Source organism: Serinus canaria, chromosome 18, assembly GCF_022539315.1.
Source record: "Serinus canaria isolate serCan28SL12 chromosome 18, serCan2020, whole genome shotgun sequence".
Classification (NCBI taxonomy): domain Eukaryota; kingdom Metazoa; phylum Chordata; class Aves; order Passeriformes; family Fringillidae; genus Serinus; species Serinus canaria.
Window position 1 is genome coordinate 2,553,178 of NC_066331.1, and position 59,071 is coordinate 2,612,248.

Consider the following 59,071-nt stretch of genomic DNA (forward strand, 5'->3'; position numbering starts at 1 on the left):
GTCCCATGAAATATTCATGCTCTGGGAGCTCCAGTCCAGGCAGGGTGGTTGCTTCCCACAGCAAATGCTTTGGGAGAAGAGAAATGGTGATTCCTCTGCTTGCAGAAATGAGGATGCTGCCAAACTGCTCAGCAGGATAATCTGCTAAAAAACAAGAAAACCGGGGTTGGTTTGTTGAAATACCCACAGCAAGTGTTAGGGTCCCACCAGGAGCAGCAGGGAGAGCAGTGCCAGTATCCCGTCAGCAGCTCCGTATCGATCCCGACCTATCTGCAGCCACCCTGGATCCCTCCCTGTGCTGGATTAGTGCCTCCAGCACAGACACCAATCAATAGTGACTGAAGACTGGTAATGACCAAATGTCAGGGACTTTTCAGCAGCTTTTTTGAACTAATATTGGTGCTTCCTAATCCCGTTATCAAAGGAGACCATGAAAAACACCATGACGGTGGGTACGAGCTGCCAACCTTTCACAGATTCATATACTTGAGACCAGAAGAAACCACTCAATAATCTTTTTTTCTGCTGACCTTTATTTTGTGGGCCATTAGATTTCACCCGTATCAAGTGCAATAACTGGCGTCTGACTGAGGTACAACTTGTGCTTGGCAGAAGCATATCTTCAAAGGAGAAAACCGGTCCTGATTGAAGACACTGGAGCTGGACACTTCACCACCCCTTGGCAGTTTCACTTGGTGGTTATGACAGTTTATTTCTGGGCACTCTTCTGCCTGAGGAAGTTAACTCAGGGCGAGGGAATGTGTGTGAGTAAAGACAACAATCCCTTTCTACTTAACCGTCTGCAGACACGAGCACAGGCACAACAGCCATTCACAAACACTCCACAATGACTGCTGTGTCTACAGGTTTCATTTTGACCTTGTCTGCCTCAGGTTTCATCTCCTGGTCCTTTTTAGCATGTTCCCCTCCTAAGCAGAGAGCTGTGATTTACACTGACATGGTTTTTCACGCCTCATCTCCATCTTCTCCTTGGTAATAATCCCCAGAGATGCATGTGATTCCTGATGTCCCCTCCAAATCTTACCTGTCCATTCTGCCATGGCCAAACCAGAGAGTGGCTGACTGGCCCAACTTTAATCAGAGTAATAGATATGTTGAAGGTTGGACTTGATGATTTTGGAGGTGTTTTCCAACCCTACTGATTCCATGATTCTAAATCTTTAGGTTCACACCTTGCTTGCCTGTCAACGCACTGAGCTTGGAGGGCTTCTGCATCACCAGCCAGGCAGACACCTTGTCACACAGTGGCCTGTGGCAGAGTTACTCACTGGTGTCCCTGTGCTCAGGGCTGGGGCTTTCACTGTCCCTGGAAATGTTTTTAAGGAGTTGTGCCTGCTTTGTGTGTGGGTGCTTGAGCTGTGCACCTCCAGCACAGGGGTGGGCCAGAGCTCAAGGTTTTGACCAGGATTTGTCCTGGATCTCTTCCCTTAGTTTTGGGGAAATGTGGACATGAGCTGGCAGGTGGCAAATAAAATATACACAGTGCAAAACATGGCTGAGCTCAGCAAATAGAGTGCCTTAGTCCTAAAATTATCCAAGACAGTCTCCATAATTTTTATGGGAGAAAATTAAGTCTTCAAAGCAAGCAGGAATTTGAACTATTCCCGGTTCAAAGAAAATTGCCACATGTCGACAAACATTAAGAATGATAATATTTTGCTAAAGCCCCAGTAAATCTTTGTGTGGTTTCTCTGCATTTCCTTTCCCATTGCTGTTTGTTGCTCATACATCCACATTCACACTGGGAGGTGAAGGAGGAAAAACTCCCCATTGAAAAGAGAAGAAAAAAAGTCATTTCAATCTGCTGCAATGCCCTGGGATATGGCTTGATTGAGTAACTCTGAGTCCTGGGCAGGATGCTGCTTCCAAGCATTTGCTGGGTACCAGAACATCCAGGAGCTGTCAAACATCTAATCAATCTGTCATATTAACAGCTGTAATTAAAAGCATTAAGCAAATGCACCAAGGGCTGCTCTGGAAGGGTGCTAACACCTGTGTTTGCCTCAGTGTTAAATTGCTTCAATTGCAGTTTTAGGTCATTAAATATCTGTGTGTACTCAGGGAACATGAAGAAAAATTAGAAGAACCTGAGAAATGAATTTTGGTGACGTGTTTTGAAGTACAACAGCTCAACTGTCAGCGCTGCCTTAGCAGTAAAGGAGGAAGGTGGAGATGATGAGAAAGGAGCTTGCAGTGCCTGTGGGGACAAACACATCTCATTCACACAAGTCTGGAGGCAAAATTAAATGCTGTCCCCTCTCTCTACAGAATTATCTTTCCCCAAGCAGCTTCAGGATGAAGCAAATTTCTGAAGGACTTCCTGAAGCAGGACAGAAAGGGGAGACCCATCCCATAACTCCAGCCTCTTCACATCCACCAGTTGTGACTTTGGGGTGTAGGGGCTTCTGGAGGCACCATTTTACATTTGTTTATTAACTGAGAAGTGGAAAAGTCTAAACCAGAGCATGTGATGCAAACTCCCCCTGCACACACCCCTCCATGCATCTTTTCCAGAAGGCTGGAGCTGCCTCCCATCCACAGCTTGATCACTTATGTGTGAAAAGGATCCAGGCTTGGAAACTTCAGCTGGAGCCTGGGGGTGGTGTTTGCTTCCCAAGAAAGGGTCTGACTCCAGCAGCAAGGAAGGACCTGCCTCTATTCAAACTCTTCCTCACTCCAATGATTTCCTGGATAAAACTTTCTAGCCCACAGGCTCATAGCTCTCCCAAAGTGCTGCACAAACCCGAGCCCTGATTTTAACCCAGAACCAAATTCTGATTTTCTTCCCTCCAAGAAGAGGCCGTGCACACATGCAGCAACTGACAGTGGTTAATGGTTACCACGAGGTTACCACGAGGTTACCACGGGGTTACCACGGGGTTGTAAAAGTAACAGTCACTGAGGGATGAGCACAGGGGAGCTGAGCCTGCCCCAGCAGTGCCCTGCTCCCAAAGCTGCTCCAGGGACAGAAAATCAGGAATGCTGGCTCCCATTACCCAGCTTGCCCTGAAGGAGCTTGGCTGCTTTGGCAGTGCAGATGACATTAAACAGATGAAGCACAAAAAAGGCTCAAATATGATTATAATACATGTGTGTAGCTGTCTCACACCCCCCCCCCTTTCAACTTGCAGCATATGAAAATAACCTCATCAAAACAGAAAGACTTTTAGGGATGAGGTTAATTGCAAAAATAGCTCTAAATAAAATACTCACAAGGTCCCAAATGTTGTTATTGGTGTGAGCCAGCAGCTTGCTCCCAAATTTACAGAACAAAAAGTTTGCTCTGCTCTTGCTAACCATGCCATGAAATAGATAAATCATAACTATCTGCTGGAAACAAACATGGAGCTGGGTTTTGATATGCACCAGGTTATTTTCTGCACCAAAACTTCTGTCATTCATGAGTCTGAAGTGAAGCCCCAGATCATCCATTGAATGCTCAGGCATCAGGGAAAGGGGGCGCATCTGGATCCAACAGGAGGTCCCCCTAAACCCTCCCTCCAGAATGTGCTGGCCAAAATCCCTGCTCTGACCATCTCCTCTCAGCTTCCCAAAGGACAGAAGGTGAAGCTGGGTGTTATCTCTCTGTTAGAGCCCTGACCAGAAATCTTCCTACTGGACTGCACAGGGCTGTGCTGAGTCTTCATTACAAGCCTTAAAAACCACATGAGGACTCCTGTGAGGAGAGCAGTCTGTGTGTGAGGAGAGCAGAGACCTTCAGGGAGATTTGGGGCCCTTTCAACCACCTCGTGTGGGATTCACCATCCCCCTGATGGGAACACGGAGCTGGGCGAGACCCAGAACTTCTGACAGAGCTTTGCTTTCAAAGTTGGGTTTGTTTAAGTGACTCCAAGGGGTGCTGAGCCACCTGGATGAGAGCCAAAGAAAATGTTGATGCAAATCCTGCAAAGTAAACCTACCCCCTCCTGCAGTCACGTGCCATTTAATTGTTTCGCATTTTATTTCATACAACGGCCCCAATCCATCAGCCTGCCAAGCAACATGGCTCGTGTGGCAGCATGGAAATCCTTCTGATTTGCTTTCCAGCTCTGGCTCTCCCCTGCCAAATGCCTCATGCTGCAATTTTAGGAAGCTTATTAAAAAGTTTAGGAACTGAATCAGCTTCAAGGCCAGATGTCCCCAAATACCAAAGCAGTTTGTGTTTGCTGCTCCATGTATGACTCAAGTCCCTGATGTTTGACTTGAGCATCCTCTGAATTTCCCATCCCCCAGCCCAAGACAGCTGTAGTTCATCACAGCCTCTCTCCTCCAGGCTATCCCCCTAAATCCACTCTCCTTCCCACACTTCCTTAGAAAGACATGGAAGCAAGAGAGTGATCAGTGGGTGTTGTCCCCTCTTTCTTTTCTCTTTTGATTTTTATACCAAAATTTGCTTTCCCACCACAGCTAACTGATTCCTCAGCACTCCAATGTCAAGCTGTGGTGGTTGTCCTTTGGAATCTAAACCTGCTCACAAGAAAAGACAATGATCAGTACCAGGTGATGCAGAGGCCAACACAACCTCACTGAGCATCTCCCCTCGAGCTACAGAGCATCTTCTGGAAGCAGCTCAGTTTCTGGCTGTGACAGCATTCATGGGATTCAGTTTCATCCTTCCAGGACGAAATTCTCTCCCCGGATGAGGGCTCAGCATTGTGTTTGCTTCCTTCCAGCACTTTGATTTGGGAATAGTCCATAGGATGAAGCTGGCATTTGGTTTCCTAGTCAGATTTTTGGGATGTTGTGCTATAGATGGTCAGGGGGAGATGGGAAACATAGGAAGCCCATTAAAGATAGGAGAAAAAGGCTCTGGGAAGTGATAAAATAACTCCAGTCTTCACTCAAGCTGCTTATCAGAGAATGGAAGTACCACCAGCAGCACAAGAACCTCACTCTTCCCACTCCACTCCAACATGGGAGGAGGTGGCAGAGAAAAACCAGTTCTCCTATGAACCCCTTATTACTGCTCAGCCCCCCTGGGCAGGGGCAGGCAGGTTTGATGTCAGCCCTCCAGGGGGAGCAGGGGGCAGAAATGCCTCTCTCAGCCCCATGTGGGTTTGTTAATGAAGGTAAATGCTCCCAGAGGGGAGGCAATGAGTGCTGCTGGGGCTGCCTTGGGACTTCAGGCAGGGAAACTCCTCTGGCCCCTGAAACAGCTGGTCTTGCAGCTCTGTGGGGATTTTCTGGAAGGTAAGATCCTAAATTTATTCTCTGCTTTAATGAAATTTGGTGCTCCAAGGTGGGGAGGGAGTTCTGCCCTTGATGTCCTCATCTTTTTGCTGCTGGATTTGCAGGAAGCTCGTTGCTTTTCTGGATCTTGCAGGAGCTGGAGCTCATGGCTGCTGCTTGTTGTTTCCAGTGGGAGTGGATGCAAATAAATCCTGCTGTTCTGATCCACGTGGGTGACAGCAGCCCTGGAGGTTTGAAATAATGCTTAGAACAAACTTCATTAAACTTGCTGTGTGTCATGTGGCCTTCATGCATAAAAACCCTTCTGCCAGCATCCACAGTCTGAGCTGTCCCAAACCCAGGGCCTCCAGGCTGAACCCATGTTGGGCTTGGAGAGTTTTTGGGTTTCATTGCCAGTCATTAGTGGGTTTTTTTGCACAAGTGTTGCACACATAGGTAGGTGTAGTTTTTACAAGCCATCCAAACTGAAGTGCCAGGCCTTTTGAAGTTTGTGTAGCAGATTAATTCAAGATTTTTAGGATCTACTTGTGAGGAGCTTGATAGGGTGCAGGAGGAGGAGACTGGGAACCATCTCTGGGTTGTTCAGAGACACAGGATGTGCAGTGGTTGGTGAAATGAGCTGTGTTGTCTTGGAGTGAGAGGCTGAAATATGTTTCAAGAGCTGTAAAGAATCTTACAGAAAGATTGGAGTCCAGGGCCTTGGACAGAAGAGATTAAAAATGCTTTTGTGGGTTTGGTGGATTAAGGATGCATTTTGTTTTAATTGAATTTGCTCCTAAATTTGTCTCTCAGTGGTACCTGAAGGATGAAACACACTTGTGGTCTGTGTGAATCAGCTGAGGAGGGATGAACTGCATTTTGCCAGCCCTGATCCTGCAGAGTACGTGCATGTTTTGGCTGCTGGGTTATGACAACAGAGAGGGGGCATTTCAGAGCCATTACTGACATCTGCAGCCTCGCAGGAATGTGTCAGGTAGTTAATTATTGTGTTGAACTGTAATTCTATCACGCCAGAACATAAGTAGTTTGTTTGGGTACTCTTTCCTCCCCCCCTCCCCCTTTGCTGAAGATAAAGGAGTTAAGTTTAATCATTAAATCTCCATCTTGATCCATGTAGGTCACGCACCGAACCAAAGTCAGATAGCGCAGCATTTAGCAACCTTATCTCCTTTACAATAAAGAGCAAGCAGGAAGCCGACTTTGTTGTCTGTTCTATTTTTTAATATACGTTTATTTAAAGAAAAGCCATCTCGAAAATGGGGAGGGGGGATGAGATCTTCCAAACAGCAGCTTCTGTAAACAGGATGAAATCAGATAAAGAAATTACTGTAAAAATATTGCCTCATCTCTAAAGCTCAGAACTTTTTTTTCTCTTTTGCTCTTTTTTATCTTTGAGAAAGATAATGAAAGAGGAAGCTTGAAACCACATTTCCATTGATGTTTGAATACACAACTGCTGGATTTAAGAACTAAAAGAGATCAAAGAGAATGGTTTTCATTCCGATAAAATTATAGCAGTTCTGGTATAGGGTGATGGGCTCATTTATGAACTCTACGACACAAATAGTTGTTCAGGCACCTTTTTTTCCCTTTCCTCTGCTAAGAACTAAATGAAAAATGCCTGGAATTCCTAAGGATTAATTAGGAGTGTGGCTAATAATGTTATAATAGATACATACTAAGAGCATACGTCTCTCTTTAGGATATTCTCTGGGAGCACAAAACATCTGTACAATTCAAAGGCAATGGGAATGCCTGTTCCTTGCTACTGTACACTGCAGCTCACATGACATGAAAACTTAGCAGCATTAGGTTACCAAAATGTGTATCCTGACACTGCTCTCTGGTGATTTAATTTTTTATTAACACATATTTTGACATTCATTACTGAGCACAAGCTGTGGGTTAAAGCCATTCACGGATGCAGGGTTAACACAATTATTTATTACATGTTCTATTATGTTCTTAAACTGTGCAGTAAAAGTTATCAGGGTCTGTAAAAGGCAGGAGTGATACAGCTGGGATTGAATGGGAGATCTGATGCTGTGGTCCTGTGGAATATCCTTGAGGGCTTCCTGTGCCTGTGGAAGGATCTCTTGACCTGGGATGGCTGTGCTTTAGTTCTTGGGGGTTTCTTAGGTTTGGGTTTGGATTTTTTTTTGAGAGCTGAGGATTATATCAGGGCTGCTGTCAGCTACAGCATGGTAACCTCACATTTGCATGCCCTGGGGATGTGGATGTGCTTTAGCACAGTTCATGCAGAAATGAATTTGTCCATGCCAGCCATACAGCCCAGCTTGGCACAGAATCCAGTTTGGTGGATATTGATCCACTTTTTCTTACACTTCCAAATTTGAAGTTTCAAAAAAATCCTATTCCAGGTTGGTCACAGTGCAGTAGGAAAAATATAAACTTTAAAAGAGTTTATTTGGGGTTTGTTTGGGGTGGGTCTCTTGTTTGTTTAAATTTTGGGTTTGGAATTTTGGTGTCTGAAGGAGGTCAGGCTCCCTCCAGATGAGGAGTGAGGGCAGAGTGCTGGGGGGTGTCTTTCCCTACAGGCCTCTATGCCCATGGAAATCCAGGTCTGAAAGGCTTGGTTTTGATCAGGGGAGGAGAACTCCTACCCCGAGAGGCTGAGTGCTGAGAACAGATTTGTTTTATTCATGCTGATGATGCAGAGGGAGAAGTTGCTTTGCCCTTGAGGCACAAACCAGCTCCAAAGGTGGTGGCCAAGTGCTTAACTAGGGTAGAATCATCATAAATCCATAGAATGGGTTGGAAGGGGCCTTAAATATTATCCTGCTCCAGCCCCCCTGAGAGGGGCAGGGACACCTCCCACCTTCCAATATCTCCTGCTTCAGATTTAGTTCTAAATCTAAATCATCACTTCTCTCCTGCCAGACCCAGCCAAGGGACTTGGTTTGCCCATGGAAAACACCTTGGGGCTCCACAGTGATGGAGAGATGGGGGAATTTTCAGCAGGGCAATGTGGTGTTTGCTCCTGGTGCAACCTGCGTGTGCCACTCTTGTAGGGTGGACACAGACACTCATTACAGGATTGCTGTAAAAGGATTTTTTTTGGTTTTTGAAGCAGACAGAGCCTGATGTCTGTCAGCTGAGCCCCATCTCACCTCCTTTCTCCTTTAGCCTTTTTATTAGAACCTCGAGCAGAATGTGGTTCTTGTGGCCTCATTTCTGCCTTATCAGATGTGGCTTGTACCTCAAAGCAGCTCAGAAATGGGTGAGCTCTTACCCTGAATCATTTTATTTAGGGTTTGTGTTTTTTTTTCTGGCAGGCTGCCCTGTGTGATGATGCCCAGTGGAAAGGATAATGTTGCTCCAACTTAAAAATAGCCTGTGTTTTCAGGGTGGGCACAGAGGACAGCTTGTGCAATTAAAATGGTGATTATTGAAGTCATGCCTAATAAAGTCATCTGTGACTTGCTGAACTCAAGTTAATGACCATGAAATCCATCCTTAATAACAGGACAGCCATTAGTGGGATGGGTGATGTGCCAAAGGTAGCCAATGGAAGGCAATAAAAATATCAAAAGTTAATGTTTGACAGCTTAAACTGTCACTTGAATATTTTGTCCCCATGGTGACTGTTTGAAGTTTGTATTTTAGTTTTAAATGTCTTTTAAGAGCTTCTTGATAGCTTTAACTTTCCAGCAAGACTCACCTTGTATTTGGAGTTGAGGGCTGGGATTGCTCAGTGGTGCTTGAACCCCTGGGTGTGTTCATGTCCAGTTTTGGAGTTGGCTGAAAATTATCAAAGCACCACCAGGTCTCCATCCTGCTTAGCAGGAACTGGAGGGAAGAGTGGAATTGGGGGCAGAGCAGTAAATTGGGTAAAATGCACTTTGGAAGAGCAGGCATCATGAAAAATCATGAGTGGGAGAGGTTAGGATGTGTTGTGACTGTCATAATCACAATGGGGAGAGGTTAGGATGTGTTGTGACTGTCATTGCTGTGAAGTGCTCCAGGAATCGTTGGAGAAATGCACAAATTCATTTTGCAGATGTAGGATGAAATGTAGGATATGTTGTAGGGAGACCAAGTCCTTAAATATCTTCCCAAACAGAGACAGTCAGGAGAAATAACAGTCTGGTTAAAAACCAGAGCTTTGAAAGGGCTGGATGTGGTTCCAGTGGTGAGATGGGTCCTGTTCTCCAGCTGACTAATGCTGATGCTCATGGTAGTAAAGGAGTAGTAAAAGAGTAGTAAGTGCACCTGCAGGACTTGAATTATGAACGTTTCTGCCTTAAAAGTGATGGGGCTGTTAGAGAAAACACAATGCTGCAAAACAGCTTTAAATTCCACTTGAAAAGATGATTTGTTTATGACTTCTCAAAATGTGTCAGTCTAGCACAGGAGTGCCAACCACTTCATAAATATTGTAGTGACACTTGGCAATAAAGCTACAGCATGTAACAATAGCTGGTGCTCCTCAGATATTCCAGATTACCTGGGATCCCAATCCCTGGGACACCCTGGCAGAGATGCAGGGGTTTCCCAAACCCTTCCATGCTGCTGGCCTAGATCTTGCTTAAATCACAGGAGACAGACTGACAAATTAAGAAAAAAAATGCCAATGTGGAAGGAAAGTGAGAAAACTCTTGTGGCTGCTTCTCCTGCAATGGCAGTGAGGGAGGCCATGGCTCCAAGGGTTCTGCTGCCCCTCAAGGACAGGGGGAGGTGTTGAGTGCAGGGTAAAGCTCCAGCACGGGAAACCTGAGTTTCCTGAACCCAGGAAAGAAGTTTAATTCCTTCAGGCTTTGCATAGAACAACACTTTTCACCCCATGGCATCCCAACTACTCTTTCCAAGGATTTGGCTGGTCAGGAGTGGGATTCCTGCAGGTACCATGGATGCTGATGGCTCGTGTGGGGCAATGGTCAGAGACATCCTGTCCCTGGGGCTGCTTTAGCTTCATTTCCACTGGCATCCCTCGAAACTGTTGTAAACTAAAAATACTGTTTCCTTCTGGCTGAAAAAATTCAGAACAACATTTCTGGAAACACTGAGGAAAAATACAGTTGTACAAAATATTAAAAATAAAAAAGCCAAGGTTATTTAAGTAATAAAGAAATTACTGACCTAGATAAATACATAACAGAGAATAATATGATATCTATTTTATTCCAGGTCAAAGTGATCTGTACCTTTTTTCTTTTCACTGGGAATAAAGTTCATCTCCTTACAAAGCAAGCCCTGTTGGAGCCATTAAGCAGTCATTAATTATTTTGGTTGTAGGTGGCTGGAATGTCATGGTGATGAAATATGCATTTCCTGGTGCTTGCAGAGTCATGGCTTTGTGTTCATCACGTAGGCAGCCCGGGTTTGCCTGCAGAGGGTGGCAGGCATGTTGTCTGTTTGGAAAATGGAGCTCTGGTTTGGCTTTTGGGTTGTGCTCATGCATATTAACACAGTTCACTTCCCCTGGGAAGAGTTCCTGGTGCATGGGGAGGAGGAGGAGGAGGAAGAAGAGGGCAGCAGCTCCCAACAGGTTGTGGTGCCGTGGAGTGAGGTTCACCAGGCTGCTCCAAAAACCCACCCCAAGGGCAGACCAACCCCATAAAACCCCAAGAGTGCCCATGCTGGTTCCAGGTGGGACTGAACCCCGCCGTGATGCCCAGGGTGGAGCAGGGCACTGCTGACAGCCCCGGGCACGGTAGCTCCTGTGGCTGTGCTGGATGTGCCCCCCAGGCAAGGCTTGTCCAGCCCTGTGGTGCTGTGTCACCACTTCCAGCTCAGAGATCAGCCTCCAGCACAGTCCCCAGTCCCTGTGCAGGACCTGCCCCATCCCAAACCCTCCCCTCCCATGCTGGGGCAGGAGCTGCACCAAGCCCAGGCTGAGCACCTTGTGCGTTCCCCGGCTCCTCGATCTCCAGCGCTTCTCCTCTGGCTGTCACACCCCAGGAACTCTGCAGCTCAGTCATCTCCAAGGTTTTGAAGGGGCTCAGGATGAAGGGGAGATCCAGGGTCTGCTGCATGAGCTGCTTGTGCCCTCCAGGAGCCCCACAAAGTCAAGCACAAACCTTGCACGTGGGCACTGCCAGTGCTGCTCTCTGCGTCCCATTCCAGAGGACATCCAGGCACCCAGCTCCCCTCCATCCTCTCCCCTTGCAGGCTCCCAACAAGTCCCTCAGGGGAAACAGATGCACAGGCTGAGGAGTTGCTGGAGGAGGAGGAGCACAGCCAAGTCCCTGTGTGATCTCCTGTTGCTCTATCTCCATGCTGAAGTGCTCGTGGCACTCTCTCAGAAGCATGTTTTCCATATAGATTGTCCACCTGAGGATATGGGATCCCTTTGTAGGCATTAGCTGGTTTAATTGAGTTTCACTGTACTTCTCTGAGGCAGGGAAATGATGCTCCCTGGGTTTTTGCACCTATGTAAACTGAGGCATGGAGAGGTTATACATTTGTAGGAAAGTCCAGAGGCACTTTTGCAGGAGATCTGGTTTTGGGGGGAGTAGTTCATCAAGAAAGAAAAAAAAAAAGAAGGCCTAAAAATCAGGAGGGAAAAATCCAAAGCCAGAAAAGCCTCAGAATAGGGGAAATAATTTTTCAGAATGCTACACATTGAAGCAATTTTAAATAAAGCATCTGGAAACAAAGCACAGCTCTTAGCTTAAAATTAAAATCTTCTGGTGGGGAATGGGTTCTGCTTCAAACACCACAGTCTTAAAGACAGGTCAGCCCCCAGTTTAAGAAGGAGCAGGAGGATTTTCAGTGCTAAATTAAAATCGCCAAAGGGGTGAGCAGCACAAACAAGAAGGAAGAGGGGAAGGATTCTGGGAGCAAGTCAGAGCTGCCGACAAGGAGGTGCAGAGCCTGTGAGAATCCCTCAGCCTGGCTGAGAAAACCAGTTTTGTTTAGCTAAGCCCCAACTCAAACACACTTGAAAACTCAGAGTTTTACCAGGCTGCCATCGAGCTGTGAACAAGTCCCTATTGTCTGGGTGAAAGAATGGCTCTCCTGTCACCCACGTTTCGGGGACGCCGTGGCGCGAGTCTGGCTGCTTGGGGCAAAGCAGGCACGGGGTAGGCTTGGAGTGAACTGGAAACACCAACTGTACTTGCAGTGAGCCATGGCAAGCCTTGGTCTTGCTCTGCCTGCTCCTCTTCCCACCAGGGATCCTCCCTGTGACCCCCCAAAGGAGGGGATGGCCACTGGCTGGTGTCCGGCACATCCCACACACCTGGGATGGGAATGGTCATGCCATGGGGTGGAAAGGGCTTTTCCCTGCTGAGGAGCTGGGAAATCACAGCTGTACCCAGCCTGTGCTCGGCCCCTGTGCTGCAGAGGGCTCAGCCAGCAGGGCAAGGCTGGGTTTTGGCAGCTCCCTTTTCCTGCATGAGCCAGGAGAAGGGAGAATAAAGAGATGAAGGTGTGGTGCCACGAGCCCCTGACCCTCACCTGGAGACCATGGTGCTCAGTGTGGCTGTGGAATCAGGGCCATCAGAGCTGCAGATGATGTTGGTCACTTTGCAGAGCAGGGGGTTTATCTGTGGGCAATTCATGTCCCACAGAAGCTGGGGAAAAGAAAGCAATAATTGGAGCTCGTGCCCATTTAAAATACCTTACATCAGAACTGAAGAACTGAAGCCTGTTTTTTTCCATTGCAGAAATTATTTGGCCTTGAACCATCCAGACCTCACTTGCTATTCTGCAATTGAATAGAGCCTTTTGTGAGGATTTTTAAAAATAATTACTACAAAGCACTTCAAGAGGAATTCTGATTGTCGTCTAGTTTTCATTTCATGCTTTCATGACATTTTTGTTCAAGGATGAATCTTTTATGAAATGTCTGTTTTAGGTTACACCCTCCAGAACCTTATTATTTGCCTTAAAAATTCCATCAGGGGCAGGAGCATATTCTTTAAGCTCTCCCATTAGTATAACTAAATTCATCAGAGTAATATTACTATTCATGCAAAATAGGTGTCGTCTTTCTTTAAACCTCTTGGCAAGTGGTTAAACTGATTTTAACAAGTATGCAGTGCCAACTTCTTAAAGCTTTGAAAAGTCTGAAGATTCCCAGGCTGCAAAGGACTATTTACATGGTTAAAATTATACACATATCCCCTCTACTTAAAACTGTCCCCTCATCACTTAAGACCCTTGCAAATCCATTCTGACTTCAAAAGAAGGAAAAGTTCCTCTTCCAAGAATTTTTTTGCTCCCTGTTAGCATAGCCTAGGCTTTCCAGGTTGTGAGAGCCACCAGGTTTAGCTCGAGGGCCAAACTGAGCTTGGAGTTTCATGGGTGCTTCTGCCATGAGGAGAGAGGAAATTAATGGAAGGTCTTGTATTTTTAAAGCCATTTGAAAATGCAGTTGTAGAGAGAACAGATTTTGGAGATGCCATTGCCCACTCTTGTAATACATCTCAACAGCACAAGTGATGCCAGGAAATCCTGAGGGACACTTTCTCCCAAGCTGATTATCAGGTGTAGAAATTACACCTTGACTCCTTGGCTGTCCCCACCCATCCAAATCCTGATTTCTTTCCTCAGTCTCTGCCGTGAGTGACTCTGAATGACCCCAGTGCTCACAAAAGAAGCACTTCAAAGTTGTATCCATGATGAATTCATGGGAACTAATTGTTTTAATTCATAGAAATGTCGAGGGTGGAGCATTTTCAAGTGTATTCAGGCAAGGAGCAGGAGCCCAGGGCTGTGGGTAGTAGGGGCAGGTGGAGTTACAGGGGCAGAACTCACCCAAAGAATCTGAAACCTCCCCACAAAGCAGTAAATTTGAAATGCCATTAAAAGAGTAAAAGGATTGTTCTCATCTGAGATCTGTAAGTTATTGGACTGCACTCAGGGAGCTGCTCTGGCCTGAATTATGGATCTTTATTACTTTCCCTCCTGGCCTGGAAACCTCTTGAAGAATTCATTGAAATTCTGATTTTCCCATGAAGGTATCACAGTAATGTCAGGGAATCCTGTATTTGTTCAGGGTCCTGTCTCATCTCCAGTCTCAAGCCTGAGGAAGTTACTGTGCTGATCCCAGCAGGAAAAATGTAGGATTTGATAAAGTGCTCTGGCATGGGAACCACACAAGCTACATGTGTTCCTACTGTGCTTTATTTTATTTTCTAACTGTTCTGAGCTGGGCTAATCTGCAAAATGGAGTGATATTTTCAGGAAAATGCTGCAAGTCATATGCTAGGCACGTTTGTGGAAGTCCTCTGATTTTTACAAACATAACTCAAAAAACTGAGATGCCAACAAATTGCCTCGAGGTCAAAAGTTGTTCCCATCTCATGTTTTCATCTGGGTCATTGTTGAAAAAATAAAGATATATATATGTAATATGATGGGGGAATGGGGTAAATGGTCAACCACAATGCCCAGATGCAGATTGGGATCTAAATACCTTTAAAGTTCAGGAGAGCTCTGTGTCCTGGGAGCAGGTTCAAAGCCTTCTCTGGATTACAAGCCTGCTGCACTTGTTGTTGTACCTGTCTGACTTGCAGAGCGAGCAGGGGAATATCTTTCTGGAAAGCCTCTCATTAGAGAAAATATGAATTACAGAAAGTAACTCAGTGGCTCCTTGCCATACTGCTTTCCCACTTTCTTCAAAGGCAATTTATCCTGTATTTCGTGTGGATTCAAACCAACACACCAAGGGAAAGATGCATGTTTCTGAGCCCAGCAATCAGCTGGGGATCTGCACTGAGGGAGATGGAGAGAGGCTGACTGCAACAGAGTTGGGTCAAAAAGTCTCCAACTTGATTTGCTGCTAATATTTTCAAGGTCAAACATTATTTGAGTAAAAAAAAAAAAAAAAGGTGGGAATTTTATGGAGCACTTGTCTGGTTGTGAAAGGTGTGCAGGCTGATGGAATGGCTTTTATTGGACTTCATGGAGGGTGATGGAGCTCGGGGCTGGAGCTGATTTGTGGTCCCATCACTTGTGCTGGTTTGTGGCACATCCCACAGCACAACTCCAGCCCCGGGACTCTTCTCAGGTGCGTTTGTAACACACACAAACACTGGGGAGAGTCAGAACTGCACGTGTGCCTCTGCAAACAGGTGCTGTGAGGTCTCCAGAGCTGAATGACTTTAGTGAGTGTGGCTGAGCAGACTTTGGGCTCGCGAGCAGAGCAGGATCCGCCCTGTCCCCGCGTCATTGTGTGCAGCACCTCGGGATACCTGGGGGCTGAAAGGAAACTCCTTTATAACAAATCAATCTCTAAAGTGCCCTGCCTTTATTTGCAAGGTTTCTGAGCTGTGTTTCATGGCTTGAATGGGGCCATTAGGAGAATCCCCAGGAGCTCCTGGCAGCTGCAGCTGAGGCAGAGCTGGAATCTTCCCCAGGATGCGCAGGGAGTGAATAGCTGAGCTCCTCTGCCCCACTCCCAGCCTGGAGTGACCAGCTCATGACAGCACTAATTAAGAAGCAGACAACTCTCGCTTTCAAAGCAAAGCTGCTGTCAGCAGGAGAAGGGAGAAATCCCTTTCCCTTGGTGGGAGGTTGGTTAGTGGGACAACCACCGGACAAAACCAGGGAAGCACAAAGAGCTCAGCCTGGCTCCCTCCATACAATGGGACCTGGATCTTTGAAATGCAAAAGTTACCTTCCCGAAGAGGAGAGAAGTGGTGAAGAGCAGAACCAAATTGCTCTACTCTGATCTTTTATTTTTTTTTTTATCAAGGCTGTTTAAGGGTCTTTTGATCTCACTGAGGTATTTATTATCGTGGACTATTTGTCTAACGCTAAGCCAGGTGGGACCAGGCGAAGTTCAGTTTGGATATGAGGAAAAATTCCTTCACTGGTAGAGTGGTTAAGCATTGGAACAGGCTCCCCAGGGAAACAGTGGAGTCACCACCCCTGGGAGTGCTCAAAAATCAGGTAGACCTGGCACACTGTGATATGGTTTAGTGGCCATGGTGGTATTTGGTCCAAGGTAGGACTGGTGATATTGGAGGTGTTTTCCAGCCTAAATGTTTCTGTGAGTCCATGAATGGTGGCATCACTGAGATTTAAAGAGAATTCCCTTTGTGCTGCAGGACCCTGGGGATTTTGGTGTGAGAGTGGAGGGTGCAGGCCCCCATCAGAGGAGAAGAGACCATGGGTGGTGTGGGATCTCACTCCTGATAGTGTGGCACTGGGATGGGGCTCCCCAGGACATGGCTCTGCCTCAGCTGAAGGCAAAGCTCTGATCAGCAAATTAAGTTTTGGTGCAGAAGAGATTTTCCCCTGTTCTCTGGTCTCTCTTGGGGACACCACAAAGGGGCTGAGGTTGCCTTGAGCTGTGCTGGCTGTAAGGGCCAAGGACAGAACCAGACCTCCCCAGGAACCCTGGGCTGGAAGGGCTTTGTCCCAGACCTGCTCCTGCTAAAAGCGAGGGTTAGATGGGTTTTCAGTGTGCAGTTCAAATTCTTGCCTGGCTTTTCTGGAGCATGGAACATTGCTGAGCCAAATCCCTCCCCTGAGGCAGCCCCATGTGCAGGATCAGCCTCTGAGGGTCCTGGGGGGTGACAGGAGCACCAGACCTCCCCAGACAGGTCAAAACTGGGGTTTACAGGCACTCAGCCCTGGGATCCCATGTTCACCATCCCAAGGGATGTTACTGGGTCCATCTTCTCCTCAGTCAAGGCTGCAGCACCAAGCCTGTCCTGTGACCTGTGTGCAGCTAATCAGAGAGGGAGGCTGTGTTAATTAACCTCCTAACGTACCACCAGGCAAATCTCACCTGGAATATCCATCCCCTGAGCGCCTAAAGAACACAACAATGTCAACAAATTGGGCGGGATTCAGAGAAGAGCAATAAAAATGATGAAAGGGCTGGGCTGATTTATGAGGAAGGATTAAAAGAGTTACATCTGTTTAGCTTGGCAAAATGATGACTCAGTGTGGGATATGGTGTCTGTCTGCAAGTGTCAGAGGGGTGGACATAGCCCAGGAGGATGGGAATTATTGAGCCTGGTTCAAATGGGAGTCATGAGATTAAATAAAGGAAATAATCTTTTTGGCTGGGTAGAAGGAGAAGTGTTTCAAAGTTAGAGCCCAGTTCCTGTGTGGAATAATCTCCCTAAGGAAATAGGTGAAGCTGAATTGTTAGAGGGGAGTTTGGGGAGCTGAGCAGCAGGGAAAACAGCACAGGAGGTGGAAATGCCAATTCCTGTGGTTCCAGCCCTGCCATGAGAGCAGTTAGGACACTCACATCGAGCCAGCAGCCAATGCTTTGATGTGGGCAAGAAAAGAGAGGGGGCAGAGGGGAAAAAAACCCAACCAACCCCCCAAAAATTGTACAAATTTTCTACATGCTTAGAACTGTGAATTCAAAAGGGAAAAAATTCAAACCATTAGTGCAAGCTTCCCAAAGAGTGCCACTGCCAGGGAAGGGTTGTGAAACCCCATCCTGGGGAAGGATGGGGGAAGGAGTGACCTTGTTCATCCAGTGGTGCTGTGAATCCAGCTCAGGATGGGGTGGGAACCAAAAGAAAGCCATTAGCAGGCTCCTGGTTACCCTAATGGCTTCTTATTTGCACAGGGCCTTGGCTAACAATAATTAAAAGAAAAAGGTTTTTCCCCGTGTAATTGTGAAAAAAGTAAAGGGGAAAAAAAGGTAATAATATGAAGAGAGCAACTCCATGTTACAAACAAGAACCATATGTTGACTTATCATGGGAAATATGTAAATACAGGCTGGAGCTGATCTGGAGCACATGTTGTTAGTCATGAAGCAGCTATTTAAAATTCCATGGCTGGATCATTAACTTCACAGTATCCTTTATGGAGGACAACAGAGGGCAAATAATCAGAGTGGCACTGAAAATAGCCTTTTTCTGAAGAAACCTCCTTTAGCTGGGTTTTATAGGAAGGGTTATATAGGATCCTTAGTGATCTGTCAGCTGAATCAGCGGGGTCTCCCCTGTGCTGGTGAGCTGGGATGGCTTTCTGCTGTGCCACTGGGGTGTCCTGGCTCAGAAGTTCCCTCTGGAGCCTCAGGAATGATCCATTCTCATCCCATTAGAACAGCCATGGAGGCTCTCACTGATGGCTCAGCCCTGGGTCCTCCTTGAAATGTGCTTTACCTGGAAGGAGGTGGTAACTGGTCACACAGAGGAGGGTTTGTCCTGAGCTCTCTCTGAAGCTGTGGCTGTGCAGAGCTGCTGCTCACTCTTTGCTTTGCTGTGTATCTCCTTAGTCACCCTGGGCAGGTCACTCCTGCCTCTCATCTCTTTCTCTCCTCAGTCGATCCAGACAAGACGAGCTCTCTCTGGGGCCAGCAGTGATCAAAGGAGGGCCAGATTGAAAGAGATTCCATAATTAGGGAAAAAACTCATAAAATGCAAGAAGGAGATCCTGGACCCCAGAGAAGGCTCTGCCTTAAGCAAATGCTTTAGAGCAGTGAAAGGATGGATTTAGACTAACTCAGTCCCTGGGATCAGCATTGCCTCGTCCCTCCTGGGCTGCACAAGGACAAAAACCTCCCAGAGGCTGGGCTGTGCCCCCTGTTTGGGTGGGTTTGTGCAGCAGCAAATGCAGAGAGGTTGGGCAGAGGCAGGGTGAGAAGCTGAGCAGGCTGCAGAGGGTTAAAGGCATTGCCAAGCCTGTAAATTGGGACCAAACCCACCAGCATCCTCAGTTTCCATCCCAGAGCTCTGGCAGGAGGCAAAAGTCCTGATTTGCACATGCTTGGGTATTGCTCAATGGTTTGAAAAAATAATTTAAAACCCCCTCTGTTTCTGTGTCACTGTGGACAGAAATCAGAGCCCAGCTTGGTCAGATGAGAGCTCAGCAGTGTGAGCTCCATTCCAGCAGGAAGGGGGCCCAGGGACAGCCCCAAGCAGGGGTTTGGGCACTGGCTGCTCTCTGTGAGATGCTGTGTTAGTGCTCCATGGGATGAGCTCATTTTGGTGATAAAAAAGGGCTCAGGAGCAGCTGAGGAGCAGCTCAGGCCTCACCCTGGCCTCTGCCTGCACACAGCTCTGAGCTGCTGAGCAGTGCCAGCAGGACTGGTGCAACAGACTCCCCCTGGTACTGGGAAAGGCCTCTACAGGCTTCTTTATGGGGCAGAACAACCTGCACAACAGCATTTCCCCACAGATTTAAGTATTTTGGCTGTAATTTGGAGGGACAGAGGGAAGGGAACAACTTTGATCACTCGCTGCTGGGGCAGCAGCTCCTGGGCAGGTGAGACTGGGCCAAGGCACTTCAGATCTGCTCCTGGAATCCTCAGTGAGGGCCCTGCCATCCCCAAAGCTGCCCCAGCATCACTCCCAACCCCTCATCCCACCCTGCAAGCCCTCACCCAGAGCCCCTGAGCCCACGTCCCCTCACAGGCCGAGTGCCACCGATGCCATCTCAGGGCAAGGCTGGGATCAGAGCAGACAAGCAGCACGAGGGCAGGGCAAGAAAGGAGTCTGGAGGAATCAAAATCATCAAAAAGTTGTTGGAAAAAGGGAGAGCTAAAGGAGAAGCTTAGAGGAAGCCATTAATATTAATTCAGGGAGATAACAGGAGTTCAATGGCCTCATGAAAGAGCAGAGGAATCACAACTGTGAGTGCAGGAGCCACTGAGGAAGAGATGGGAGCTGCTCTGAGATGCTCCACACTGAACAAACTCTGCTGCTGTAAATCTGGAGAGCTGCACCTGGTGCTTGGGAGCTGCAGGGCCCAGAGGCTGATGTGACAGGGAGATCCAGGAGAAGCAGGGCAGCACATTGTGTCAGCCAAAGGGAGCAGCTTCACGGGGTGCTCTTGACTCAGCCATGACTTGACCCCAAGTTACTGCTCAGAATTCAGGATTCCAGCTCCCTTGTGCTGCACAAGAGCAATCAGCAGCCCCAGGGGTCAGTGCAAGGCTGGGACCCTGCCATTAATGGTTAATTAATGGTTAATGATGGGCAGAGCTGGGACCTGCTGCACTAGGGCTGCTCCAAGCCCCTGCATGAAGCCAGTGCAAGGCCAGGCAATAACAATAATTTCATCTTAGAAACCCACCCAAAACCCACCCCAGCCTCTCCTGAGTGCACAAACCAGGCTGGAGGAAACTTTCACCTCCCAGCAGTGTCAGTTTGGGGCTTTTCTTTGCTTCACTGCCAGCTCAGGTGCCTGGATTGCCTTGTGCAGGTCTGTTATCCAAACTGGCCCTTGCTTTGTCCTCAGAGTGCCCAGCTGTGAGGCTCAAAGCCTCCAGGAGAGCCCTGCAGAGAGCTTGCCCTCAGTGTCTGATTTCCTTCTGGCTGTCTGGGCTCTGTGTCTTGTTTGTTTTTCAGTTTTGTTATTGGCCCTGTTTTCTGTTTAGCTCTGTCAGTTACCCCAAAAGAAACATTGTTCCTATTGTTATAATTATTATTATCATGATTATTGATTAGAAATTCTCCTCCTCCTCCTCCTCCTCCTCCTCCTCCTCCTCCTCCTCCTCCTCCTCCTCCTCCTTCTCCTTCTATTATTATTATTATTAAATATTTTATTTTTATTTTTATTTCCTGTGCTATTGCTGCTCATGTAAAAGTCCAGGTGGGGTCTGGAGGAATGATGAACGGATCTGTAGGAGTGGATTTACCAGGCTGGGGACCAGGCTCTGGTTGGTGATGCTGCCAGGAGAGTGTCCCCACATTGTCCCCACCCTGTGGCCACACCAGGCCAGGCTGGATCACAGTTGGTGTCTGGCTTTATTCTCCTCTCTATGCACATTCAGTTTAGGTGGGAATCATAAAACTGGCATCTTCTGTCTTCCCAGTGCTGAATTGGCAGCCTAAGCCTGGCTTATTTTCTGCCTCTTCTTTAATAACTTGAGAGGAACTTTGTTAAGAGCTGTTTATATGTAGCACACAAATGCAGAATTCCCCAGTTAGGCAGTGCTGGCAGGGTTCCACTGTCCCTTCTGCAGCAAAATCACATGAAAAATGCAAAAAGCTCACAACTATGAACCTTTGGGTGTGTTAGCAAAAGCAGCCAGCCCCAGCAGGGTGCTGATGTGGGGCAGGACATGTCTGGGTGTCCCTCCAGCCCCAGGTGACAGCAGTGGGTGGCTGGAGTAGTGATGGGGTTGAGATGACCCAGGGGTGACGTGGGGCTGGGATTTGCATGGCAGCCCAACTTTTAGGGGCCTGTGGGGCACAGGACCCTCTTGAGGAGCTGTGGATGTGCAGGCAGGAAGCTGGAATTGAACCACTGCCTTTGGGGTCTCCTGATAACAGAGTTTGTTTAAACTTCCATGATATTTTGAGAGGAAGCAATATTTGCTCTTTTGTTGGGTTTTTTTTTTCTTCTTGTGTTTTGACAGTTTTGTTTCATTGGGGCACTTTTATGAGGAGCTTTTTATTATTTTACTGTGTTATTCATCTGCATTTTAATTGCACACAATAAAACTTGAAAGCTCCCAGCAGAGAAAATCCTATAGTACTTCCCATCCTGTCCCACTGGGGATGAATTGCTGGGGTCACATCATTTGTCAACAAACAGGGCTGAATCCTTTCTAAGAAACACTGATTTTCCTGAACTATAAAAGTGATGCTTTTAATTGGTGCTGTCAAATGGCTTAATTTAACCTACCTTCATTTTGGTGTGTTTGGAATGGGGCTGGTATTGTCTGGAGGCAGGATGAGAGGGACCAAGAGCAGCAAGAGTTTTTGGTGAAATATGTCACCCCAAAATCCCTGATCTTGGTGAAATGTGTCACCCCAAAATCCCTGATTTTGGTGAAATGTGTTATCCCAAAATCCCTGATCTTAGTGAAATGTGTCACCCCAAAATCCCTGATTTTGGTGAAATGTGTGACTCCAAAATCCCTGATCTTGGTGAAATTTGTCACCCCAAAATCCCTGATCTTGGTGAAAGTTGTCACCCCAAAATCCCTGATCTTGGTGAAATGTGTTATTCCAAAATCCCTGATCTTGGTGAAATGTGTCACCCCAAAATCCCTGATCTTGGTGAAACGTGTTATCCCAAAATCCCTGATCTTGGTGAAACGTGTTATCCCAAAATCCCTGATAAATCCTGGCACCATTGTGCCAAGGGAGGATCCTCCATCCTGGGTCCTGCACCAGCAGCACTGCTGGGCTTGACTTAACTCTGCAGGGAATTGTCTAAAACCCTTTCACACTCCCCCAGTACAGCTGGGTTTGTTCTCTGATCTCCAAACCCCAAAATTCCCAGCTGGGTAAATCCCTGCAAAGCTCCCCTGTGAAGCTCTGGGGGGATTGGAGAGAATTCTCCAGGGGCTGAGCCCACCTTGAGCCTGGTTCCTCACCCACACACCAGGGTTCCACCCCACAGTCCCACCAGAATCAGCTAATTCTGCAGAAAACCACCCAAAATTCATCTCTGTCTCAGAGTTTAGACCTTCAGGTCTCTGTGCAAGAGTCATGGAGCTTGTGCTGCTTCCCTCACAACACATCAGCATCTTGTGCTTGAAGGATTATGGTCTGTAAATCACTTTACTCTCCATCTCTTTGTGGCTCTCCCTTGTCTGAGTCTCTTTCTCCATGTAATTATTAAAGGAAAAAAAAAAAAAAAGAAGGCAGCAAGTTAAAGTTTTCATGCAGAAAGGGAAGCAGCTCAAATTGCATCCAGACAAAAAAATAAAAAAAAAAAAAAAAAAGAAAAGTATTCTTCTATGAAAACATCATCCCTCCATTCCTTCTGCCCGCCCCCAGCTGATATTTAAGGGATCAGAAGCAGCATTGCAAGGCAGCATTGAAATCAGCCCAGCTTCATGTAGTCCTGCACCTGTGTTTCTCATCAGACCTGCTACCAAAAGGACTGGTTAAAAGGGCTTTGATCTGACTTTAAATATCCCCAAACATCAGGAACTGGAGGTATTTTAATCTGATTTTACTGGAACTGCGCTGATTTAAGGAAAACAGAGCCCAAAATTAATTTCATATTTTCAGTAAGTCCCTGGAGTTGGGAAGGAGGAGATTTCTGCTGGGAGTGGGGATGGCAGCAGGATAACCCCAACTCTGCACTGTGGCAGCTTCCAGGAGCATCTCTGGAGCAGCACTTTGCCATCAGCTGTGCACAGGAAGAAATTTTCTGCTCCTTCTTTTTTAGATTTTTTATTTGTTTGTTTTCTTCAGTCCCCCCCCCCCCACTGCATTTAAGATCTGAGTTTATCTCAGTAAGTACAGAGCAGGTGTCACATTTTCACATCATCCTTCACAGCAAACATCTCCTCAGCCCAGAGGAGCTCCTTGTGCTCAGGTTTGAACACAGGGACTCCAATGCAAAACCCTGAGTGTGATTTAAATGCTCAGGGCCTGATCTCACCCTGACCTGCCCTACTCCATCCCACACACCCTCTTCCCTCGAGGGAGTCCTAGAAATCCTCTCTCCATCCTGCTGCACCCTGCACCCTCCGAGCCTGGAGAGCTTCTCTGGAGCAAGTCTGATGAGCTCCCAGCCACGTTTGCAGAGCAGCACCCAGCCAGAAACTCAAGCATGCCCTGTTTGTTGCCTCCCACCCCCTCTCCCCTCCCCTCTGGAGTGTTTGTGTCAGGGTTTTGACATGACACTATTTTTAGCTCTTTCTCTCCTGCGTCAGAGGCGCGGCCGATGTCACCTGGCAGCACCAGGCTGGGGATGCAGCCTGCAGAACAGCTTTAATAAGGAGTTTATTCTCAGGCTACCTGCTCAGCAGATGTTTCTGTTTGTTTTGGTTTATGTTGACTTTAATTCTGCTCCTAATGTGCCTTTTATAACATCTTCTGGCAGTACTTCTAGACCCCTCTGTTGTTCAAGGCAGAGCTTGGGCGGCTCTGAGCTTTGTTATCTTCAGATCTCTGCAGTTAGACTTAAAGAACTTGCTAAAACACTCAGCTGCAAGCTTTTTTCCCAGGACAGCACAGGATTTTCCCAGTGCTCCTGTGTGTCTGCTCTCCTTGCCCTTGCAGGAATTGAGGCATCTTGCTGTGAGCAGCCCAGCTGCCCCTTCAAAGCACAGCTCTTCTCCAGCCATGGCCAGCAGCACCAAGCTGCAACACGCTGCAGATTCCCCTTCACCTCACCCCTGGATAAAAACCCTCCACTTTAAAAACTAGGATGTTTTTTTGGACAAATGAGGCTGGCTGAAGGAGAAGAAGAAGTGTGAGCACAAAAAAGAATGAGCCTGCTCTAGGTATGCTGGTGGGCTCATCAAAAATAAGATGCGTGCCCAGACAGGGGAGGGTGAAGGATTATCTCCCATCCTGAGGGGAAAAAAAAACCCAAAAACTTTTGGTTTCCCAGTGGCCAATTGTTTGGCTGGACATTGATTGAGAGTTGAGGCTCAGATAAAGGCTTGAGGGTTGGCGATAATATCAAAAAGGCAGTCGGAGTCTGGGGCCAGCCAAGTTGTCATTTCCTAATTCTGCTGCTGCTGTCATCCAGCCTTCTGGGACACTGCAGAGTCTGGAGTGAACTGTTAAAAAAGTATTTTAAAAATCGTGGCAAACTCTTATTCCAGAGTGGTTCTCTTCACCACAGCCCCAGCTCAGCCTTGGATATTGTGCTAAACTTCAGCATCTGATCAAAAAAAAAAAAAAAAAAAAAAGAAAGAAAGAAAAAGAAGAAAAAGAAAAAAAGAAGATAAAACACATAGGTAGAAATCAATGGAGCCTTTAAAGGCTGTGCTGTGAAAAAGGCTGCACTTCGCTGTTGTCTTTCTGAACCCTGTGAAATGCTGGGAAACTGTTTTTAATAAACAAGAGTTCAAACAGTGGGGCTCCGTAGCCAACAGTCACGCCTTAAACTCTAAACTTTACATGAAAACTCTCAGATCCCTTTGAACTCTTTTTTTTCTTCCCTGGCAGAGGATTCCAGTGTTTATGCATTTTTTTGAGATTGCTGGCGGGATCATGAGGAGGGTTTTAATATTTTTTTTAAACAATCTCCTGCCTTCAGAAACCATTAATGCCCACTAAGAAACATCAAGGCCTTGCTTTGAAGTGCCTTCTGGCTACAGCCCTCTCACACTCTTTGGTTACTGTGCAATCAAATAATTAAATGGAGTCTAAAAAAATTTGTTTTACCTGGTAATTAACCACCCCACACTGGACAGTTGCAAGGGTTGTAAAGGCATTGCAAATCTACAAAGACCTGAAACACAAAAGCACTGCATGCTCCTAGGATAAGTGAGTAGACATTTTCTCCCTGCTTTGGCAACCTTTCACACTGGCAAGGTGAGAGCTCTCCTTCCTCTTCCCTCGTATCCGAGGTCAGGGCAGTGAATCCCAAAGGAGAAAGAGCAGAGCACAGAGTCATAAATTAGCAAAGCTAAACTCTTGAACATTTCTTTTTTTCTTTTCTTTTTTTTTTTTTCATTTGTTTGTTTGGTTTGGAATAAACGGCAAGGAAGAAAAAAAAAAAAGCTGGAAATAGTATTTTGGCTCCTCCATGAAAATGCTGGCTGTGGGGCCAGCAGCCATCCCCAGGGCCATGGAGCCCAGCTTGGACAGGAGCTGTGTCTGCAGGCTCTGGGCAGCGCCGATGCCACCGCCCGCTCCACGGGGCCGCCAGAGCATGGCAGGACCTGCTCCAGCCCGTCCTCCTCTGCAGGGCTGGCCAGGAACAGCTCGGGGACAGCTTCCAAAGAGCAGCAATGGGTATGAGGGGGCCGGTGGCCAGCAATAATTCCGTGTCTGGGAGGACAGGGACAGGGCGAGGGCCACCTCCTCCGCTCCTGCAGAAACTCCTCTCCCTTTGGATGGGAGCTGTCTGAAACCTGCTTGTTCCACTTCCCAGAAGTTAGCTGAGAAAGTTTTCTCTGGTTCCAACCTAAATTGGCTCTTCCTTCCTGGAGCTCTGCTTTGATCTGGGCATTTGAATCTCAATGCAAAACCCCAGAGCTTTGCCTGGTTTCTGCATGGCAGCACCACGGGGAGGGTTTAACCCCTCCACAGCTCCTCCAGCCAGAGGGGCCTCCTCACTGACCATTTCAGCAGCTGTCTCCTCCTTATTCCTGAGTCACCTTTGGGTCCCAGCTGGTGTCACAGCATCATTCCCAGGAGCAGTGTCCAATCTCAAAGCTGGCCTTTGCCTCTGTCCTGCTGGGACTGGTGGTTGGTTTGTCCCTGGAGGTGAGGACCCTCAGTGCTGTGTGACCCTTTAACCTTTGTGCCTGTAGAGGAGAGATGTTTGCTGTGGAACCTTTTGGAAAAGGATGGTTTGTCTGTAGAGATCCCAAGAAACCTTTAGGAATGTGAGGGTTGCAGGAAACCATAGCTCTGGAAAATGCACAAACCTTCTGTTTCAAGCTCCACCTGCAGATACTTTGAAGGGCTGGGGGGATTTTGGTGGACTTTGCTGCCCCTGTTTTAGGGCTGGATGACACCCTGAGGGGCCACCTGGGCTCAACTGGGACAATGCTGAGGGTGCAGCTCTGCAAGAGAGGGGAAAGGGGAGAACCAAGGCAGGTAGCACCACCCCAGCCATGCATCCCATTTATCCTTTGACTTTGGAAGGATTTGGGGGGAATGAGAGCTTGCTTTGAGCCAACACAGCAGAAGCAAGAGGAAAGGGAAGGCAAGGAGAGCTGCCAGGGCAGTGGGAGAGGGAGCAGGGAGCCGGGAGTGCTGTGACTGCAGATGAGGAGCTGTGCATGAGCAATGACGAGGCGGCGCTTTCAAAGCAGGACCAACTGTAGGGTTCAGAGATGTTCCAGACTCCTGCAGGGCCCAAGACAAATGTTGAAAGCCAGAATTCCCAGAGGGTCTTTCTGTTTTCTTTTTTTAAAAATAATAATAATAAAAAAAGAAGATCTACCTGTCAAATCTTATCATGTGAAGAGCCGAATTAAGGAAGGCAAGACTTAATGGGCTTTCTTCCCTAAAAATAGATCTTCTCATGAAAGAGATGAAGGGCATTGCCCAGGGAGGTCAGCCAAAATTGTCTGAAATTATGCTATCACCTAGATCTGATGTCCAAAATTAGCCTCCTCTCTCACTCTGTGAGTTCAGCGCTCCCTGAAGATTAAACGCACCACAACACTCATTTAATTTAAAAGGGAGGCTAAAACATATGGCAGGCCATGGTTTAAATGTTAGAAAAATTCATCCTGGGACTTTTCATTATGATTAGTAACATGCTAATGAGGGCAAGGGGGAAAGGAGTGTGTGCAGGGCTGTGTGGGGAGGCTGGGCAAGGCTGCGGGCAGGAATTGGGGACGTTGCTGGGAGGAATGGAAAGGACCTGAACCAGAGCTGCTCTCACCATCCAGAACTAGTCTGATCTTTTTTCAGAAGAGGAAGGAAGATGATTTGCCTTAAATAATTCTCCAGCCTCCAGTGTGTGGGTGTTTTCTGGGCTCTGTGATTAAGAGAGAGCATTTGAAAGCAATGGGATAGGAACCTCATTTAAAGACAGTGAGCTCCTTTCTTTTTTTCCCCCAATTTTAATTAATCTGAGGTTGCTACTGGAATGGAGTAGTTGGATGAAGGTGTTTGAGGAACATGAGGTTAATGGAAGGTGAGAGAGGAAGGGAACACAGCTGCCAATATGAGGCAGGCAGAATTTGAACCAGCAGATGCTCCAGCCCAGCTGACTGCTGGCTGACTCATGGGTTTGGAGGGAATAAACTCCCGGGGCAGGGGGGAGGGAACAACCTCAGAGAGACCTGAGAAAGTCTGGGGGCAGCTGGACAAGCTCCTGATCCCAGCACCTGGGGAAGGAGGGAGTGTTTGTGGTACTCCACCAATGCAAGGCATCCTCCCAGTACTGGTGCCTCTGACCTGTGGTGTCTCTGTCCATGAAGGAATAGAGGGTTTTATTTTTTATTTATTCCATGGTATCTTAAGCTCATGATCTCAGGGGCAGTTTTTGGATGTTTTTCACCCTTTGGACCAGGGGATGCCAAACATTCAGGGTAGAGAGAACACAAAAGGGTTTCACTGTGTCTGCTGTGATCAACCCAGGCCAGCAGAGAGGCCCAGGAGCAAGGGCTGGGAAGTTTTGTGCATCCAAATGCAGCCTGGTTTTTGCTGAAGAAAACCAAATGCAGGCTTCCAGGGTCCTTTTCCCCACTCAGAGAGGAGAACCAGCCCTGCAGCTGTCCCTCCCCACTCAGCCCATCCCCACTCCCCACTGCTTCCAGCCTTGATTTGGGATGGAGCAAGACCATTGTGGCTGATCGCCACACGCCCCAGCAAACTCCAGCTGTGAAACACTTGGGAAAGTGTTTCTTTCTCCCAAAAAAAGCCCCTCAGGGCTTGCTTGTGATGCCCAGCCTCCAGGCTTCACATCCCCAATGCTCCCAAGGACTGTTAAAGGTCCATCAACACATTTGAATTGGGCAGTGAGTGGGGCTGGTGTTTTTGTTGGATGGTCACACACAGCTTTGAAGCTCCTCTGGCCACCACTCACCCCGGCAATTATCCACCACAGGCTGAGGCCACCTACCTCTGTGGGTGCTCTGGGGCTTCAGGAGCATGTCCAGCATGCTTTGAAGACAAAAAAATGCTCTAAGTGTTAAGAATTAGGGTGATTTGAGGGTGTGGAGTGGTTGGGGATCACTTGCTGCAGAGCTCAAGCCCTGCTCAAGTTTCCTCCTGCAGAGCAGAGCTCTTGTTATTGATGTTTCTCCTCTGGAAAGACCCAAATCAGGACATTTTGAGTCCCACCTCTAGAAAACGACACAGATTTGGGACATTTTGGGTCCCTCCTTTGGAAAAAAGATTCAATCAGGGATATTTTGCATCCTTTCTCTGGAAGAGGACCCATTGCAGGATATTTTGGGTCCCTTCTCTGGTAAAGACCTCAAACTGGAACATTTTGGGTCCCTCCTCTGCAAAGACCTAGTGCAGGATATTTTGCCACCAAAAGCAGCTCTGTGGGCACCTTTTTTCTGCATGAATTTACAGGGTTTTCGTTAAACCTGATAAACTTCAGCTAAACTTAAAAAAAAACCCCACTTGGGTCAAAATAAGGTTCTTACTCCCTCTCAATCTTCTGTACTGTGTAAAAAAAAATTTGGTTGGATGTTACTTTCAAGCTGTAAGAGCAGAACTTTCCCACGCTGCCTCTCCATTTAGCAGGGAACATGCCAGACCTGTAATCACCATCTTTATCCCGAGACAAGCTAAAAAACAAAATGTTTCTGAACTGCTGAAGGTAGGTGAACATTTTTCAGAGTGTCACATATTAAGGTGGTGTCTAACGAGCTCCATGTCCCACTTATAATTGAAACAGAAGAGAGTATTCACTTTTCATTCATTTTAAAAAGACTATTCAAATACCCTTTCATCTCCACTAAACAGCCTGCCATGTATTTGAAGCCATTTTATATATTGTTTCTACAGACATCCAAAAAAACAGAGGTGAGTATTTTGGAACATTGATAGAAAGATGCAAAGGCTTGTGAGGCACTGAATGGCTTCAAGCTGCCTCAAACACATTCATCTTCCCAAGAAGAATTAGGCACAGTGTGATTCATTTTAATAGCAGAAGAAAAATAATACTACGATGTAGTGCTAAGTTCCCAACCTTTGATGGTAGACTAAAAAAAGAGAGAGAGGGGGGAAAAAAAAAATCTTTCTTCCCTTATGTTGTTGAAGTCTCCCTACACCCATCCGTTATGTCCAGCTTATCAATTAAGATGAACCCCATGAACTTCAGATGGTTTTTTTAAAACAAGGCACCATCCATTTAAATGTGTAAAACTGCCTGCAGCTCCCTTGAACTGCAGGATTCAGTCCCCAGCTCTGTGTACTCAGTGTGAAGTTGAGCCCTTTGATACAAGTTTTACTGATGTTTTAAATGAAGTCTTCTCAAACACACAAAATAACCCAGATAATTTAAAACCTCATAGAAAAAATAGGGTGGAGAGAGGGGAGGAAGGAAAAAAAAAAAGCCCTAGTCAGTGCCATTGGTGAGGCAGAAGCCAAGGGCTGGCTCTGGTTACCAACAGGACAGACCAAAAGCAGCTCCACGATTTCCTTCCCAGAATTTCTCACTTGAGCCAGGAGGGTCTGGGTGACAGCTGGGACACAAATCCATGCCTGCTATGGGCAGCTCCCCTGAGGAACAAACTGAGCCTGTTCAGCTATAAAATAGGTGCTGTACCCCACCAGTGGGAGGGAGGGAGCCCAGGAGGAGCTCCCTGTGCCTGTCCTGCCCAGCAGCCCCCAGCAAACCTCGCCCAGCTCACCTTGGCACACCTGAACACCTGAGCTGGGCTTTACAGAGCTGGGCATTGCCCTGAACGTCACAAAGCTGAGTTTAACTCTGGTATGGGATGCAGGGGAGCAGTCCCAGCTCAATCACACCTGGGCAGGGCTGTGGCCACCCCCAAATGCCAAGGCCAAACCCAGCCCGTGTGCCATGACAGGAGCCCCACCCTGGGGACCACCACAGCCCTGTGGCTGCCACACCCTGGCTCCATCAGGTGAGCTCTGCAGCGCAGTCTGGGAGCAAGAGCAGGCTCAATCTGCAGGTGAGTTACCTGAAGGAGCTGTAAATTATTAAATCCCCACACCGAAGAGCAGCTCCAGCCTTTGCCTTGCCTCCTTCCCAGCAGGAACAGCCCCTGCCAAGGCAGGAAGCTCACCAGCTCTTTCCAGTGATCATCACAGATGAGAAAAAACCCTTTTAAAGCATTAAGGGTGAAAAAAAAGTCAAGACAATATTAATTTGAAAAATATAAAATTTTAATAAAGGCTACATCTCTTAATTACAATAATTATTGTACCAAGTAATTTTTTTTTTAAATGAAACTCTTTATAATGCATAATTTACAGTATAAGTAGAACAAAATGCCATGGCAAAAGTCATGAGTACAGGACTTGTAATAAAAGGCATAAAATATCTTTATACATAAACCCCTTAAACAAACAAGGGAAAGCTTGAACCCTGAATATAGGGCGAAGCATGGTCTGTAACACCATGCAGGCACAGGTACTGTACTGATTAAATTTAAAAAACACTAGAGATAGTGTATTAATATTCCACCATACATTTTCTACAATATATACAGACTTACACAAAGTAGCAATGGCAAACAGAATGCACAGATTAACTTAATCAACACAAAACCCAACTGTTGAAATGCAAGGTCTTTCTTGGGAAAAGGCTTGTACTGCCCCAAAAACCCCACCCTGCAGAGCTCCAGAGCCTTCACCCACATCTCCCACGGCCTGTGGGCGTTCAGGGTGAGGCAGAGAAAAACCCAGCCAAAAAAACCCCCAACCAAACCCCAGCCCAGAAGGACTCACACGCCCCATCGCAGTTACACGGCCGTGGAACACAAGTAGTGCTAACACTGAACAGCTAAAAACCTTGAGCTCTGCGTTACCCACACGGGCTTCTTTAACCTTTATAACCTCGAGCTGTGCTAAATATGGACATGGGAATGGGATGGCTCCTTCTACAGCCCTCCCAGGCTCGGGGTTTTGCTCTACCTTGGGCACCACTGAGAGCAGCGAGGTGAAAACCTCACCCCGCCAAAATCCATGGACAAAATAACCTGTTGCTGTTGTAGTTATATTGCATCTAAATAGAGTTAATGTTTAAGACCTTTATTTCAAATTAGAGCAGCATAGATTAAAATGCACCGGTCTCTAGGTGAATGGATTTTTATTTCGGCTTTTATTATTATTATTATTAATATTATTTCTTTAGGAACGTTTTATCTTCACTTGGAGAAATACTGGGCACAACCTCACTCTTTCCTTTCTCCCCCTTCAAAAAAACCAAAAAAACCATCACAAATGTGCTCATCGCCAATCTCCTAAATTTTAGATAGTGGGAAAAATGTAAAAAAATAAAATACTCCTTCCTCCCCTCACCCCACTTCCCAGCCCCTCTCTTCTCCATTGTTAAAGCAGCATATCCAAAAACTGGACTTAAGGGAAAACAGACTGTTCAATAAATATCAATAAGGATTACTGTTAAGGTAAGCTATACACAGTTTCTCTTAGTCCATAGATTTCAGATCCCCAGGAAATCATATATTATGTATGGAAGTCTCTCAAACACGGTCTGCATCTCCAATAGCCAACAGTGGTCATGTTTCTAATAAATAGTCCAGGGTTTTTATCATCTCAGTACCCAACTCATGAATAATAAATGCCATTCTTTTCCTCTAAGGCTAATTCAGCAAAGTCTTCATAGACTTCACTTTTTTTTTTTTCTTCATTGGTTCAAAACTTTTCCTTCAGAGTGGTTTTTTTTTCTTCTTCCTCTTTCCTTGTCATCACTACTGTTGTGTGTCCAAAGATTTTCCTAGGTTCAGCTCTCTGGAGGAACACAGATGCCATCAATCAATCCTTTCCACCTTCCCGAGGATCCTCCCTTCGTACATGGGCAGGACGGTTTCATCTTCCCAAACCTCCTCGAACACTGCCCCGCAGTCAAACTCATCACTGGCCTTTTTGAAGTAGTATCTGTGGCAAAGAGAATTAAAACACAGGTTAAAAAAAACAAACCCAAATAAATCAAAAGGTAAAAAGGCAAAGGATGCTCTGCCGGTTCTTTTGTAACCACGATGTTTCCAGGTTCTCCCTCCTGAGGATGCTCCTCCAGGAACACCTCTGGGGTGCTCGGGTCTGGTGGCTTGAAAGCATCCCTGGGGTGGGATGGAAGGAGCTGGGCTGTGAATGCTCCTCAGGGGTGACAACAGCTTCTCCAGCGAGCAGACTGCACACTCTGGCAGTGGTATCCCCAGCCATAAGGAAAATTAGAAAGCACGGTGATTTCTGGTCAAATATCTCATTTAAAAATAAATAAATAGGATTTCAAAGCCAAGCATTCTTAAGGTTCCCCTCTCTCCCCACCTTCTTTCTTTCATGTGTTTTCTTGTTTCAAAGCTGAAGGCCAACATTAAAATTAGCAACTGTTATTAAAAGGATGGATGAAAAGCAAACCATCCCAGCTTCCTGCAAGGCAGGAGCTGAAACTCTGCGGTGTTCCTGCTGGAAAAAACATCCATGGACTTGGAACAACCCAAGCTAAGGGACACCAACTCCTGCCTCTCTTCTGAGGCTCAGGAGCACTCAGAGAGAGCCTGGTCCAGCCCCTGGGCCGTGACACGGGGAGGTCAAGTAGCAGTGTCCTGCATTCCTGCTCTTTTGCTCCGGGTCGTTAGATCATGAAGCCAACGCTGCAGAGACAAAAGGCACCCCCACCCCTCCTGTGTCAAACACTAAAGACCCCTCTATTATCCTGAATTAGACCGTTCAGCTTCTTGATTAAAGGTTCCTTTTATCCCGTTTGGAGCTTTCTTCCTTCTAAGGCTGCTTAATTGCATATGCACAAATGAAGGGCTTCCATTCAGAGGGGTAGCATTTAGGGAGTCTGTCCGTCTGCCGCCCAACACCTCCTCGGAGATTCCTGCTCTCCCTTGGAAAAGGGCTTTGCCATCTGATTGCCAGGGATGGAAAATATTCCAGCAAATGGATTACAAAGAAAAAAAATATAGCTATATATATTTTTAAAAAAATTTTAAATATATATGTATAAAAAAATTAACCCCTCCCCTGTAGCTTCCAGACAATTTGGGTTGGCAGATGTTTGTCAGGGAGAAAGGGGTTTGTAATTATGATTTTCTTTAGGGTGGCTAAGGAGATCAAATCAAGCTCACTTTTGCTACTAAAACTGGAAGAGCCACAGCAGGGCCTTGGAATCAGACATTTTTATTTAGTGACTTGTTTCATGATGCATTTTTGAAATATCTTTTTATTTTCAGGGACATTAAAAGTATTTTGGTAGGGGGATATAAGATCCCTCTTTTCAGTCAATGAGATAAAATCACCTCTAATTAGTCCAGGTATGGTTAGGATGTATTTTTGTAAGTCATTCCAAGCACAACTGACACATGTTGCATCTTAATGGCTCAGCAAGGAAAAAACATATTATTTGAGTCCTTCAGAGCCTGCACTCAGGGAAATCAATGGCCCAACTCCCACCAACTTCCGTGCTGCAGGTCAAGGCCACAACTCCCCAGGACAGCAGCCTTGAAATAAACCCAAAAAACCCAAGGAAAGTTTGAATGAGTTACAAAGAACTTTCCCTTCCCTCTCCCCTGTCCAGATAACAGCCACTCTTCCCAAGAACTTCCTCCCCAAGCCCAAACCCTGGCTGTGTTTACAAAATTTTTATTTGAGAAAACACGCTATGACCTTTTACATAATTACAACCTTATTTCACAGAGAAATGGGGAAAAATAAGAAAAGGAGAAGGCAAAGAAGAAAGAAAAAAAAAAAAATCCACCCCCACAACATCTTCAAACAAGTCACTCTGCTCTTATTTGCTCAGCAATGGGCTTTCCATTGAAACATATTTTATGTGGCAAGCTTTGCTCCTTTTTTTTTTAAATTTTATTTTTTGGGACATCTGGCACCAATCGAGGCACGCGGGCCCGGCCTTGCAGCTCTGTTTTGAACCACTGCCATCCCCAGATTACCCGACACCACCCACTTTTTTCTGTGTGTGTATGTTTGTTTTTCGTTAACGCCATCAGTATTAAATCACTGCTTAATTCCTTTTTTTTTAATTTTTTTTTTTCCTTTTTGGGGGGTGGAAAGCCAAGGCAGCGCTTCCCCGGCGGGGCTCTGGCATCGCGGGAGCCCGAGGTACCCGCCTCGCAAACTGATCCAATCAATAAAGAATTTGGAGAGTGGAGCATTTCTGCATGTCTTTGTGCATTAAATGAAAGGCAAGGGCTTCAAAGACATGCTTATTAAATGTGCCTTAAAAAGAAATCAATGCCAGATGTGACCAAAGCAGCCTAGTTAGTGCCTCCCCGTAACACACACGCTACTCCGGGCACTGCGGACCTCTCCCCTGAAGGTCACCCGCAGTTTCACTCAAAGTCCAGCCAAAAGTCAAAGCTTAGATCAAAATGATTCCCTGGAGGTACACACATTTGTGTAATTAGTTTCACCTCGTGTCTGTGCAAGATAAAATACTGGGCACGTACCCAAGTTCCTTTTATAAATTTCTGTATTGTCTTTACCCAGGTGTAAAGGGGTGAGATCTAAGCAAAACGTTGTTTCATCCTTGTCAGTCACTTAAAAACATTTTCTAAAGTAATTACAGTCCGACAAGGCACAAATAATTGCACCTGGAGGGGCTTTTGGGCCACAGAGGTTTTAGGAGCCTAGTCTCGCACTCGGGCATCACATGAAAAATGTCACAGAAAACCAACAAACATTAAAAAAGTTGGGGTTTTTTGGGAGGAATTGGGACTACACAGCCACTGGGCAGTGGTGAGGCCAAGGAAATTGGTCTGCAGATGAGGAGGAGCCAGTGGGACAGGCTTTAGGGGCTGGGAAATGGCACAAGGGTGCAGAAGGCCAGGGATTATTCTGCAGGGTGTCCAGGTTGGATGCACTTGCTGGTTGGTGCCATCCAATGGCAGCTGGGTGGGCTGCAAAGATGGTTTGGAGAGGAACTGGAATATTTCAGCCCTACTGTGCAAGAGCCATGGAGAGATCCCAGTGTGGCATTCCCCAGCCTGGGAGTGCCCAGGGTCACCCACCCCTGGTTTGGTTTGTACAGGTGGACTTTGCACACCCAGGGAGAGGCCACTGATGGTGGAGCAAGCTGGGAACTCCTCGTACCAAACCAAAATGGACATCTGCAGGTTAAATCAGAGGCTGCCAGTTACAGGGCAGGACACACAGCTCTCTGAAACACCACCAAATTCAGTGCAAAATAAAAAAAATAAATAGCTGGAATGTCCCAGTCCTGCTCACCCTGCAGGAGAAGTGGCCAAGAGAGCATCCCAAGGGTGCCCAGATCCACTGGGAAGGGCAGCCAAAAAGAGCCAATGTGAAGCTACTGCCATGGCTGAGCCAAGGCAGCAAAGTGAGCAGAGGAAGCAGCAAACTGGTTAAACTGGGAGATGGGAGCTAGAAACCAGAGCAGCAGGGTTTGTTGGTGTTTCTGAGGAGGAACTGGGTATTGCTGGTGGAGCTTTCCCTGCAGGGCAGAGGTTTTCCACCCCTCTAATGAAGAGAAAAAGGAGCAAACTCCATCTCCGTGTCCCTCAGCAGCACATCCCAGCCCACCACTGCCCCCATTTATGGCCATAGCATTGCAAAAAATAATCAAAAATAGAATAGTTAAAGAGTAGGAAAGCAGGAGGCCAGCACCCAGGTGAGACCTGACCCCAGTCTGGAATCTGAATCCCCCTGCTCCGTGCCTTTGCCACAAAGCCATCCCACACCTCCCTGCTATGGAAGCTTTTTGGAGAAGGGCTGGAGCACAGGTCCTAATGCAACTGGGAAAGGTTGGGGTGGAAGGGAGGAGGTGGCCCTGCAGCCAAGGCTCCTCTCTCCATCGCCTCATTATTCCTGCCTTGAGTGGGAAGAGACTAAGAAGATCCACAGCCTCTGAAAATCCAAAGTGTCACTGCAGCAGCCCTGCAAAATATCTGCTAATTCTTCTGACTTGTTGTAACACACTAAAGAACAAACAAATCACACATTCTTACCTGTAATTTCCCTTTTTGCTCAGCTGTTCTTTAAAGTGCCCAAGTGTCAGGCTCTGGGCCTTTAACATCCTCCTGTAGGGAATTTCTTCTCCACAAAAAAAATAGGTGACAACCAGCTCACCAGACTGAGAGGTGTGAACAACTGGCAGTTTCTTTGGCTCTTTGTGACTGCAAAACAGAAAACACACACAAAACCCTCTGGTTTTCCATTTGAGAACAGGCTGTTTCACCTCACGCCAACCAGCAGTGGAGTTGGTGAATGCTGCCAGAAATAGCCTGAAAATCAGATATTCCTGTACTGCCTTTGTTGGGAATTGGCTGGGATGTGTTTGCACAGCCCTTTGCTGGATTTCCACTGTGGGAATCACAGAATGGCTTGGGTTGGAATGGACCTTAAAGATCATCCAGTTTCAACCCCCTGCCATGGGCAGGGACACCTTCCACTGTCCCAGGCTGCTCCAAGCCCTGTCCAGCCTGGCCTTGGGCACTGCCAGCGACCCAGGGGCAGCCACAGCTGCTCTGAGCAGCTGTGCCAGGGCTTCCCCACCCTCACAGGGAACAATTCCTTCCTAATACCCAACTTAAATCCACCCTCCTTCAGCCTGAAGCCATTCCCCCCTGGGGTCATGGCATGGCAGAGGGGGAGCTGAGGAATGGAGGCTGAGCTCACCCTGCCCAGAGAGCCCCAGGACTGCATCCCCAGATTTTAAAGGCTCTTTTCATCTGCCTTCACATAAAACATCTCCCAGGCTTCCTCCTCATGGCCAAACCCACCTGCAACCACCAGGCCCCAAAGCAAACCCCCTGCCAGATGCTCCACCTCAAGCACCCAGGTAATCTTCTTTTTCCCAGTGAGGATAAAATTAACTGGATTCTGCCATTTGCACCCAAGCAACGCTTCTTAAAGAATAATTAAAACAACATTACCCAGCAAAATGGCAACACTCTAGTGAATACCATGCAGCCAAATCTACAACTGCTTCTGAGGCAATGTACACTTGGCATGTCAAAAGGTCACAAAGTGTTAGTCCGCAGTAATTTAGTCTTCCTAATTTGTTCTAAGTCTTTGTAGAGTGGTTTCAGAAAAAAAGCTGCTAGCAAAGACAGCTGGTGGACTTAAGGTCAACCAATTAAAAATGAAAGGCTCTAGTCAGGTGGCTCAGTCTGGACTTCAAACATTACTCATTGCTTAAGATGAAGAGGGTAAGAAAGAAAACTTTAATTATTTAGGCCATTTTAGACCTCTCTGTAGCAGATTTCTTGTTAAAAGAACCATCCTGTAATTAGACTAATCCAATCTTTGTCCACTTTACAGGAATGCAAGTTAAAAAGAGCCGGAGACAAGATTTGAAAATGTTTTGTTCTTTCTTTAAGAAGAACGTTTGAAAGGGGAAATTTCAGATATAAGAATTTCCTTTCCTTTCAGAGTGCAATCCATTTAATGAAAATATAATTATTATATATATGTATTTATTTCCCATTCCTTTTCTGCATGTGCAATACTCACTCTTCTGTTGTTAGACTTGCATTGCAGAAAGGGGAGCTTCCCCCCTGAATGGCAGCGGAGTGGTTTCGGTCCCTCTGCTGATTTGAGGTTGAACATCTGAAGTGGAGAGGGGGAAAGCAAGTGGGGAAGGAGGAGGGGGGGGAGGAAAAAAAAAAGAGAGAAAAAACAACTTTAAGAAAAAAATTGTTGAAATACAATCTCCTTAATTGAAGTCTCCTGTGGGTCGTTAAGTTCGCTCTTTGTATCAAGCCTCACATGTTGTAAACAATCAAAGGAAGAATTAAAAATGCTGTGGGCTAATTTATCCTTCCATACCCAAATGAACGATAACCAGTCCAATTCCCCACTTGGTATGTAGTTGGAGCCTGTCCCAGAGGAAAAACGGGCAAATTACAGCCATCAAAAGAGTGGAAGTAATAGCCTCGGATTCCAACTATTTGTGCCGGTGCAGGGCGGGGTTGGAACACAGAGGCTCATCCTCTGCGCTCGGCCAGGAGGCTGTCACACGTCCCCATGGCCATCCCTCTGCCTGGACAGGCAGGACACATCCCCGTCCACCCTCAGCAAAGCTCCCCCAGCCCCGCCTGTCCCCAGAGTGGGACAGGGACCGTCCCTGCCCTGGCCCTTACCGTGGCTTCTGCGGCTTGGAGACCTCGGCCAGGCGGCGACACGCTTCCTCCAGCTGGGCCAGGGTGTTGGGTGGCGTCAGCGGGGGCATGGCAGGGTCCTGCACGAAGGGGTGGGCGGGCTGTGCCCCGCGGGGGTGGCTGCCCGTCCCCCAGGGGTGGTGGCGGCCGGGGGCCCCCTTGGCGCAGTCGGAGCTGTAGGCCTTCTTTGTGCTTTGTGTGCTTGGGGAAGGGAAGAAGTCGGGTTAGAAAAGCTGGAAAATATGACTTTAATAGCAGCTCCTATTCTGCTCGCTCCCTCTCAAAAGTCTGTCATAACATGAAAGGAGGTTTATTGCCAAAAACATGACATTTTTGTGGTTTTTCTGGTTCTGCGGAACAGCTTTTATATTAAACCGGAGGAGCAAAGAGTCTCATTTGTTTTTAGCGATTGTAAAAATAGACAGCCCATGTAATATATAAATATTTACCGGGAGCGATATTGCTGTAGACAGCTGCGTATTTACCTATGGGTCTTGTGCTTATTTTGTCTCTCGCTCTCCAGCATCCACTGCCAGACGTTCTGCGCCCGATCCGCTTCGCCCCCCGGGAGCTGCACCCCACCAGGGCCGGGCAGCCCCCCGTCCCCGGCCGCCAGGGCCACGCTGTCCCCTCCTCGGCCCGGCCTCTTCAGCAGCGTCCCCGTCCTGCGGGTGGCAAAAAGGGACACGAGCCCACGGTCAGCCCCCGTCCCCATTGGCCCCACGGCAGCGGGACGATGGGTGATGTCCGGGGTGGGTGCCGTGGAGATGCTGGTGACTTACCCGAAGGGCTCCAGCGGGGAGAGAGGGGGGTCAGTGTTTTTGGGGTGGCCCTTGCACTTGGGGTAGCAGTAGTAGTCACCGCCCGCCGGGCAGCAGCACTGCACCCGCTGCGCCGCCTCGGCCTCGATCTGCTCCTTCGTCTTGGGCACGGTGTGGTGGTGGATGTAGTGGTGGTGGACGTGCTTGGTGGTCTGCTTGGTGACGAAGCCCTTGCCCAGCAGGGCGCAGGCGGCCAGCGAGGCCGTGCCGGGCGGCAGCTTGCCCGTGGGCAGGCGGTCGGGCGAGCGGGCGCGGGGGCTGTGCCGGCCCACGCCGGGCGATTGGCAGCCGGGGGTCTTCAGCACGCGGGAGAGGTGCTCATCCAGGATGGCCTGGGGGTCCTCCTCGTAGCTGCCCGAGGGCAGGAGCGACAGCGGGTGCTGGGGGTTGGCCACCTCCCGCCCGTTCTGCAGGCTGGCGGGGAGCTCGGCGCCCTCCTTCTCCTCGTCCTGCCAGACAAGGGATGGCAGGGAATGAATGGAAGGGGCCGGGAGCTGGCGAGGCGCGCGCCGGGACGTCCCCCATGGGATGTCCCCCCCCGGGATGTCCCCCCGCTGCCCCGTGGGCAGGGACCAGCCCCCTCCCGCCGCCGGCCGGGTGGCACGCGGAGCCCAGGGAATGCTAATCCTACCTCCTTGATCTGCTGCAGCCTCTCCTCCAGACAGTCCATGGTTTCCTGCTCCTGCTTCAGCTTCTCCAGCCGGGAAATGAGCTCGGCGGCGAAGGCGGCTGGCTCCACCGGGGTCATCTCCTTGGGAAGCCGGTGGGTCCTCTACAAGGAGCGGGGACAGAAGGCACAAGGCAATGTTTAGCGGGCGGCGCGGGGCGCGGGCGCTTCGCCGCTGCGGCATCGCCGGCCCCGCCACGCTTGTTGTGTCTCCATGTTTGGATGAAAAGACGACCGCAACTAGGCATGGTCTGCTCTGGATTTTTATGAGCTAGTGCTGTGGCCTCATGGAGTGACATCCTCCCCACCAGCGTTTGCCTTCGGCAGGAGCAGTTGGTCGCACTCTGAGGAACCCCGCTTGTTCTCTCTGTAGTACAACCAGCCCATCAGTAGCTACTCTGAAGTAGAAAATCTTCAAAGACTGTTGTCAAACATCAAAAAAAAAAAAAAAAAAAAAAAACCTCTGAGGTGGGAGGGAGAGAGACTTTAACTAAAGGAATAAAGTGAGTATAAACAGAAAGGAGTTGGAAATTAAAAAAAATAAGATGGGGGAGAAAAAGGGAAAGGAGGAAAAAAAAAAAAAAAAAAAAAAGAAGTCAAACGGTTGCAGATCAGAGAAGTGCTGGTAATTTATTTCCTGGCTACACACTGGGCACCTTTGAGGTAGTGTTGTCTCAACAGTGTCCTAGATCTCTTCCCCCCCCCTCCATCTCTTTGTACAGAAAATGAAGAAAGCTGCTGCAGGCTAGCAGTGCTACACTGCTGAGCTTGGCTGCCTCAAGCAGATCTATCAAGGGAAAAAGGGAACATCTCCAAATCAAGTGCAGAATATAAAAAGGCAAAATGCGAATTTCTGCCAAAAGAAGCAAACATGGCAGGAAAAGGGGAGGAAAGGAAAAAAAAAAAAGGAGGAAAAAGAAACCACCCACTTGACTCTGCCCTCCCTCCTGCCATCCCCACACACCCCACTCCTCGCCCCCACTCTCCCTCTTTCTCCCCCCGCGAAAGCAGAAAGCTGAACTGCCAACTCTTTCACATACTACCCACCAGATGAGGTGGGGCCTCTCTCCGGCAACCACTTAGCTCCAGAAATGATGTGAGGGTAGAAAAAGGCCACTCTGCTGGAAATTGTCACTCTTACACAAGCTGGCTCTATTCAGTCCCTGATCAAAGCACTGCCTTACAGAGAAAGTCGATTTGCACGCCCTGGGACAAAATAATCTAATTTACAAGCTCAGGCTATAGAACTTTCTTTAGGAAGGAAGGGGAAAAAAATACCAAAAAGAAAAACCACATAAACCACCCCCCGACCTTCCACCAGAAATATCATCTATGACTTCTTGCTGCTTAAGACAGCAGAAAGAGGAATTCTAGCATATTAATCTCAAGACAAGATAAGTTTACACTTGTCTGTGTAAACAGTTTATTCACTGCAGGAATCGAGAGGCTGCAAGTCAACTGAATTAGCAAGTCAGTGAGTTAATTTTGAAGAGCAGGGCAGCACCGTGCATCAGATTCCCTCAAAGCCAGGCAGGGATCTGCTGCCAATTCTCTCTTTTGGGAGCTCCTGCTCACCCCCAGCTCTTGCAGGGATGCACACCAGGCCAAGCTTTGCTCGGCACCGCAGGAGTGTCAGGGTGGCAGCCAGAGCCAAGGCTCCCACTAGACCCCACTGGGACATCTCCACTTGGGATTTAACCAACAGGACAAATTCAGTGCCCCTGAAAACTCCTAATTAGCATCTGGCTTCAGGAAGGACCAAGATGTGACCATGCACAAGCAGGGTTTTGGAATGATGCTGAGAGCACATGGCTCCTGCCCAACACCCAGCAGCACCTCCCTCCTCCGGCATCACTCTGGGATGCAAATGCTCTCCTCCCCTGCTCCCTTCCCTCCACATGTGCCTGTCCCCAGCCCTTGCACTTCCCAAGGCCCACCCAGACCCTGCAGCTCCCTCCTGGACTCACCGGAAAATGAGGTAGAGAAACTTGACCGTTGGCCTTGACGCTCCGGTGCATTTCCCGCTGGAGCTGCTTCTTGCTCCCAATTCTGTACGGGGGGATCCCATCTCTGCACATGGAAGAGAGGCCACCGTCAGCTGGGGCTGTCCCCATGCTCTGACACACTTCTCCATCCCCTCTGGAACCACCCAGGCAGCCGCAGGCCCTCATTCCAGAGGTGCTGAGCCCTCTGGATGACACCTGAAGCCTCGAATATCCGGCGGTGTGGGAGGTGCCTGTGTCACCAAAGGATGCACATGGATGTGCAGTAATTAAGCAAAAACTGAAAAGCTGAAGGCAACTCCACGTGGGCTGACGTCCAAAGATCCCATCAGCTTCACTCCAAGGCCCTTCCAACACCACGTTTCTGCTCCTGACCTTTAATTTCAGGTTCTTCCCCATCCAATTACGCTCTCTAGGACCACAACGCTCCTCAAGCTTTGGAACACCCCAAGAACTGCTGGCACAGTGGAAACAAGGAAGAGGCTGAGGATGGATGGCCATCCAGAGGCTGCTCCCCACCTCTAGTCCCATTTAAGATGCAGGATCATCAGGATTTCCCCTGCCCTGAGGCTGGCCAGTACAGGACACCTCGAGGCATGAACATGGTCATGGCCGGTCCTCTGGACAGGACACTGCTGCCCACAGCCACCCCAGCTCCTGCCAGGAAGCCACAAGGAGAGACCAGGCCAGGAGCTCAAGGCTCTCCAGTGGGAACAGCCCCCAGCACGTCCCATTCATGGCAACTTTACTGGGCCACACAAAAAATTACCCCAGAGAGGATGAAAGGGCCTTCCACAGCCAGCGGGGCCAGCCGGAAGAGCACGCCTGGAGATCCTGAATGTCTCATTCCACCACTTCCCTCAGACTGCCTGAAGAACCTTGATCTCTGGTGCTGTCCCTTTCATCCACCTGCCCCCACACCTGACTCATCTCCTGAGAGGAGAAAATAACTCCAGCCCAAGGAGGAGCAGACAGCGCTGGCCCCACGCTGCTGCCAGAGGAGCCAGCGTGGCACAGTGTCCCTGCGTGTCCCCTCCCGTGGCCACACACCACAACACCTTCCCCAGAGGCACCGTGTCCCTCCCCTGGAGCAGGATGATCAGATGCCACCACTCAAAGCTTAAAGAAGGTGATGGCAGAGCTTTGTGAAGATCTTGGCCAAAGCCTTCAGTTGCCATTAATGAGCAAGACTAAGCTGCAAAGCCTGGAATGAAGGATCAGAACAATCCCATCTTAATAAACCTGGAAAAATCTTTTTAATAAAAACGAGCATGCTGGGAGGCCCTTGAGGCCACAAGGTGAGCACCTCCTCTACACACAGTTTTTGAGCACATGTGACACGGAAAATGAAAGGAGCTGATTGTCCCATGTCCCCACTGCACAGCAAGGGGCTCCAGGAGCTTTCTGGAGGAGCAGCCCAGCACAGAACAGCCAACAGAGCCACTGGTGGCCACCAAGCACCTTCCCACTGCTCCATGAAGCATTTCTGCTCCACAAACCCATGGGGCAATGGGGCTTGGGGCACAGGACACGTCTTAGTTTTGGGGGAGGATGGGGGAAAAGCAAATCTAAGGTGAAGACAAAACCACCTGTCCCTTCAGAGATGTGTTTGTTAACTGGGGCTCCTGAGACAAGGGTTTCTTAGGGAAGACCTTCAGCACAGGGAATGCCCAGTAAAAAAGGCACTTCAAAGGAAAGTAAAAATGCCAGCATGAGCACATGAGCCCATGGGATGAATCCCATCAACAGTCAGTAGGAAAGGAGGTGTCCTCTGTCCATGGAAGGCCAAGAGGCAGATGGGGAGGGGAAGGGAAGCAGCTGAAGGGTTGTGTGTCCACCACAAGGACACAACCAGGCATCCCCCACCTCCCTCCAGCTCTGCAAGCTGTCCCCAACAGCTCTGTCCCAGCCCCTCTGCTGTGGCACACATCTCCTTGTGGGGCATCCCCAAGTTCCCAGCTCCACAAGGATCATCTCTGCCCAAAGGGACAGGTTATGGAGCAGGAGTTGGGACTTTACTTGTAAAGGAGGAGGAGGAGGAAAAGCAACACCGACCCAGCAGCGTGGATTCCTCACTTTAGGACTTGCCCTCATTGAGGTTGGTACAAGGACTGCTCCTTTCCCTTAAAATTCCTCTGGTTACAGCAAACCTCCAGCTCCCTGCTTCTGCCCTGGCAGAAGAGTTCTGCAACTTGTAACAAGGTGCAGAATTTAAAAAAAAGAATGAAAAAAACCCCAGAGGTATTTCTCCAGGATGGGAAGGCTGTGGAGCAGCTTGGTAAAGTTATCCTGGGGAATGGAAGGTACTCTGGGAGCCACTTTGCTGGGAGCTGTCTAAACCCTTTCCTGGAAAAGAGGGGAAAATGGACAAGGCCAGGGTTGAAGGGGTGACCAAGTGATCCCTGACTGCAGGAGGGGCAGAGGATGGAGCTGGAGCCACCTGCCAGAGATATGGGGGGTCAGGGGGAGCCCTGATGCTGAGCAGATCCCCCAAGCAGGGGAGAGTACCTTGGAAATGAAAGGGCTGGACCTGCCCTGAGGTTTTGGGGCAGGCCAAGGGCTAACCCCAGCTCTCCAGGTGCCACCTCTCCCCCTGCTCCAACAGCCAACACTTGCACTCACTTTCTTGACTACTCAAAGCTCTGGGGCTGAAGAGCTACAGAGTTGAGGCACCAAACAGTAGAGTTTAATTATAAACATTTCAGCTAACCAGGCTGGGGCTAAGCCAATCTGTTTCTGGGGGAAACACTAGTTTGAAGTCTTCTACCCAGTCAGCTGCCATTTAAGCTGAGCCAATTATCTTAGCCTTTTGACTCAGATGTGCCTGACCTAACCTGAATGTAGTTTTACTGCTGCTTTGAAATATCAGACTCATGCGCATATGCATTCACTCCCATCTTCATTTGGCAACGGCTCTGAAACAAGCCTCTGATCTTGCCAACATCAAAAGCCTGGTTTGTAAGATAAGGTAATATTTGAAGTTTGCTCAGCAGCATTCCCCTGTGTCCAAAGTAAATCCATAAATAAGATATAAGCAAATAAAAAAAAAAAATCCCCTTTCCTCCCCCCCCCCCCCCCCAATCAAGAAATGGAAATAGAAATTTGCATGATGCTTTGTGGCTATTACAAAATATACAGGGACAGAATGATCCCTGGCTTCTGGAATAAAATAAAAAAGGCAGATTATGCATTATTTGGAGATTTCTCCTAATCCCAGTGCAGTTCTTAGATTTATTTTTAAAAAAAAGCTCCAAACTCACTTTACTGCTATGTCTGACAGACTTTTCCAGAACAAGTTTTTCCTCTTCAGTTGATACCAATATGAGCCAAAAGCACTAATTTGCATTCACGCTGCTGGAAAAGAACAAGGCCTCCTGTTCCAGGGGGATAAAACCTGACAGGCTGAGCACCTGGGCTCAGCCAGGGTGGGTCTGTGCCCCTCCAGCCTCCAAAAATCCCAGCTGCTCTAGAGATGCTGGCAGCAGCCCTCCTCCTCTGCAAAGGAAGTTTTACACCAGCCTGAACTTTAAGCGCAGCCTCCAGAAGTGCCAGTTTACCTCTCCCAGCTGCAGAAAGCCGCAGTGTGCCCGCTGCCAGCCCCAGGGCTGAAGAGTGGCATGGGCAGGAAATCTGTCCCTCTTCCACCCCCAGGGAGGAAATCTGCCCCTCTGCCATCCCTGGGGTAGGAAATCTGCCCCTCTGCCATCCCTGGGGTAGGAAATCTGCCCCTCTGCCAGCCCTGGGGCAGGAAATCTGCCCCTCTGCCATCCCTGGGGTAGGAAATCTGCCCCTCTGCCATCCCTGGGGCAGGAAATCTGCCCTGGGCTGGAAATCTGCCCCTCTGCCACCCCGGACAGGCATTCTGCTGCTCTGCCACCCCCGGGCTCCCTGCAGCCCCCCAGCCTGGAGCTGCAGGCAGTTTAATCAGCCAAGCTTCCCCAAACTCTCACAGCCTGCACGGGCCATTGTTACAGCAGGAAAAAACAGGCAGCTCCTTTCAGGGCTGCTTTATGGGGAGCTCCTATTCACTTGTTCAAGCAAATTTCAAAGCGGGCTGCTGCCCTCTCATCCCCGCTAAGCTCCCCTGGACTAACAATGGGCTGAAAGCGATTCAGTTAAGCCTTTCATCCACCATGCACTTTATTTCTCACTCAGTGCTCTCATCTGTATAAGGCCTACAATTGGCATTGCTGTGAAGAGAGGGTATAATCCTAGCCCTGTGAATCCCAAGTGACCCTACACTGGTCCAGAAATGACTAACCCAATGAATGCTCTGTTGACACATGATCACATACAACCAGAGCCAGTAAGAAGAAATAAAGAAGTCACCCTATGATTCAGCTCTTTTATTTAATGCCAATATTGTTCAATAAGGGAATCTGCTGGGACAACAAACTATTTTTTTCCCGTAATATCAGTTCAAAACACACATGTGCGTTTAAAAAAAAAAATTAAAAAGGGCTTTTTGTTTCTGCATCGAGGGTTTTTGGTAAATCCTGTTTTCTGTTGTGCATCTTCACGCATGTTGACTTCAAAAGCATGAAAATCTCTCTGAGGAGCACACAGGGACCACTGGACATGTCTGACAGAGACACTGGAGAAGTTTCAAGATGAAAACCCAGCAATGCAGAACTCTGCTTCCAGGTGGGCTCTTCTAGAGCACTTAAGTGAAGACCATGAAACACAAACAGCAACAGTTGCCTTCTGCTAAGCAGAAGAAATGGTCCTTAGGAGCACTAAGTGAGCCTCACTGTCCCCTCGAGAGAAACAAAAGCACCATTTCTGTCCTGCTGGGGAAAGCAAACTGACAGTCAAACCCTGCTCCCAGCTGCACACTCCTCAGCAGCCAGGAGAAGACAGAGCCTGCAATTCCTGGGCTCAGCCACAGCATCATCTCTCATGCCTGTATGCTCCTGAAACACCCACACCTGATCCAGGCAGCTCCATCCAAATGGCTCTTTGAAGACTGCCCCAGCCACACTAGATGAGCAGCTATTTGCCCCTTCAGGTCACTGGCCCTATTAATGTACATTCTGACACTAATGACAAACGTTAATTACAGAAAGCACTTCCTACAGGAAGCAATCTCCTCTTTGATGACTGATAACTAGTTAAGGAAGCCTGGCCTTAAGACAAAGGCTCAGGGAGATTCATTCACTCCTTGGGTTAGTCAGGCAGCACCATGAGGCAGGGCAGAACATGTTTGCTCAGCTGCAGTTGCAAAATGGCAAGAGAGGGATTCATTATTTCCCTGCATCCCATACCTGCGGCGACGGCGCGAGGGAGAGAGAGACAGAGGCTGCCATGCCCTGGTTGGGGCACACACCCCTTTGGGTGATGCCCATCACTCCCCTGAGCCCCACAGAGCTGATTTACAGCTGTCCCACCCCCAGATGTGGCCAGCAGCAGGTACTCACACGCTGCTGTCCGTCATCGACATGGAGTCGTCCGTCAGGGCATCGCTGGAGATTTCGCTGTCGTTGGCGCTGGTGGCCGGCGCGAAGACATAGCCCGAGTTCACGTGGTAGGGGTTAATGGGGTCGTTCCTCTTGAAGGACCTGGCACAGGCAGGACAGGAACACAGTTACCACATGGCCCTGGGCTCGGTGGCAGCACCATCCTCATGGGAACCACGCTCAACCTCTCCAGAGCCAACCAACCGCGCTCTGCTCAGACCTCAGCCAGCACAGCGCCTAAACCAGGACACTGCCTCTAAACACACCCAGAGCACAACCTTAAAGACTTTTAGCATCTTCTAAAGTGCTCTGGAAAATCCCAGGAAGCGCCTCTGCATCCTCTGATACCCTGAAAAACTCAGTCCTTAAGGCTTGATACTGCACTGCTGAGGACAGCAGGAGCTTTGCATTGGCACCAGCAGGGAAAAGTCCAAGAATTTCACAGCTCGAGTCCCACTGAAAGGCACAAGGATCCAGCCAGCAATGCTTAGTTCTACTCTGAAGACAAGGGTTAGGATCCCTTTGGAAACACAAATTATTGGTATCTCTGAACCAGGAGAACTGCCTGGAACTACAAGGGCAGGACCCCCATGTATCAGAGGCACAGGGCAGGGCTGAGACCTGGTGTCCCAGGCCAAGCCAGATGCACTACAAAAACACTGGCACTGTAAAAACACACACCAAAAATCCCAGCTTTTAGGAAAACCTCCTACTTGTGTTTTTTGGCGTAGAGATGGGTGGGGAAGACGAGGACGGATGGGAGAAGTGAGGAGGGGCCAGCACATTGCATTAATGGGCATGTGGGTTACTGACCCCAACACCTCCTCAGCCAGAAAAGCAAACCCTAAGCCCAGCCTGGATGTTTGAGCTGAGCACCCAGGAGCAGCTCTGTGAAGAATTCCCAGGCAGTGACACAGGCTGTGATGGAGCAGGGCCAGGTCACCACCGCAGGGTCACTGCATGGGGGGGCCCCAGGCATCCCCCCACCTCCACCACTCCAACTTCCCAGCCAGGATCAATATACACATCCTGGCAGGTGATAAGGGGATTATGCAGGGAGGTTTGGAAGCTGCATGTTAAGGTGCACATTTTGTTCCTCTTCCAGGGCAAGATGGGGTTGTTAAGCTTCTGCCTTTGTATATCAAAGCTAAAGGCCTTGTCATCTGATAAGGACTGCTGATTTTAATAATTAGGGCCACTTACCCAGGACTTGGGGGCCTAAGGAATGTGCCAGCAGGCTCAGCAGGTTTCTTTTAATGGGCTTTCCATCTCCCTGCCCCCCTGGGGCTGGAGGGACCAGCTGGGTTGAAGTGACAGCAACATCCTCCCACTGCCCCCTCTCAATCTCCATCCTCACTCCTGTGCCACATCACCCCATCCCTCCTCCCCCAGCACCAAAAGCAGGAGCCTCAGCAAGGTTTGTTTTTAAAAAATAAGGAAAAGGGGGGAAAAAATGAAAAAAGGAGGGGGAAGGCTGGTGGGGAAGATGGGCCTCTCTGGTTTGAGCAGTGTGGGGCTGGCTGCAGGCAGGTATTCAGCCCAGCCGGGGCTGCATTCCTTTCCAAGGAGGCCAAGGCATTTCTGATGGGGAGATCAAGATGTTAAAAAATATAGATCTGGGAAGAAGAAGAAGGGAAAAAAATGAGATAGTAAGGAATGCCACAGGAAAGAAGTTAAATCTTCAAAGACAAATTAATTCCACATGTGGGTGAAAGCAAAGTTATCCTGCTGCTACTACAAGAAAGTCCCTCTAAAAGCCTTGGAGTCCTCTGCTCAGGATCAGGGGGATGTGCAGTCCCAGAGACCCTTCCTGGGGCCCTGGTGGGCCTTTGGGTCAACGTGCAAGGGATGCAGCTCTCCCACTCTTTGCTTTGAAACCATCTCAGCCCCTGAGTGTGCATCTGAGGACCACAAGGCTCAGGATGCCCCACGAGGCTCAGGGGTGCAGATGTTCCCCAGCACACACAGGCACCTTGCTGGGAGGTGTCTGTCACCCCTGTCACACCCAGGGGAGGACTTGCCATGCTGCTCTCACAGGAGGATCCCTGCAGAGGCTGAGCCGGGGGCGGAGGCAGCAGCTCCCGTGTGGGTATGGCACAGCGAGAGGGAGGTGTGTCCAAACATATAATTAGAGAAAGTGGCCGGAACTCTCTCATCTTCCCAGCAGCACTGCAGCATCATTCACCTACCAACACCTCGTGGACAAGAAAAAAAAATAGCAACCCCTAAAGCTGACATAGTTATAAAGTCCTCATCCCTGCTCCACCTCCAACACCACCCCACAGAAATCTCCCCATCCTTTCAGAAAACCAGCAGGGGCTGTTTTGCTACATTTAATGTTTCTGCATTTTTTTTTCCCCTCCCAATTTTAATTTGACCACCTCACTCCAGTAATTGCACCCAGATGCATCAAGTTGCCTGCGAGGGTTTTAAATTCCAGGGAGAGTGGTGGTCTCCTGCCACAGATGCTGCACACACAAACACAGCCCAGCTCCAAACTCAATATGCAAAGTGTTTTCAGCTGTCAGGTAGCAGTTGCTCTGGAGCTTCAAGGAGAATGTCTGATGTTTCTCAGCCTATTCTTATCTTGATGCGATGACACACAGCATGTAACTCTCTCTCTGCTATGTTAGGCAATGGCCAAATCAGAGGTATTATAATGCCATGAAAATTTCAGAGGGGCTCCTGGTCATAGCCCCTGTTATGAGGGTGCAGTTTCAGAGTGTGGGGGGTGTTGGTTTTTTTTTATTGGCAGGTTGCTTTTAGAAATAAAAGCACTTGGGCAGGTCAGACCACAGACTTAGAGAGAAAAACTGTACAAGGAGCAGTTGGAGGCAGCACTGAATCTCATTAAGTATTTGCTTGGGACAAACATCACTGGGCAACCATGGATTTAAAAACATTTTAAAGAAAGGCAAAAAAACCCACACATGCACAAACCTGAAAAAAAAAAAGTATATTTTAACACAACTATGTTAATCACAGCTTCCACGCTCTAATTGTAGAACACTGCTTGGAGCATAGCTTTACAATGGCATCATTTACTTTGATAATTGAAGCCAAACTTGGTTCCAATAACTTCACACACAAGGAGCTGCACCAGCGGGTCCTTTCAAAGGCCAGGAAGCACTGGGAGCAGGCAGAAGGCCATCTGCAAGCCCCAGCCTTCCCCCAGCAAGGCCAGTCCCACTGATGTTAGAGCCTAATGGGAGGCAGATGAGTCCACCTTGGGCTGAGCAAACCCACGTTACCCCGGCGGCACAGCAAAGGAAGAGGAGCTCTCTGTGTACACAAAGTCGTGCGTGATAAATTTAGAAGCGCGTATAAATAATAGCTGGAATTCCTGGAGCATGGGGCCAGGTCCAGCACAGCAGCATGGGGAGGCCAGTTTTAACCACACCACAGCCCACAGGGGAGGGGAGTCGCCTGGGAGGACAAGAGGGAGGTCCTGCTATTAAAATATTCCCTCTATTAGGGCTCCAAATCCACAGCCAGCAGTTTGCAAGCGCCTGCTCCCCAGCCAGGTGCAAACTCTGTGTTTTCACTTGACTTCTCCTGTTCCTGTCCATCACCGGCACTGGGGCCAAACAAAGTCTCTCAGCTTGTCTGGGTCCTGCTGTCTCCCGTTTGCAGTGGGTTTGGCTCTGGCTCCGTGCCCTGGGATTTCCAGGTGGTCTCAGCTAAAAACAGGCTGGCCTGGGACTACTGGGCTCCCCTGGTCAGGTGGGCTCAGCCCAGGGCTCAGGGCTTTCGCTGGGATAATCACATTGAAACCCACCGAAGCGAATGGCCAGAGCCTGCACAGCCCTTCAAAACCAGAGCACACTGAGCAGAAATTCCTTAATTCCGACACACACATGAGGGAGGTGTGGTTTGGCCACTCACCAGGAAAGACTTTGTGCAAGCTTCAGCTCCAATCCTAGCCGCGATCCTAAATGCTGAGTGATGAGAGATAACCCATCCATATGCTCATCAGCTCGGAGCACATGCACACACAAGTGGCTTCACAAATGGGAGGAACTGAGCAGCATCTCAGCTTGACCTCCCCTCTCTTTGCATTGAGATCTCTTGGCCCCGTGGAGAGCAAAAGCTCCTGGAAATTCAACAGAAGGTGATCAAAGCAAAACGCACTACCTAATGTCCTAGGAGGGTAGATCTGACATGTGAGGAGCAAGCTGCATTAATCCCTGGACAAAAAAGAAAAGAAAAGAGGGGGGGAAAAAAAGGAAAGGGAAAAAAAGCGCAGCACTAATCAGGCAAGCAGCCACGGCACTGCAAGAGCTCTCCTGGACAAGGCACATGTGGGTTTAGCAGGGCCTGCAGCTCTGGTAGAACATACAGCCAAGCCCTTCCAGCTCTGAATCCCAACAAAGGCTCAGAGATAAAAGCATCAAACATCCCCCTCCTGGAAAGCCAGCGAAGGGCAGCAGTTCAAACCAAGTTCTGGAGAACAGCAGATGCTCAGGCAGAAAGGCTCAGGCACGAGATGAGCATCCCAAAGCCCAAGTCCTGCACAGAGCAGCTGCCAGCGCTGCCCCCCCGCAGCCCCCGGCAGGAGGGGTCCGGAGGCCACGCCGGGATGCAGAGCATCCCTTCTGTCCCCACGCCCAGCATCCCTTCTGTCCCCACGCCCAGCATCCCTTCTGTCCCCACGCCCAGCGCCTCCATCCCGCCCCGCTGGCAGGACAGCCTCCGGCACAGCAGAGCACCAAAGAGGCTCCGGAGCCCCCTCCGGGGCAGGGGGACCCTGCCAGCACCCCACGGCCCCGGCAAGCCCGGCACAGCTGGAAGCTCTCCGGGGGCAGGAGAGGAGCGCTCCAGCAAAGCCTCCCCGGGAGAAGCCTGATGCCCTTTGATGTCCATGAATCACAGACACACTCTCAAAATTCCTGTAAACGAGATGTCAAACACTCACCATACCAACCCCCAGGCTGCCTGGCCGGCGGAGGAGAGCGCACATCTGCAGCAGAGCCCTCTCCTCTCAGCCCTGATTCAACAATCCACATTTATGGCAAGGGTGGGGAGAGGAAAGAATACATTTTCAGAGGATTATACAACTCATCATTTGCTCATCAGAGTCTCTGTTTCCCATCCCCCCCTGCACTTCGAGATGGCTCTTGCTTTCCTCAGCCTCGCACAGCTGTGCCATCAACATTTCCAACAAAAGAGAAGGATCAGGCAATGCAGATGCACCCCGGGACCAGGGCACAAGGACAGCCTGTCACCGCATTACGTCCCCACAACCCCCTGGAGACAACCACCTCTTCATGAGCTTGACCCTGAGCTCACGGCCAACATGAGAGCACCAAACACCGACCAAGGATCTGTGACTCCACACCTGGAATGCCTCTACCACCTTAAACACTCAAATTTTAGGTATCCTCCTGTATGCACTGGCTCAAAGCCACCCTAGATGGCTCTGACATGACACCAACACCCCACACCATGGAGAAGCTGCACATCACACACACACACAGAGTCAAAATAAAAGCAGATTCTGCCCAAGTTGCAGAGTTTGATGCAGTCAGTGCACACATTTCCTCCTCCACGACCGCACAATTGCTTCCCACATAACCAACATCGTTAAACACCGGTTGATGGTGGAGTTGGGGAACTGGTAGGTTACATTATTCATGTGTCTCTGTGATCCACTCCACTACTGCTCTTAATAGGTTTGAAAGTTGAACCAATAATTAACATATGTCCGGAGGACATAGTTGCCATGAAGTTTTTGATCTATAAAAGAACTGAAAGAGCCAATAGGGCTTCAGAGCACAGGATCTTGTTTTCCTCTGTAGAGGGGGAAAAACCCCACAGTCAGACAACACCCCACAAATTCCAGCGTCTGGAGGTGTGGGGAAGCAGCTGTGCTCCCAGCCCTTCAGGAAGCCCTGCCTCCCCTCAATTCCCACCCCAACAGCCTTCCAAAAAGCACTCTCAAAGTCCCTAAAGTTAAAACAAAGCACAGTTTCCAGGGGTTCCCTTACCTGTACCCGTTCTCGATCGTTTCCGTGGCTCTGACATTCGCTGTAACCCTCAACGTCTTGCTGGATAGTCCAACTACCGAAGGCAAGATTTTGTTTTTAAAGTCTGCACAGCTCCATTCCTCTTCTTCATTCAAGGTCGGCAGATAGCCACAGACAACTTTTAAGCTCCCCAGTCCATTGCTGCTCATATAAGCGGGATTCTCTCCTCCACTCCGTACATATTCGAGGTATATATCAGAAGTTAAAAACATCTGGTAAGCATTTTCCTCCATCACAGTCTGAATCTCAGTCTGTGCCTGATCAAACATGATGGAATCTATCTGCTGCTTCTTGATGCTGTCCCTTATGTAGGTCTTGGTGGCAGGTTTGAGCTGCTTGGAGACGATGCTGTTGTTCTCAATGTACCTTTTGTAAATAGCTTTGGCTACTCGTAAAGTTTTGGTATCCTTAAGGTCCATCTGCCTGAAGCCATTGCAGGCAAACCAGAAATCTAAGGTATCCACACATTTTTCCCTTTCCAGAAAGGTCCGAAAAAGATAGGCACCATCTTGATCTCCCAGCAGGGAATGCAAGGATTTGGTCCATCTGGCCAGAGGGGAGTCCGGGGACGCGCTGCCCTCCGGCTCCCCGAGTCCGTTCTCATTCCTCCGCGGGGCAGGAGGCACCGGCATGGCCTTGAAGCTTTGGCTTTTGGCGAGAAACGAGCTGGCGAGTTGCGGGCATGGTGCTTCTCCTTCCTCCCCCGGGACAGGGGGTCGGGGGGCGTCTTCCCTGAAGCTGCTGCTGGGGTCTGGGAGGTGGGCGAGGACCACGGCGCTGCTCATGGCTCCGGAGCTGGCTGGGGAGAGGGGCTCCCAGTTGCTTCAGGAGCTGCCTTGTGCCTCTGCCTGCCTCTGCCTGGAGTCAGCAGGGGATCCTCGGAGCCTCCTCTCTGCAAAGGGGAAAAAAAAAAGGGGGGGGGGGGAAAGAAAAAAGGAGTATTGATCTAATCAAAACCAGATCCTCCCAACATCAAAGGCAAAAAAGTAAACAGGCTTTTCAACTCCTCACAGTCAAAAAAAAAAAAAAAAAAAAAAAAAAAGGAAGAAAGAAAAGGAGAGAGAGAGAGGGAGGGAGGGAGGCAGGGCAGAGGGAGCGCGGCTCTATCGCCAGCCCGATCGCGACTATCAGATCCGCTCCGCTGAACTCCCGGCTCACTTTGAGCGGGGCCGGGGCCGGCGCGGGGGTGTCAGCGCGGCCCCCCCGCAGCCCCGGACAGCTCGGGGCGTCCCTGCCCCGGCATCTGGTTTCCATTTGCCCCTCAGCCCGGCCCGCTCCCCCCGCGCTGCCCGACCCGCGTGTCCCGGGTGTCCCCCCCTCGGCCAGCAGCGATGTTGGGGCACTTCCCTGCGGGAGCCAGGCTGGAGCAGGGATCCCCCTTCCCAAAAACACCCCCGAGGGTGGGTTAAGGCGAGGCGGCCGTACCTGAGCGCTGCGGGGCATCCCGGGCCCCCCGCATCCCCCCTAGAGCCGAGGACGGCAACCCCGGCTCTGGAAAGGGGGCAATAAATGGGAAGGGGGGGTCGGACGGGGGCAACCCCCAGTCCCGGGCTCCCCGGCGTGCAAAATAATAATGATAATAATAAAAACCTGCTCCAGAAATGGCGACGGGCTGGGAGGAGAGAGGTCGGAGGGGGAGGAAAGGGGGGAAAAAAGTCCGGAGCGACTTGGAGCCCTCCGAGCCGCGAGCAACAGCCGAGCCGCGGCGGGCACGGGCGGCGCGGAGGCTCCGCGCCCGCGGGGGGCGGCAGCGCGGGCACCCCGCGGGGAAAAAAAAAAAAAATTGAAAAAAAAGATTTAAGGAAATAACTGAAATTAGGAGAAAATTCCGTATCTCAAGCAGAAGAAGCGACGGCCGCCGCCCCCGAAGTTGCCACTCACCGCCGAGCCGGAGCTCGCTGCGCGCCCGCGGCCCCGCCGCTCCCCGCCGCCGGCAGCGCGCAGGCTGCACCCGCTCCCCCCGCCGGCCTTCCTCCTCCTCCTCGCCTTCCTCCTCCTCCTCCTCTCCTCCCCGGCGGTGCAACCGCATCGGAGAGCATCGGGAAAGAGGGGGGTAAAGGGAGGGGGGGGCTGCGAGGGAAGGAGCCCACTGCGATCCGCGCCTCCCTCCTCTCCCTCCCTCCCCTGGTTATTTATTTTATTTATTTTAAATACAAAAGCGCAGGTCCCGCCCCCCCCCTCCCTCCGCCCCCCGCCCCGGGCTCCCCCCGCAGCATCAAAGCGCAGCCCGGCGGAGCGGTCCTGCAAGGGCGGTAGCGCACTTAAAAAAAAAAAAAAAAAAAAAAGGAGAAAAAAAGAGGAAAAAAGAGAAAAAGGACCCAAAGAATTTTAAAAATTGAAAAGAAAAAGAGGGGGAAGGCGGGGGAGCACCCCTTGCCCCTTCCGGTGCTCCCAGCCCCGGGGCATCCCCGGTGCGAGGCGTGCGCGGGGGCGGCTCCAGGGCGGGCGGGGGCGCAGGAAGGGTGCGTAGATCAGCGCTGCTGAGAAAAATCAAATTATTAGATATTTTTTGGGGGGCAGGATTCATTTTTTGCGCCCTTCCCGCGGCATCCCGCGGCGGCTACAGAGTTGCCAGGACCTTATCAAAGGGAAGCGATCGCAGCCGCCGCTCCGCCGCCTTAAAGGCGCAGCGCCCCTTTTCCTGCGCCGCCCCGCGCATCCCCCGCGCATCCCCCGCGCATCCCCCGTCCCCCTCCCCAGCCCACCGCAGCGCTGCAGGGCAGGGGCGACTCCCCGACATTAAAAACTTTGCTGAAAGTTTTCATGTCGGGGAGAAAACGGGGCGGGTTCCTGAATTATTATTATTATTATTATTTTATATATTTATAAATATATATATATAATCCGCGGGCCTGTTTTCGCTCTGCAGGCTAATTAAACAATCCCTGATTGCAATAGAACTGGCACAGCAGCCGAAGCCCGGCCGCAGTTGTGTTCCCATCTCCGGCCCCAGCTGTTAAATATTAACCAGGCACGGAATGGAGGGTTTGGAACTTCATACAAAAGGTTTTAATTAGGGGTTGGCCCCCAAACCTGCCCTCCAGATCCAAGGAGCCTCCTGCCCTCCTCCTCCTCAGCCTGCTCTGAGCCTGGACCCGAGGGTCCTCAGTTCCCCCATCTGGAGCTGTCCTTCTGTCCAGAGCCCACCTTGGTCTGGCTGGCAGAGCTGATGGGGTCCAGCTTGGCTTGATTTTTATCATTATTATAGAATCACAGACGGGTTTGGGTTGGAGGGGACCTTAAAGCCCATCCCATTCCCCCCTGCCATGGCAGGGACACCTTCCACTGTCCCAGGCTGCTCCCAGCCCTGTCCAGCCTGGCCTTGGGCACTGCCAGGGATCCAGGGGCAGCCACAGCTGCTCGGGGCACCCACCACACTCACAGGGAAGCATTTCTTCCCAATAATCAATGGAACTCTTCCCTTAGTCAGTGTGCAGCCACTGCCCCTCATCCTGTCACTCAGGGCAGGGCAGGTGGCAAAGCCAAAGAAATGTCACCTTCCATGCTGGCTGTGCCTGAGCACCATCAGGGCCCCTCCTGGGAAATGCCAAGGCACAGTGGAGCCCCTCGCTGGCCCAGCCCAGAGCCCCAGGCCGTGGAGTCACACACTGTCCTGCCCCACATCCAGGACACACTCTAGAGCTGCCCCTTCCACCCAGCACAGAGCCCAGAGCCCCAGGAACTGCAGACCCCGCTCCCAGCACAGAGCCCAGAGCCCCAGGAACTGCAGACCCCGCTCCCAGCACAGAGCCCAGAGCCCCAGGAACTGCAGACCCTGCTCCCAGCACAGAGCCCAGAGCCCCAGGAACTGCAGACCCCGCTCCCAGCACAGAGCCCAGAGCCCCAGGAACTGCAGACCCCGCTCCCAGCACAGAGCCCAGAGCCCCAGGAACTGCAGACCCCGCTCCCAGCACAGAGCCCAGAGCCCCAGGAACTGCAGACCCCGCTCCCAGCACAGAGCCCAGAGCCCCAGGAACTGCAGACCCTGCTCCCAGCACAGAGCCCAGAGCCCCAGGAACTGCAGACCCCGCTCCCAGCTGCTCCCAGTGCCTCCCCCCTCTCCTCCTGCCCTGCAAAAGGAAGCCCCAAGGGAAGGACAGGGAACGTGGGACAGCAGCAGTGGGACAACAGCACCCCAGGGATGCTCCAGTGCTGCTCCCAGGGACAGCCTGATCCTAAATGAGGGTTCAGAAGCCAGGATGACAACCACAGACCTGCCCCTGTCCCTTCCCACCTTCTCTGGAAGGAAGAGCTGCTGGTTTGCACCATCCCAAACCCAGAGCTTGCATTCACCCCACAGCACAGAGCTCCTCCTGCTCAACCCCTCTGCACCAGAACAAAAAGCAAACAGCCCCAGAGGTTGAGTGTCGTGGTGGCCCTGGACAAGATGTCCTTTGGAGCCACAATTTTGTCACCCATCCAATGGCTGACTCCATCCTGGAGCCTCACACAGCCCAAGAACTGACCATGCCTGGGCTGGGCAAGCTGGGCTAATAATGAAAGTGTAAGAGGGTGAATTTGTTGTTGCTGCCCAGTTACACATTTTCCAGGCCTGGGAATGGCCACCACTGGACATGGAAAGCAAATGTCCTGCCAAGCCCACGGGCTGAACAGTAAAAGCCCTTTCAAGGCACAACAAGCAGTTATGGATTTTTAGGATTATTAATATTTTTGCTGCTCATAATGCCAAATATCAATGTGCCACGATGCCAGATGCTACTGAGCCATACAAAATAGTCCTTTCCTGGGAGAATGAACAGCCTGTGTCCCTCTGGGCCCCTTGGGATGGTGACAGTGGTGTCACCTCCAGCCCAGGACCTCCAGCCATGAGAAGGTGGCTTGACCACCTCTTTCTCCTTACAACTTTCTTTGAAACAATGTTGGGTAAAAACCTCTCTGAGTCCCACTTACTGCTCCAGCACAGAAAATTAAACCTTTATAGTAGAGGCTGCAAACCTCGGCCTCGTTCCCTTTGCAAGAAAACCTCATTAAGTCTCCTTCATCCCATTTCATAAAAATGTCATTTAACAGAGTGCTTGTCTCCAAATCCCATTGTGCAATAACACCACCCTGGGAGAGCAACCTGAACCTGGGACTTCATTTACCAGGTGATGGGGATTGCAGGTGCAGAGGAGCAGCCCAGCCAAACCCCTGCCTGAGCCCCCATCCTCTCTGTGCCAGCCCCAAAGGGACACTGAGGGAACAAAAGCAGGGCAGGGCGAGCCCCTGGGGCCGTGGCTTTGTGGAGAGGTGCCCAGGTATCCTGGATTGTTATTCCTGCTCCCAGATTTCTGCCTGAGAGCCCCTTAATTTAAAATGTTTAGCAATTCCTGGGCCAGCGAGGGGCTCCACTGTGCCTTG

General features: G+C 49.4%; 1 protein-coding gene across 1 annotated transcript; it reads right to left on the reverse strand.

Moving 5' to 3' along the window:
* Nucleotides 1–30,775: 30,775 nt before the first annotated feature.
* AXIN2 (axin 2) lies at nucleotides 30,776–55,820 on the reverse strand. The gene is made up of 11 exons (XM_050981302.1): nucleotides 55,592–55,820; nucleotides 53,672–54,602; nucleotides 47,646–47,786; nucleotides 42,193–42,295; nucleotides 40,190–40,330; nucleotides 39,520–40,007; nucleotides 39,223–39,402; nucleotides 38,720–38,938; nucleotides 38,091–38,186; nucleotides 36,584–36,751; nucleotides 30,776–32,531 (listed from the first exon to the last, which is right to left on the reverse strand). The coding sequence occupies exons 2-11, from the start codon at nucleotides 54,493–54,495 to the stop codon at nucleotides 32,405–32,407; spliced, it is 2,487 nt and encodes an 828-aa protein (XP_050837259.1). The 5' UTR covers nucleotides 54,496–54,602; nucleotides 55,592–55,820; the 3' UTR covers nucleotides 30,776–32,404.
* Nucleotides 55,821–59,071: the final 3,251 nt, after the last annotated feature.

Excerpts from the sequence above, each read along its gene's own strand:
- AXIN2 (XM_050981302.1), bottom strand. The coding sequence starts at position 54,495 with ATGAGCAGCGCCGTGGTCCTCGCCCACCTCCCAGACCCCAGCAGCAGC. Across the intron at positions 38,939-39,222 it reads AATAAGCACAAGACCCATAG|CACACAAAGCACAAAGAAGG; the intron begins GTAAATACGCAG and ends CCCTTCCCCAAG. Across the intron at positions 38,187-38,719 it reads TCCAAGCCGCAGAAGCCACG|ATGTTCAACCTCAAATCAGC; the intron begins GTAAGGGCCAGG and ends TCTCCACTTCAG.